This window comes from Lethenteron reissneri, chromosome 34, assembly GCF_015708825.2.
Source record: "Lethenteron reissneri isolate LAM-NWPU_2019-01 chromosome 34, ASM1570882v1, whole genome shotgun sequence".
Taxonomy (NCBI): domain Eukaryota; kingdom Metazoa; phylum Chordata; class Hyperoartia; order Petromyzontiformes; family Petromyzontidae; genus Lethenteron; species Lethenteron reissneri.
The window spans coordinates 3665502-3737590 of record NC_083812.1 but is presented as its reverse complement, the minus strand read 5'-3'; the positions used below and the strand labels follow the sequence as shown (position 1 = coordinate 3737590).

General features: G+C 45.9%; 2 protein-coding genes across 3 annotated transcripts in view; both read left to right on the top strand.

Moving 5' to 3' along the window:
- LOC133350555 (calcium uniporter protein, mitochondrial-like) overlaps positions 1–9500 on the top strand; it is a 33629-nt gene extending 24129 nt beyond the window's left edge. Inside the window, exons 2-8 of the mRNA XM_061565001.1 lie at positions 1951–2017; positions 3927–4097; positions 4656–4760; positions 6210–6370; positions 7415–7618; positions 7896–8012; positions 8854–9500. Coding sequence (XP_061420985.1) covers positions 1951–2017; positions 3927–4097; positions 4656–4760; positions 6210–6370; positions 7415–7618; positions 7896–8012; positions 8854–8931 — 903 coding nt within the window. The 3' untranslated portion in view covers positions 8932–9500. The remainder of the gene's footprint in view (positions 1–1950; positions 2018–3926; positions 4098–4655; positions 4761–6209; positions 6371–7414; positions 7619–7895; positions 8013–8853) is intronic.
- Positions 9501–32110: 22610 nt separating this feature from the next.
- OIT3 (oncoprotein induced transcript 3) lies at positions 32111–61888 on the top strand. Of its 2 annotated transcripts, none has more exons than XM_061565000.1 (10): positions 32111–32217; positions 33575–33970; positions 35950–36069; positions 40479–40601; positions 42457–42579; positions 44550–44710; positions 45038–45145; positions 48944–49257; positions 52817–52916; positions 56454–61888. In XM_061565000.1, the coding sequence occupies exons 1-10, from the start codon at positions 32166–32168 to the stop codon at positions 56640–56642; spliced, it is 1686 nt and encodes a 561-aa protein (XP_061420984.1). In that variant the 5' UTR covers positions 32111–32165; the 3' UTR covers positions 56643–61888. The 2 variants fall into 2 exon arrangements, with proteins under 2 accessions (XP_061420984.1, XP_061420983.1); XM_061564999.1 differs by having other exon boundaries at positions 40479–40682.
- Positions 61889–72089: the final 10201 nt, after the last annotated feature.

Sequence of the window (72089 nt, the reverse complement as noted above, 5' to 3'; positions counted from 1 at the left end):
AATACCATATCGTTTATACAATTATATATTCATAATCAACGTTTTTGGGTTTAGATCGCGTTATTTATAAATGTGTCGTAACCCTCTACCACCCGACACGGCCAATCAGTAAAAAAGTGTCACGTTGACAAAAGACAAATAGTTCACTGCTTTAGCCCACCGGTGTGTTGAAGCGTGAAACCACAACATTTACAATTTGAGTACGACGTTTCGCTGGTAATTGCATCCAGCAACAATTATATAGTTAGAATGTACCATCTTAAGTTATAACATTGCATGTTGCGTATCTTAAACCCGCACTGACCAGCGCGTTGAAGCCAAGTCGCATATCATTCCTGCAGTGGTATCGTTGGCTTGGGTAGGCCTTCATCTGACGGTGGATAGATCTTGGCTGAAAATAACTATTCCCTGGAGCGCTACTGGGTAGTCTTATATTTAACCCATTGAACCTGTTCATTTTGGCTCAGATGCAGCGTCAATTAACCATGAGACTATCCAGTTAATTCTAGATTTGAAGCTTTCGTGACTGCAATGATTCATATTCTTAGGTTTTTTTCGGTAAAGTCACGTAGGTAAAAACATTAAAAAGTAAAATAAAATAAAAATCACGACGTTTCGGAGGCAACACAAGCTTCCGTCTTCAGGTGGTGCCGTCACAGCCACGACAGCTGTAATAAAATAAAATAAAAATCACGACGTTTCGGAGGCAACACAAGCTTCCGTCTTTAGGTTGGTACCATCACAGCCACGACAGCTGTATCAAGTAATATTTTACTTTTTAATGTTTTTACCTACGTGACTTTACCGAAAAAACCTAAGAATACTATCCAGTTATTTGTTATCCTGGGAAGCAACTAATGGAATGAATTCCTTAGTTCTCTGTTACTATGTATAGCAATGCACCATGCTATAAAATAATGTAACCTGTTTTAAAATTAACTTTAACCTGCCCTACGTTTATTGATGCGAAACGTTGTGATGTGGCATGGAATGGTAATTAAAATAGTATTAAGACTGATTTTACACCCCTTAATCTCCGTGATGACAAATCAATCCGACAGTTGTGTTTTAGTCTTGTGCGGTCTCTACATTGTTGTTCTGCCTGGTTAACTTTTACTCGCAATGTAAGAATCAAATAACATTTCTCATGAATAGAGGATTAGATATTTTTCCTTGCACAACTCCATGCATTTATTGTGACCAATAGAATTGAAGTTCATTGAATCGTTGCATTATTAGTTATGATCTTTATTTTATTTTTCAATACAGAATTGACTATTTAGTTTTTAAGGAATGTGTATGTGTAAAGGCATACTTATTCCTGATTAAGCTTTTATATTACAATGAGAAATCATGCTTTTTATAAACCGTGCTTGGAATGTTAATCGCTATATTCCCTCAAGGGTGTAAACAAGCATGACTTGATAATAATGGTTTTGGCAAAAGTTACTCAAGTGTTATGAAAAATCGAAATACGCTCCAGAGTTTTCATACGTAACTAAAATAGAACAAAACCTTGCATTTCAAAACCACAGTCAACATTGTAAAAAATAGGATGTAGTGATAGTTTGAAATGCACATTTGGACAGATGGTAAGGCATTTTTAATATGACTGTATCTAAAGAGTATATTACGCTTAGGTGAACTGTTTATTATGGAGATGGGGGCAATTTGTGATAATATTTCCCTCGAGAATACCGTGCTTACAATTTTGGCCAAGGTTTAGCCAATCAGTGATGTCAATTTCACTTTGTCCACTCTGCCAAGCCTCTTGACTGGGATTTAGTCGAGTGCCAACTGTGACCTTGATCGCTGAACAAATTAATGAAAATCTGGAAGAATGGAACAAATTAAACTTTTGTGGCATTTGGGAGTAATGCAGTTTCGTGAGCGTTTAGTTTTAGAGCGTAATTATTTTGTTTATTGCTCTTTTTCCCCTCTCTCTTCCAGGCTAAACATTTCCCCCTGTGGAGGTTCTGCCCAGTTGCTTGCAGCAGCTCAGTGGTGCCCTCTGATGGTGAGTAAGCAACACTGCGTGGGACGGTCGCACTCATTTCACACAGTGGTTGCCGAACATTAACCACAATACCTCGCTGATCTCGTCAAGGAGCATAAACCATCACGGGAGCTCTGGTCATCCTCGCAGCAGCTTTTGGCTGTCCATGAGATGCGCTTCTGCGGCCGTCTGGAATGCTCCTCCTCATTAGGAAGCCACTGGAGCTATGCACTTTTTCACGTGGATTGAAAACTCATTTTTGTTGACCTGCTTTTTGTATTTAGTTTGTTGTCCCCCCCCCCCCCTCACCTACGATTAGTACGGTTGGCTACGTATGGTGCGAAAGAATTTCGACATAACATACTACTCATACTATGTCACCGTGATTGTGGCATAAATTAACAAACCACTGCTGTTAAAAGACTGATATTTCTTACGTCGTAAGATGAAGTGAAATGCATTTGAAGCGTGTTTTATGCTCCAAGCTGATTTTCAGTAAGTGGCACATTAACATATGCGTAACATTATTTGAGTTGTGTTACATTGTGCTATAAACGTCCGTGCTTGTGTTTACAGCCAGCGGTTAAAGCTCAAACCATATTTGTAATTGTCAAAATGGGCCTTGTACCCAGGACGGCTTGTATCCATTAAATTACAGACGCCGTTAAACGAATCTCAACGACTGTAACGAGCAACTAGATGGTTTTGTCTCACGAAGAAATAGGACAATCAATGATCAAAAGGCGTTGAATGTTATCGAGCGCCGTGGTGCACGCTTTGTAACCTTTTAGGGACACAGTTAGGGCACCTAAACAGCACGTTTTGCACCAAGGGAGAGGGAGAAAAGTGCAGCAATCCTGTGGGTTTCAACTCTTTCTTTACCGAGTGTTCATTGTCCCCTCAATTTGCTGGCAATTTATGCTGAAATTGGACTGTCGGGTTGGATTTTGCTTGGTGGGGAAAGACTTTGAAAGTAAGTGTGGTGTGTTTCTGCACATTATTTTGGGTAGGTAGCATATACAGATGCACAGATATGTGCAGCTTTTACATTTGGTTCAAGGTTGTAAATTACTGCCTTGCCTGCAAGACAACCATCAGTTTTATAAATGGACACACCCTTTTGCAAGTGTTTTTGGCTTTTAAATCACACAGGAATGTCGTACCAGACTAAACCATTTGAATGACAGGGACATGCCTATGACCTTTCCAAGTAAAAGGTTACATGATTGTCAAGCCGGGTTTTTTTGTTTAAAATGCTAAAAATATTTTTTCGTGAATTTCATGCATTTGCTATCACGTTAAGATATCACTTTCTCTCGCTGAAACACGTGTTTTTAAAATCAGATATTAGAGCGAATAATCGAGTGTTATTGACAAATTAGACTGGCAATCCTAAGGGAGGGATGAGATGACCACTAAATACATTTTAAATGCATACTGTGAATGGCCCTCATGGGGTTTCATGACAAACATTCATCAATCAGCAGCTCTGGCATATAGGGGTCACCCTTGGTGGGACTGCACACTTTACACTTGCCCGGAACATTAATTTCCTTACGGATGCTCGGGGGTTACCAAATCTCCCAGAATGCGCCCAATTTCATGAGATCTCAGAATCTAAGTGGGATTTTTAGGCCTGGATAGTGCTTGGATTGGGTGACTTCTATGCATAACAAATGTTAGTTGCTGTAGGGCACTGTGGTGGGCAGCATATTGCAGTGCACTTCAATTGTTCCACGTGTCTAACACCCCACCTTTACGAACCCATGCGAGCTAGAATGGTGAAGTATGGTCAAATAACCCCTTCAGCCCACATCGTGTGTTGGGGCCCTCATCCAGCGGTTGATCGATACATGTCTGTACATGTACGTGCATTTGCTCTGGGATGAACCGTTTTAATATCAGCGTTTTTGTCTCGCATGTTTTGCAGAGGTAACTGTGTCATATGCCAATGGACTGCCGGTGGTGGCCATTACCCTGCCTTCACGAAAGGAGCGATGCCAATTCACACTGAGGCCTGTACTGGAGAATGTCGGAGACTTCTTGAGGAGTCTGCAAGCAGAGGATCGGGGAATCGACCGTGCAGCAATATACACACTAGGTGACGCTGGAGCCATCGGTGGTTTTGAAATCGTTGCGTTTGGCGCATGCCGAGTTGTTTGGCACATTCATTACAATTATTAAAAGTGCAGCAGCAGGTGATACGGATGAATGTGTGGGCTATTATTGCATTAAATGTGTAACATTTCTGCTTCCGTGACCTTGCGTAATCAGTAACGGGTTAATTAAAAATAATGACTGGCATCTTTAACTGTTGGTGAGAGGAAACGATTTTTACTGGCACTGTGTTAAGTGATGTAAAAAAAAACGTTATTTTTAATTAACCTGGTATTGCAAAAAAAATTCTCATGGCACAATTATATTTAAAATATATTTTTTATATATTTTGAAGAGTCCTACTAATTGTACATTAGTAACGTGGTATACAATTCATAAATGTTGGTGGAAGAGGACATACCTTATATGGGGCAGTATAAAAAAAAAACATTCATCACTATATGCAGCAGTAGCTGTATAAAAGAAGATGAAAAATATCTTGAGTTTGTAAATGTGTGGGTTTGTGTAATTACCTCCATGCATGGTTTCCTTCCCTGTGCAGATGGAACCAGAGTGGCAGCAAGCACGGGGGTTGATATTCTTCTTTTGGAAGATTTTAAACTTGTCATCAACGAAGAATCGTATCTGGTTCAGCCTCCTAAACGAGGTACATTAATTAATGCCCGTTAGTTTGTGACTGACTTTGAAATGTTTTGAATACGTTGTAAAAAAAGCTCGTTTAAGTAATGCAAATGGAATGCAAAACAATGAAAGGACTATCCAATTTTTGTCTTGTGTGACTAATTGAAGGAAACTAATTGAAGACAACAGATTTAATGGATTCCATTAAGATAATTACAGAGCTGCAACTTCTGCTGAAGATTTATTGATGTCAATATTACTCAACTAAAAACCCAACAATTTAAGCACGAGACTAGCCAGCCTGTTCAAATTATGTACTGCCCTTCGTCATTCCACTGCGAGATGAAGGCCCACCCCTGCTGTGTTAATCATGGGGGTTGTTTTGACCATACTTCACGCTAGTCGGTGAAGATTTGTGAACGAGTTGGTCCATGCCCGGTTCAGATACCTTTGGCAAACTGATGCCAGCCATGGTCAGGAAGCTAACCGACAGCCAGGATTATAGTGCAGTGTGGTAACCCCTCGCCGCTGTACTATTGCTCCCCCACCACCACAAAATAAACGTTAGTAATTAATTGGTGTAACAATTGTTAGAGGAAACTACAAGCTTTACACTTCTGTAAATATGCCTTTGAGATTAAGGTAGGATTTCTCTCAAAGTCCTCGGTACATACTTGCTTATGGTATAATTATAGACTTAGTTTGACAATACCTAATGAGATTTACATTCATTACATTTATGACCAATCTGTATCGATGTGTAGTATTCTCCTTTTGTACTTTAATTCATGCGGTTTTTTCCATCCACTCATGATTTCGTCTCACCTGCAAAAAATACTAATAATGGAATTGAAAGAAAAAAAATCTTGGATCAAATTCTATATGAGCTTGTACTAAAATGTAAATGGTGCTCGAATATGCTGCAAATCTATCTCAAATGGGTTTTATTCTGCCAATAAATTTAAAGAAGCAAGAGCACATAGACCACAGCTAGAGTGCCTTGCAATGCACACATCTCTTAAATTGGATTTTAAGGATGGCAAGCAACCAACCTAATGGTTAGAGAAATATGATTGTTTGATACTGGAGCCAACGCTGGGAAAACTGTTAAAGGGACATCTGCAAGCATCTTACGCTGAACACTAAATGTAGTGGCCCTTTTAACATCACTGCTGCAAAACCATATTGGCAGCCATAAAGAAATGTTGCTTCTTATTTTGGACTTAACGCGTGCATTATTTAAAGGTGCTGGTTTTGGCTGTAAACACGAATGCTGCCCGGACAAAATATGTAATTGAAACGATTCCTTTGAACTTCAAAGTTACTCATAGCAGGCACAGTCGATGCATCTGTGCATCAATGAGTACGTACTATATTTTATTTTTTACGTGATATCTTTTTGAGTTAATGTTTCCGACCCTCCCCCCCTTTTGCTGTGCTGCTACTGCTGCTGTTGCTTTGTGGTACTGTCCAGGAAGCCTCAGTGCTGACGATGCGACCGCCCTCGGTGAGGTGAAGGTGTTGGTGCAGCAGATGTACACCACGCTGCGCATTGAGGAACACCAGCTACAGCGCGAGAGAGAGTTGCTCACCAAGCTGGACAACCTCCGGGTCCAAATTGAGCCACTAGAAAAGGTTTCTTCCCCCCCCCCCCCCGGCCCCGATCACTTCGTACCTTCCAATGTCATTCTCCAAAATAAATGAAATCCTTAGCTGTTATGCTGTAGTACAGGGGTGCTTAAATGTGCGGGCCTTCGGGCCACATATGGGTCCGCGTTTCAATTTGTAAAGCCTGTTTACCATACGTGGCCCACTGCTTTGAAACGGCTTGCAAAACTCTATCGGTCACTGCAAGGGTCTTCTTGCATGCAGTCTGGTACTAGGGGGAAATATTTTTGATCTGGCAACACTGTTTGCAATTTTAGCACGCTCGGTCACTTGTGCCTCTTTATGCTCTGTTGACGTGCATGTTCGGTTTGTCGTTCTTGTGCACAAACGTGTTGGAGTATTTGCGTTGTGCGCTTAACATACGGCGGCGCAGACCTTATGAACACCGAACAGTGAGACATAAAGTGTACGACGAGCGAGTTGGATAACGCCGAGGTGTCTGTTAAAGCATAGCCCGCCCAAACGTATTTGAAAGTGAAGTAAGGAAAATGTTACTCCCACCTCCCCCACGACCACTGCTATAACGGATCTAAATGGTCCATGTGAGCTCGGTGTTATTTTTATGACACTTTAATGAGTTCTTTTTGCTTTTAATCGGGTTAGAGGAGGGTTGGTAAATATATTACAATGAGATAATTTTGGCAAAGAGGGCATTTTAATATGCCAATGTTTTACTTTTTGTACTGCAGATGCAGTGTGGTTGCAATTTAATTTTAACAGTTGCGTCATAGAGAAAATACTCGACCAGAAACATTACTCGTTTTTGTTTCTGCACTCGGTAAGGTGGTGGATGGCAATCACATGTAGATGCTATATTAATCCAAATAGTTGTTTTATCTTCTGATGCATCCAATGTCTATCATCTACTGCGTGTAACATTACCTTAGCCGAAGCCACGCAAAATAATTGCGAAATATGAATTTTCAAATCCCCACCCCCTTCCTCGTTTTGTCCTCCTATCTCGACACAGGCACTAATCTCAACACTTCTCCACCCCGTTTTCTTTCACAGGTGAAGAAAGATCTGAAGCTGAAGGCAGAAAAGCGCACGCGTTTGGTGTTGTGGGGGGGCCTGGCGTACATGGCGACGCAGTTTGGATTCCTGGCACGCCTCACCTGGTGGGAATACTCGTGGGACATCATGGAGCCTGTCACTTATTTCGTCACCTATGGCAGCGCCATAGCCATGTACGCCTATTTCATCCTAACTCGACAGGTGGGTAAACTTGGGAGGATGAACCTTCAGTGGATCTGCAAATAGAAGACCTTACAATGCGAAAATGTGGTTATGTATATTTTATTAGCAATCTGTGCTCGCGTTGGAAAGTGCTGCTGCGTGTACCCTGTGTTGGTGACAAAATAAATCCATCTGCTGACCTCGGGAGTACAAATAAAAGAGATTAAATGCTTCACAAGGTGCCGCTTTGTTGCGTGAATGAGCGTTGAGTGAGAATATGAAGTCTTTTAAGTGACGGTGAACTTGCGCATTACAGGAATACATCTACCAGGACGCAAGGGATCGTCAGTACCTGCACTTCTTCCACCGTCACGCTGAGAAGACTCGCTTTGACTTGGCCGCTTACAACAAGCTCAAGGATGACATTGCCCAAGTAGGTCCTCAGCAGGAGAGAATATTTACATTACACAGTCCGAAGGTGCTTTTTGAAATGCATTTGGCATGCCACGCGTGAACGCACCTCGGTCACTTCAAGGGAGCCTTTGCGAGCGACTCAAGGGAGAGAGTACACTAACATTTGAAAGTGTTGCCAGGTAAAAAATATGGCCTTGTAGTACCTGATTATTTCAGTCAAGACGTAGTGAAGGATGGGTATTGTTTGCAGTTCGTTGTGAATTGGCAGACTTCGTGTGGCCGTGGGTCATATGAATTGAAGTCGCAGGCCTGGTCGGTTCCACTTGGCTACAGGATAGCTCATTTGCCATATTCTCGTGGCTTTCCCTCAGTCGTATCATTATCACCATACTCTTTGGTTTTTTCGGTAAAGTCACGTAGGTAATTTTTTTAAATAAATTAAATCACGACGTTTCGGGCCCAACACAAGCGTCCTTCTTCAGGTGAGGACAACTTAGCGAAAGCGCAACCGCTTAAGTGTGTCATATCATTATCACCTAGTTAAAACTCAATTGAGACGAGAAATCATGTTGGCAAGGGACCCCTGGGAAAATAGTACAAGAGGACAATGGGAACACGTGAACTTATCACAGGATTATACAATTGACTTATCTTTTTTGACGTGTTCTATTTGTACAGATTAAATCACACTTGTCATCCAACTCGAGCTACCCGATTATTTTTTAAGGAAATGTAAACTGCACTGGCGGAGGAGCAATTATCCTTCATACATTTTGTGGAAGATTGTACGAAAGAGTGGTTAAATGTTCGCTTGAAGACCTCTGACGATTGTCCGTTTCATCTCTCCCGTTGTTATTTAGGCCGAGCTGGATTTGAAACGTCTAAGAGATCCACTTCAGCTTCATCTGCCCACACCGCAGCTGGAAGGCAAACATTAAAAATGTAAACATCGAAGAGCCTTTTATCAGTGAGGGACTCTGCTGCTGCTCTACAACTGCAGTTCTAGCCAACCTTGAGTGACTCCAGTTTTACGCCTGAAATGATAAGCTAGTTCATCTGCGTTGGCTTTTGGTGAGAAGGGTTTAAAAAAAAAGAGTTATACGACAATGATCATCAGCATGATGAGAGTACATGTACTTGTTTGTTTTTTTTTGGTGCCTTGCCCAAGAATATGTAGTGTTTGAAAGGCTAGTGATGGGATACCATTGAATTGCCTAACCTGTATGCATGTCAAGCGGTTTAAACCCGTTGGAGATTAAAACAAATGTTTTGGATGCACTGGTAATATGTTGGGGGTTATGCTGGTGTTTTACGCTTTACGATACAAAATAATTTTACATAGTTAAAGTTAAAGTTAATTCCAAAAAAATGTATGCATTTTAACTATTGAGGTAATTAAGGTCAGGGTTTGTGTGCATAACTGTTGTGTTATGACTTATGTACGATGTATGAAAACACACTTATACAAATCCATGTTCTGTTCATAATAAAAGATTTTGAAATAATACACGTTATTTTTTTAATGTCATGTTGGGTTTGTTAAACGTGTTAAGGTTTGATTAATGAGGCCATTTGCGGCGTTAGCGCGTGTACAGTTTAGTCCTTTGTTTACATTGCAGATGCGTTCCTGAAAAACGTGTGACGTTAGGTGAAACGACGTAAAACGAAACCAATTTTTACTATTGACTTAATGATACAAATTTAGGATACGTTCCAGGGGGTAAATTTTTTTGTTGGTAAAAAAAAAAATTCTGAAAAAATATTGAAATAAGTACCAAAAAATTTCAAATATCCTGTATATTTTAAGCTTGGTCCAAAAAACAAGTTAAAACAGAGTACTCACCAGAGATGGCAGCAGAGGTTGCATTTAAAGTGTACTCTATCGTGTCCAGTATTGTGATGTAAACACTGAGGCCTGAGTCCCTGACACACGTGTCTTAGCGTCGTCTGCAGTAATTTTACTACGGAGCAATTTTTCCCATCACAATTTTTTTACAACGCACAATAGTGTGTCCAGAAATACAGGGTGATTCAATTAGAGATGCTCCACTGATTGCTAATGACTTTGGTCTTTAACAGGTGAATAAATGTTGTGAACGCGGTGGCTCTTTTACTGATGGAGAAGAGTGTCGAAAGGTTTCACACGTGTATTGCGATTGGCAGGTGGTATACATAGTGACTTTGAATTAAAATGTGTTAATTTCCCCCCTATTATGTTAGTGTAGTATCTATAAATGAATCGCCCTCTTGTTTTGCTCATTAAAGATGGTGGATTCTGCCCTGTTCTAAATGCAGCCCTTGCTCCTACCATATTTTTTCACAATATTTGAAAATCTTAGGCAGCATCTGCACCAAGTGTGGCATCACGGCAGAAAATTTTAAAGTCTGAACTGTAAATTGAACACTGTCATACCACAATTTTTATATTCCTATAAATCATAGCCAATATACATTTTGAGAGTATGCGTTGGTAGGTTTTGGTCAGACATTAACTGAAGCAGAGTTCTGCTTTTTTATCAGCAGGTGTCGCCCTATCGACAATCTATATGGCTAAACTGGATATTTTTCCACTAAATTCCTCGGCACCAAATGGTGCATTCATATAACATTAATTACAGCAAATTTAAGAGGAGACAAAAAGTAGACAGGTTTTACAAATGTCTATTTGTCTTATTAGCAACAACAACAACCCCTGAAATGGATTTTGAAAAACCTGATTAGTGGAAATGTGTGGGTCCAGTTGTGTGTTTTCTTCTTGATGCCAATATTGATAACATTTTAGAGTACTTTTGTCACTCAGAGTATTGAAGTTTATATACGATAATTGACTTTAATTATTCTGGAGGTAATTATCCATCAAATTATTTCGCTCAAGATACATCAATTAGTGAGAATCGGCTTAAGCGAAGTATATGCTAATCTTTATTTGCATTAATAGTATGATCAAAACGGACCATAAATATGCGGACAACACAACAAACGAGACGCGACAAATTAATACAAAATGGGGACAGTATGATCTGGACAGCACAAAATACGATACAAAGATACTACGATATTAGACTAAATAAAATAATAGGTTTTTAAAAATCGAATCACAAACCTGAGTGATGACAATTTAGATGTGGTGTGCAGTTGAATCATTACACGATTAATACTATGTGGATGAAAAAAAGCATATTTTTGAGAACCATTTTAAACAAAACCTTTTTTTATTTTAGTGGGTAAGGCCCCCTGAGCTTTAAAGCCCTTTTCAGAGTCAACCTGGTTATCACATGATAGTTCAACGAAGTGGCTTATCACGTGGAAATTTATAGTAGCCAAATACTCTAAATGCACGTTTCTAAATGTGGAGGGAAAAAACGGGAGGACCCGGAGAAAAATCCACGCGACCACAGGGAGAACATGCAAATTTCAAATATGCAGGCGTCAGGGTTGGGGCTGAACCCACGACATCCTCCATACCAGGCGAGGGAATTAACATCGCAACCACGGCACTATCAAGGGAAAAGGCCAACAAGAAACGCATAGGTATTGTTTAAGCTATCAATTTATGGTTTCCAGCCAGTTATTTACAATAAAGCATGAAGCTGTCACTTCCACGGTACCCTTGGAGATGGCAAGAATATTGTTTAATAATGCAGTACATATGAAATTGGATTCCTCCTAATCCATAGACCATGTACTGGCAACTTAATTTAAGAAGTTAATGGTGTGACTCCTCACCATCACCCCGTTCTCAACTCTCTCGGGTACGGCGGTTTGTGGAGTGTGACTTCTCGCACTAAAGGTGAAACAGTTATCAACATTGCGTGTTATTTCATGTGAAGCCCAAGCAAGTTCCGATAAGTGGTATTCACAGAGGAGGAGCAGTAAAATCTAATCAAAATCATTAAGAGGGGCTGTGGAAATGACACGTTATTGCTCATCACAACAAGTGGCTTTCAATATCTTGAGGTAGAATACAAATTATTGGTTCTTTCGGTAAAGTCACGTAGAAGGGCAATAATAATATAAAACAGTAAAATTCTCACGACGTTTCGACTGCAACACAAGCAATCATCATCAGGTGTGAAATCCACAGCAAGAAAATTTGAAAACAACAACTTTTTTTAAAATCCACAGCAAGAAAATGTGAAAAAAATCTTTTTTCAAAATTTATTGCTGTGGATTTCATTGCTTGTGTTGCAGTCGAAACGTCGTGAGAATTGTATTGTTTTATTATTATTTTATTATTTCCCTTCTACGTAACTTTACCGAAAGAACCAAGAATATGGATCCCTGCAGTCACGAAAGCTTTAAATCAAAAGTAGAATACAAAGCCAATCGAAGGAAGTGTAATATAATGAAAACCCATGAGGTCTTCTTTCTCTATGTAAAATAAGTTTTGTCCATTGGCTTAGGGACTTTCTCGGAACGATCCTTTCCTGCAGCATTGGTTTTAGCAGACAAACTCATCTCATCTCGACCTTCTGGGTGCCATGGGGAGAGTTCGACCTCGCAAACAAATACTGCTGGATTGTCATGGGACCCCCCTGTAAAGCTATACAACACTAAGTCGATTTTCCCACACATTTGTTTTATATTTATTTAACTAAATTATTTCTGTCTTCATTTTATATCTATAGCCCATGTTTCTCCACAACATCGCACAATGAGTTTTATAGTTGGAAAATAAGTGCCTTAGATTTTAAAGCTTATGAAAGAGCATACCTGTAGAACGAGTTCAACGTGTAGCAAAAGACCAAAAAATTATTGCCAGTGATTCCAAATGATTACTGATCATGGTATGAACCTTATGCATATTTAGGCTTATGTCAGCAACAATAAATGCAAAACAAGTTATATTTTCACATTCAATTTTTTTTTGTCAGGAATGGTACATATTTAAATAAAAATGTAAGCTTTATTGTATTCAGTATGCATTTATTTGAACGTTTATTTGAGAAAATCTGCCAGCAATTCCGATATTTTTGCCCGAAAAGCCATCTAAGCGCGTCATAATTTTTCTATTTTTTCCAGATCAAAATCTGCCATTTATCTTGCATTCATCAAGGTATAAATTAAACTGAGTTTTAACGCAACCAATACCTCCGTTTAAATGCTACAGATAAAACATGTAATTGCGTTTAAAACTTGCTCCTTGTACGGCGATCATTTTTGGAACGGCAGTTTTTTTTCAAAACGGGTGACGTCACGCTCACGAGTGCCGCCATGTGGTTTACCTGATTCGATTCAATCACGGATTCACGTGGGGTGCCTCTTTTCAAACGTGAGATGTCCTCAAAAAGACTTCGACAGATTGCAATTGTTTCACGTGCTTTGGAAAGTCCGTAAGTGTCTTTTGATTTAAACTGGACGAGATCAGCAAAACAGGCTCGTGACAGGGCGTAGCACCGCACCTCGCTTGATGACGACGCTGCAAGTCATGTTTTCGACTTTATTATTTACAAGAGCAGATACTCACGAGCTGAACTCACACAGACCGTACTTTATAGCAACACGCACTGGCCAAGAAACCCCGGGGCTGCAGAGCCAGAACAGTAGGCCTCTAAATCTGATCCAAGATCCTGAGCCATTCTGTCTGGCCTCGGGGTCATTGTCCAGGGCAACCAAAAATAACAAGAAGAGCCATCCCCCCCCCCCCTTCAAATTCGTTTTATAAAAACGAAGCAACCTCAATATTTCAAGAGCCGCCAATGCATGTGGCGTATACGAGACGGCGGTGGCGGTCCTGAATAAACGACGGTCACGAGGGGCAGCCCCTTTACAGAGCCATGTGCGGCTACGGGAGCCCCCAGGTCACCGACTCCCTCGGGCAATGGCCAAAGGGGGGCCACCGAGGTGGGGTTCAACATATCGGGGGGGGGGGGGGGGCGCAGGTTCAGGGTTCAGGGAAAGCAACGTCGCACGGGCGTCTTTCACGCGAAATTCTTCTCGAGGGGGATTCGGCTGAGTACGGCACCCCATGGAGCCAGTCGTGGCTTTAAAAAAATATATATTATTGCTTTTTATTTGGAAATCAACGGTTGAATAAGTGAGACAAATGAAGGGCTTTCAGCAGACCTCGGCGAGGGACATCGTGGGCAATAAATTCTCCGAAAGGAACGGAAAATTACTTTTATATTAAAAGCCACGGCATCCCATATCAAATCTAATTCTTATATCTGTAGTACATTTGATATTCGCACCATTGTTATCGTTGCAAGGTTATCACAAATGCACTAAGGTTTTGACAGGCGATGTTGCTTTGTGGATTCTTTTTTTATCCCCTCTCTCGCCCAATTTGCCAGTAATTGTCAAATTTGGACAATGAGGCCGGCACACGTGGCCTGCTCTTCGAAAGCAACGTTCGATGGGGTTCCTTCGTGAAGCAGGCGGCGCGTAATTGTCGCGACGCTGGGAAGTGTTATCCGGGAAGGCTTGCTAGGTCGCAGTGCCGGATGAAGCTAGTGCCGGGCCCGTAGCATGCCATAAATGGGCCCTAAATAAATGAATACAATTATTCAAACACAATTTTTTTACTTGCATAGTAAAGTAATTTTATGTTTTCATTTGTTATACAGCCAGATAATACGACAAAGCGCTAACCTTAAACACCCAGTCGTTCATAAAAGTTAATGGCGGTATAGTACTATAGCAATAGAGCAAGTGCAGAATCACTGAACAGGAATTGATAGCTTGAAATAATTTAGCGCGGAGCCCTTGAAAGTGCGGGGCCCCGTAGCATCAGTAGCTACTTTTGCTACGAGGATCATCCGGTACTGCTCGGCCGCACGGCTAAACGTCTGCAACAAGCAAGCGGACCTTGCTGCTGCCGCTGCCGCTTGCTTGCTTGCTGGGCCATGCCACCGCCTCACTCCGTGGAACGTTTGTCAAACGTTCGGTTCGTGGAGGAGATCTCGCTGTGCGAGAGGAAGGACAAATGGTGTAGGAGATAGGTGGGGTTGGGGGGGGGATCCAGGAGATGACTGCGAAAGCTCCGCTCTTCGATGTATCGTCCGACACGACTGCAGGCCTCAGTGACCCTTGCTCGTGATAGGAGTCTCGGTTTGAGGGTCTCTTGATGCACTTGAGGGACGGAGAACATCGCGGGCGGACTGGCTCAGTGGGGAACTGCTGGATCTCGGAGAGCAATCATTGAGCAACATGTCCTGTAATCGGATTGTTTAGAGATTGGTGACCCTTGAGCTGATTGGTTCATCTCAAGGGTCGGGGGCAGTGGGGTGGGGGATGATACAGACGCCTTCACACAGAGGTGGAACCAGTTGCTGGGTTTATCCCTACGTTCATTTATCCTGATTGTCACGGGTTTGCAGAAGGTTCCGAGAGATGGGGTCAAGCTGAATCTGATAGCACCTTGGCTGGCCAAGACATCTGTTGGCTTTCAGAAATGTTTCAGATGCAGCAGCGATTCTGTTCAACCCTGCTGCCAAGCTGGGATCGGGTATCACAAGGGGTTATGTTTTGCCTTTAGGTGACGAGGTTCAGCTTGTCAAACTGGCTATTGCACGGGTTAGGTTTAGCATGCTACATTTGACCCCAGAAGCGCATGAGTTGTTTTGCAATTGTAGCTTCTACCTGGCCTGGTTATCAAAGCAATTTGAGGTATTTTTGCCTTTGGCATGTGTAATGGATACAGTGCCCTGTAGCTTTCTGGATATAGAATGTGTCATGCCTCGATCAAAGTTGGGGTGGCAGGCGTTGCAGATTTCTACACGGTGGTAAAATTGGCTTGTGTTGCTTAGACCTTTAAAAATAAATAAAATATGCAAACGCTTTTGAGGACGATTCAAGCAGAACGTCTCACATCACGTTGGTGTTCACTCTATCAAGATTTCCAGCACCTCCGATTAGCACAGTTGACTGCGTACGGCGTGAAATAAGTTGATGAAGGTTTTTTGGGTTCGATCGTGTAAGTATGTGTCCGTACCCCTCCACCACCCGACACAGCCAGTAAGGTTTGCCACGTAAACAACGCGTCAATTAGTTACTGCTTCAGCCCCACCGGTGTGTTGGAGAGTAAATCCACAACATTGACAAATTGAGTGGTACGCCGTTTCGCTGGTAATTACATCCAGCATCATCGGGCGATTTGCCAGAATAGTGAAGCCATCCACCTGCTTCTGGTCTTAAATAGAGAAAGACGACGTCATCACTGAACCCATCAGGTGCAGAAATCAGAGGTGGGGGAGGGGGGGGGGTTATTGTAATTATATAACAGATTAGTAATCATTTAATTAGTATGTATTTCCTCTCTTAGTAATTGTAATTGTAAGACGTCGTCTTCTTGTACGCCTTTGTCCCACTCATGTGGGACAAACGCGAACTAACTCAAAATGTTTTATTATGAATAATATTGGTCGCGAAGGCTAAAGTGTTAAACTGAAAGAAGTTGACCATACATACACCACTGTAAGGCCCCTTTTGAATCTGTTGGCTCTCATGAGTAAATAATAAAATTCATTTAAACTATTTTTTTAAATCTTAATCATGTCGGTTAAATGTGAGCAAGCTCGATGCTTTTTTTAGTTAATGCACCTTTTGTGATCTTGTAATTGGACAAAGTTGTTCTTAGACCATTACTTATTTCATTCCAAAGGTAGCATTATGGTTTCATTGTGCCTGGGAGACCGTCCCCGTTTTTGCTCGAAGCAATTGAGGCAGTGAAATAGACTAAAATACACACGTTGAGTGCACTTAGACTGCTTTCCGTTTCATGTAATCATCCAGAAAAGTTTGTAAAAGCTGATAAATTGTGTAGTTTGGCAAATACTCTGTGTGTCTGAGGCCCACAGGCTCTCAGGATTTTCTTTGGTTTGCCTGTAAGGCTCATTTCACTCGAACCACTGAAGTTCACTGGACTGGAAGAGCTAAGGCTTGGACTCATATCGATGTTTAAGGCATTGGCACCTCGACACATCTATGCCACTTTAGAGGCGAGGTTTGGAAGAACAGTCTGTAACTGTAATTTAAGCCCTCTTGCCAGTTGTGGCTTTGTTATTGATTCAAGGTTTTAGAGATCATGCCAGTTGCAGCAACAAGAACATTTGGGTGTTAGTGCTTAGTTATACTCGATTGTTTTTTTTAGCAAACTATTGACATGCACATGTGCTCTCCGTCTCGTCTTGAGAATTAGAGGTGTTTGTTGACGGGTATGACTCCCTTGGCTTATTGATGTTTGTGATTACTTTGGTGGCTAACTGCTGTTTCATTTCTTTTCGGCATCCCGCGCCTAGGGTTGCTACCTTTGAGGTACAAAAATAGGGACGTTTCTTGGGAAGAAGAATATCTTACACCAGTAGAAAAGTGGAAAAACATTTGTTCAGCATTGTGTTAGGTGTATTGTTATACCCAGGACTAAACCTGGGACTTTTAACGTCCCGAAGTGAATTACAGATTTCCCAGAAAGGTGCCTGATAATGAGGACGATCCCTGGAAAACCAGGACATGTGGTAACCCTACCTCTGCCCAGTCGAAAGATTTTGTACTGAACTCGTGGTCGTGCGGTTTGCGGAAGATATGTGGTAGGCATAGGTTCTGCTGCATGGACTAGCTCATTCAGAAGCTTATTTAGAAGCTAGTTCATGTGGCAGAGGTCAAAGGTCAAGTGAAAATGTCACCGCTTATAAAAAAAACACAAGCATAATGTAAGTACAGTACTGAAACCTTTTAATCGCAAAGCTCAACACATTTTTCATCACCACTGACTTAAAGGAATAAAAATAACCCTGCAACAGGAGACATTTGGGCAATGGGCCTCCTTCATAGAATATACATGCAAGATGCCAAGTTATGCTCAAATCTGGGTGTGTAATATTGTCCAATAAAATTTTGCAGTATCTGTCCAAAATTCCACAGGTTAGTATTCTACAGCTCTTTAAAATTAAATTATTGTCTTTCTTCGTGACTTTACTGAAAGAACCAAAGAGTAATTCCTGCAGTCACGAAAGCTTTATTCTACATCTGTATACAATATGAATCAAACATTTCAATGCGTGGCATGTTTAATTGCTACGTGCGTAGGTTCGAGTTTTAAATACATTTAATCTATTTTATTTCTCCCGTTATCATCAAAACAATGATCGCATTACAGACGCACGCTTCAGGATAACTTGCCATTTCTCTTGCATGTGGCGCCACGAAGCCCCAGTAACAATCTGCTGTTGTGCACGTACAAATTGGACGCGATGGAATTCTCATTTGTCAGAACACTTTATTGGCACGGTCAAATTTGCCGCCCGCGCGCGAAACTGTTGCTCTCCTCTGGACAATGCCCCTTCCACGAGCCAAACATTTTCCGGTTGCACGCAGATCACCGTGACCTTAACCCTTTCAAATTCCATTTGCCAGCAATCATCTTCAACGGCTACCGTGGGTTCCCTTGAGCTGTTTAAAAGGAGCACGCCAAGATGATCGTCTCATTGCAATTCTCAAGCTGAAATGGCGGGGGGATGTTGGGTACAAACAGACCCCTGTATAAACAAGAACGTGGCCTCTGCTAGATTGATGCGATGTTTATTCCACCCTCAAATTGATATGTGCGCACGTACTGGACATGCCGAATGGGAAAGCACAAATCGGCGCTTCACAAACAGGGATCTTCGGGGTCAGAGTTCAGCTCTGCACCGTTACCGCAGCGTGTACACAGAATCTTTGGCGCGTGTCGTGACGGGTTGCTGCAAGACGCGACCGTGTCCGTGCTGTGCTCGGCTTCCGGTTGCCGAACAAACACATTGCAAGGTCACACTCAGTACACTATACACACAAAAGTACTGGCCACAAATGAACCACAAAACCTCCGATTACCACGGTTGTTGGCCATGTGTGGTGCGAAATACGTTCAACAGACCGTCGCGAGAGACAGAATCCCGGCACTTCCCCGGTCGCGTCCGCAATTGTGTTTTTTGTTTTCCACGTTCATAGCCGTCCCACCACCCTTCAGAACATCTAGTGGCCCGGTGTCTTTATTTTCAGCTGCCAGAGCGGTAGAGGCGCGTATCGAGAAAGGCTTCCTGGACTCAAGCCAACGGCATGGTGGGGGGGGGAGTTCATTTATATCTTGGTGGAGCGGTAGCGGCGAGGTTTTTGACGATGTTGTTGTTGATCGTCGCCGCATCAACGTCGGATGTCGGCTGGAGCGACGTTCGCAATCACGAGAAGCCCACGGGAGTGGAATGAGGTTGAAGACGTAGAAGCTGTTGCTTGGTGTCCTCGATTCTTGCAGCAAATTGTTTCATTCGCCGACAACGTTTGCGGTCACGCAGGCTCCGAGTCGCTGGCCCACTGATAAAGGGGACCCGCGCAATAGGGGATAATGCACCCAGCACACACACACACAAATACAGGTGCGATTACTTGATACAGCTATCGTGCTGTGACGGTTCCACCTGAAGACGGAAGCTTGTGTTGCCTCCGAAACGTCGTAATTTTTATTTAATTTTTATTTAACTTTTATTAATTTTAATTTTATTTTTTTACCTACGTGACTTTACCGAAAAAACCTAAGAATGTGAATTGGGTGTTTGTGCAAGTCTGCCCTGATGATGGATGTTCACGTGCGTTGCCTCTGTAGTATCGTGTGTGCCATTGAACAGTTAGCATTGACTCCCGAGTACAGGCAGGTAACTTGCACAAGACTCGTTCGCAATTCACTACTCGACTTGGGAATGAATCTCCTGGGCCCGGCGTTCAAGCAATCGGCGTAAACAAAACGTGGTGAACAACTCGGCGACGCAGCACGGACGCGACAATCAGTCCAGCACATAACCATCGACCGCTATCTTATAATCTTGCAATAAAATGGCTTGGGAGGAAAACGATGCACCATTTTAACGTCTTCCTAAACGATCACGGGATTTTAAAACGTGTTCAACCAATGCCCCTTTTCAGCATTTTTATTCATTTCATTTTACAAACTGTAGCTGCCCGGCTGACAACGGCCACTTACCCATTTTATCGAGCATTAATGTGAATGCGGGACTAGTTTCTTGAGAGGAACAAAAATTGCGTTAATAGCGAGGGGAACCCGGTTTGTTTAAAGACGTCGTTTTTCACTCCGTCCAAATGAGTGGGCATTGGGCGGGATATGTCGATGGCAGGGATGGTGTGGGCTGGCGGTTGAGGACTTACCATGGAGTGGAAAGCCAAGGAGAGAAACACGACGGAGTGGACGCGACCGTGGCGGAGATGGAGCAATGAAATTGGCGAGCCGTACCCTGAACCGTGGCCACCGTCGCACGGCGAACCAGCACTGGCCAGAGTGGTGAAGTATGGTCGAAGCGAAGTGTTGGTAACCGAAAGGCTTGGGGATGCCTTCATCTAGCAGTGGATTCGTAATAATAACAACAACAACGGTGCATTGTATCCCCACGTAGACCCTCTAACTAACTCCTGGTTGATGGCAATGCCTCCATGGGCATCAAGGGAAACGTGACATCGACAGACATATTATTTATTGAGTTCATTTATTTGTATTCGAATTGTGCATCTGGTTCTCTCGCTGTGTAAAAGTCACTTGTTAAAGCATTCGCTAAGTGAATACACCCTAGAATGTCTGACCGGAGTGTAAAAGTAGACCAAAATACCCTCTAAAAGGGTGGGGGAGGGGGGTGGTCTCTCTACAGCTCCTCTCAGCAGAGATACTCTCTCCGGCAGCAGTGGGAATGAGTGGGCAATTGCAGGGCTGCGACTTGATAAGTATGCATGAACAGCACGTTCAACACGTCCACCCGCACATTAGCATCGTCCCTGCCCTGCTTGTTGACAGACGGTTGTTCACGACGGCTGTCATGATAACAAATATACTAACAAGCCCAGAACTCGTTAAATTCAACAAGCGGCAGCCGCTGTTCTACATTGCAATTGACGGATCGTGAATCGTGCATGGTGCTGGCAAAATCCAGGATGCGTCATAACCACCACCACCTCCTCCTCCTCCTCCCCCCCTTCCACCCCCTCACTGAAGCACGGCAAGCTCTGATCAGCCTCTCGAGACGATTCGTGTGTAAAATAAAAAGGAAGGTGAAACTCGCTCCCCGGCCGAGGATTGGGTGGCTCCATGAGCCAATGCCCAGGGGAGAGAGTCCTAATTTTAGGGGGGGCATAACCTTCATCTTGTGTTGTTGTTGCTGCTGCTGCGATGGCAAACCCGAACCGAGCGTGTCAAAATAAGAATTTAGATGTCGAAAAAAAAAACACAAAATCGCGAGTCGCATCGCGGCATTATCACGTTGCGTATTGAAGTGTCGATCCAATTTGAGGAGGGGAATGAAAAATTGACGGTAAGTGAACACAGCGAGACGGTAAGTGAACAGAGCGAGATGGTAAGTGAACACAGCGAATTGTATTTTTTAATGAATTCCAATCGCATTAACACAAAACAAGAAGAATGTATAATCCCCCTCCCTCCCCCACCCAACAATGTTAATGGCCTCTTAATTGGACACAGAATGTTTGAGTGTTCAAAAAAATGTTAACACTTGCACGGTAAAGTCACGTAGAAGGGAAATAATAAAATAATGAAAATACAACATAATAAAATAAAAATTCTCACGACGTTTCGGCCACAACACAAGCAGCCGTCCTCAGGTGAATTAACAGAGCTGATGGAATGACAGCTCTGCTTGTGTTGTGGCCGAAACGTCGTGAGAATTTTATTCTATTATGTTTTATTATTTTTATTATTTTATTATTTCCCTTCTACGCGACTTTACCGAAAGAACCAAGAAGATGAATCCCTGCAGTCACGAAAGTTTTAATCGAAACTTCCATGGTACTTTCGTTTTTAATGGAAAAATAAGGGATAATAAAGCACTTTAACATGATAACAAATCTATGTTAATAGCTTCTAAAAGTCAAAGAGTCTCCACATGATCGCCATCATTGCCAACACGTTGCCTGGAAGCTTCTCCAAGTGGTCTCCAGAGCCTCGGAGGCCAATTCTCGGAAGTGTTAACATCTTTTTGAAGCACCCTTTTAATGTATTTCATCAATGTTTCGTCCACTCTTTGAGATGATATATGAACTGTTGATAGACTAATTTGATGACAAGGTTAAGAGCCAAAGTTGGCTATGCTGTATCTATGATTGATATTTGCTTCACAGCTGAACTTTAGAGAACATGTTTGGCTTTTTTCATGTTGGTAACCGAGGTCCTGTTCTCTTGAGGATTCACCATGAAAAAAAAACTTGACTTCAGTCGGTAATTTATTTATAAGGTGCCCCCGGTGGCGAGATGTTAACTGCTTCGCATGGTATACAGGGGGTCGTGGGTTCGATGGAAACCCCGACGCCACCTGCTGTGTGTTTGGAGTTTGCGTGTTCTCTCTGTGGTCACGGGGATTTTTCTCCGGGTGTTTCCCTCCACGTTTAGAGTCAACATCACGCGTTTCGAGTATTTGGCTGCTATAAATGTCCACGTGATGATAAGCCACTTCGTTGGAGCTGTCATTTGTGGCCAGGTCGCTTCTGAAAAAAAGTTCAGTGGGCCCCTACTTAGTTAAAAAAATCGTTTCGTTTTAGTGTTTTTATTCGTTTTAGTGTTTTTATTAGGCTTGGACATAACATATCCGTTGGAAGGAATGATGACTGAGGGTCAAGAATAGTGACAGAGTGGCAACCGCCAAGGAATGGAATGTGTCTGAGAGGACACGGGCCAGCTCGCTTGTAGGTGCCATCGCTGGGTCGTGGTTGGTGGCTTTGGGAGACCCAAATCCAGCAGTGAATTGACCGTGGTTGATGAAGATGATGATGTGCAATTGTGATTCTGCACAACGATTGTGCTGTATGGGTGGCTCACTGACGCATGCCCCCGTGTGTTGCTGCTTGTGGACTCGTTTCCGCTCATCTTGCCGTGTGTTCGAACAAATCTCGGGGCTCGATAAGGCACCATGGTCACAAGCGCGTCAGTGTTTCGAACCCCACAGTCATAACCCTCTCATTAATATTGCTGACTGATTGTGTTTGTATGAACAAGACGAATCATACAAAGCCCGATGTGTGTCAGCATATTACCAAAGAGCAGCATGAGTGATGGTTCTGTTTTTCCACGTAAAAAAAAAAATAATCAGATTTTCAAGCCTACATCGTTGGGGCTATTATCTATAGTGCAGATGTATAAAGCGATGTCTTATGAATTTCATATTTCTATTTGTGCAGTCATCTTATCCGTGACAGGTTTTAGGGGTTTAAATTCACAGCGGATAAAACATTTCAGATCGGTGGAGTTTTAAACGTATTGGTTTTTAAAATGAACCGTATGTACAATATAAATTAGGGATGATCATAGATCATGAGACGTTTTAGCTTGTGGTGAAGTACAATGCTACCGCTCTCTAGAGCTCCCTCCAGTGGAGACCCTTCTGCCTAACAGCGGTGTGCGCCAGTAATTGCAGGGCTGCACTTTTAACTCGCGGAGATTATTATTATTATTGTTATCAGCAACGGCCGCACGGATAACAGGATGACTTTGAAGACGGCAGCAAAGGTCGACGGCGACATTTGCAATGTCATCAAAGATTATCAACATCACCATCATCGGTGCCTATCATTGTCTTCATCATCATCTTCATTATCCACCATCACCAGCGAATAACCGCAGACTGGTGGATGAATTCGCCACACGTTCCAGCGTGCGGCGCTCTGCAGGGAGCTTAAATTCTCACTGAATATTCTCTGGATCGCTTGAAGCCTGGAGTAGGTGGCACGGGGGGCCTTGTCGGCGCCACGGTGATGATGAGATCTATCCTGGATGTGATGTGCCAGATGCAGAAATATTTTGATGGGTTGCTGACCCCCAGACGGATCCGGCTAAGAGTAAGCCCTGTCCTCCTGCACATGGCTGCAGTGACATTTGAATTCACTGAAGATGGCAGTGAAGACACAGACATTCTCATTGTCGCCAAACATCGTCTCAGCATCATCAGCATCATCATCATAAATTGTCATCTTTCATTATTGCCATCATATCGGTCCATTATCTTCATTCATCGTCTTTGTTGTTGTCACCATTAATGTTCATTTTATCATCATGAATTCGATTATTTGTGGATAACCGTGAATAATACGATGTGCTTGCCGCGTGCTGCAGGGATTTCACGCATCGTCAGCAGCTTCTGAAAACAGGGCAGTGAGCGCAAGGGCATCCTCAAACGTCATTATCAGCCTTGCCACCCCTCGTGGAGGTGCTTCCACCACCACGCCTTGAGTGCTGCAGAAAACGAGATGGATGTACTGCCCGTCTGTGACTCCCTCCTAATATTCGTCGTCACAAGGAAAGAATCATGGATAATTATCCATGATGATCATGGATAGTAAGGGGGGCAATCAATGGATATTGTGAATAATCGCAGTTCAGACCAACCTTACGGATAAGAGGAGTCAAAGATAAGGAGGTGGCGGATAGATGGAGTTTTCCTGTATGTTGCCTACAGGCATTTTTGTCTTTGCTCGGAGAAAAAAAAAGAGAAATAATCGTCATTTGTTGCGGTGTTGAAGTTTTTGCTGTGATATACCGCCTCAAAATAAGAACCTTAAATCACAGTGTGAAAAAAACAACCACTGCCTAAGACCCAGTGTTTTTGACAGGCAGATATTTATTTAGACTCGTAACCAAACATTGACTTAAACTTGCTCTCTCCGGCATTCTTTAATTTATTTTCTATTTCTGGACAGCAATACCTAGGTATTGATTTTTTTTAAGCCGTCAGATTGCAAAGCATGGATTTCTCTGTACAGTATCTTAAATTTTACACACTTATCATTAAATCCGTGTCTCAGAACATTGTGATATTCTGAAATAACTATATGGTAATTTGCCACGGAGACGTGCTCATGGCCAACACACACATGGTAATATAAAATATTTATCTTTAAGCTTTTATCGGAGAGAGAGGTGTGACATGGAGAGTATTCATGTAACACACACACGCAAGTACATATATATGTGTGCATACGCACGCACGGCAAAAAAAAGCAGGCCCGTTCGAGCACAGAAATCCACCTCCTGTAATCATGAACTGCGCCGCATTACCTCTCATTCGTTTTTCATTTCAAGTCTATTTCTGTGGAATAGATCCGCCACTGAAGAAGCTGCATCTCATTTTACAGGATGTCCAATGCCAGCCCATGAACTCGGGTATGTTTTCTTATCTCTATTTTTTTTCCCCATTTCAAACTTATACACGCCTCCACAATGCCGCATTTCGTTTTCAAGGGATATTGCGGCGCCCACATTGGAATGGTTTTCTTGGGGGACAAATTCAAATTTTTTTCCAGTTTCTTTCATACGACTAATTTAAAGAGTAAAGCGACCTTACGCGTTTTTTTTTTGTAATCCACCTGAAACCATCCCGTCTCTAATATCCAACTTGCAGCAGACGGCGCTGTTTGGTAACGATGCTCTTCGCAAATTTACAAATCCGCTGCTGAAATCACGATCGTGACATTAACCAAACGACCGAGCAACCAAGCCACGGGATAAGGAGCGCAGTTTATACAAAATCTTGCGATAAGCCGCAACGTGCTCATTTAATTTACACCATTTATATTTGTTAATACGGTGTCATTTTGAGTAATTCAATTTCGAAAGTGTGACAAATTTTGTTTTGGTCTGGTAGAAAACAACGCTTTTCTCAAGTGCATAATTGTAGATACTTTTTTTTCAAGTTATAGCGATGTTCTGTTGACACAAGACCGGTAGCCGCTGCGGGTAGTTTACGCATCGAGCGTGCTTTGGGATTTGTTGGCTTGTAACTCTGGTGGCCTAGAATACCAAGCACATCACGCTTGCTGACTTTAGCGATATCCGCAGCACTAAGAGCAACCGCTGATGCATGCAGCGCGGAGAGCGATAGAGAATAAGGGCGTTTTAATAGCTCACCTGTTTGTTTTCAGATCTGTCTCAACATCCACTGGGCCTGCCAAAAACCTCTACGCTCTACGCTTAAATAATATTATCCCTGGCTCCATCTCTGTCGACACACGATTTTTTTCATTCAGCCCTTATGTATCGTACCGAATGCGGCACAGTCATTCCTAACAGCACAATTACTGTATGCCACACTTGAAAAGCAATCACATGGCAGCAGAAAGCTCCGAAGACTGAACGCTGCCTTTATTGCAATCCAAATGGAAATGACTGTACTTGTGAATAAAAATAAGATCATGGGACCACGTTTGCCAGTACCAAAATGTGAGGATAGGTTTTCCTCCTTTTTTTCTGGCAAAAAAACAGGTGTTAAGATGTTAAAACACCAAACTGAAACCTTTTACAAGGAATCGTGTCTGCATTAACCACAATGCATGTGGTCAGAATGAAAAAAAAAAACACGCTCTGATAATATATGCATTGTCTTTGAAATTGATTGGTCCACACCAGAGACAGCTTTCTTTTGAGCCTAGTCTCAAAGGTGTTAGACCAGAGGACGCCAAAATATAAGTTTTATAATAGTTTGAAAAAGGAATAAATATCTGGAATTTGAAGCTTTCGTGACTGCAAGGATTCATACTCTTAAGTTTTTTTCGGTAAAGTCACGTAGGTAAAAAAATAGAAATAATAATGATTTATTATTTTATTTCTATTTTTATTATTATTTTTATTATTTTTTATTATTTATTTTTACCTACGTGATTGGAGCTCGATGTTAGAACCGCTCCTTTTGCCACATGACAAATTCGAGTGTTGTTGTTTCAGCTGAAACTTTCGGAAGCCAACATCAAAACAGCTGCCTGTGTCGCGTCAAGCTCGAGCACACACGCTTGACTTCACAGGACGCAACGGACTGTTAACAACATTATAAGTGAAAATGTTAAAGCTAATTTGACGAAACATTTCTTGTGGAATACCCTTTTTACGCAGCAACTTAAATGTCACTAAACCACGAGCACTTTTATGGCAGCATTAAAGAGTACCATTCCGTGGCTAGCAAAGACACAAAACCTTAAACAAAGCTATAAAAATTGCACGCTTACAACATTTATATGTTGACTCGAGCTTTATTATGGGTTCTCATGAAAATTAAGCAAGTTCTTTATCAAGCGCTTTCACGACGATCAGAATGAGAAAGCAACCGTTGGACACGAGGCCATTCACCATACCGTAAATACTGAGGGCGCTATCAGCAATGCTGATAGCAGGAAGAGAGGAAAACAGATGGCCCTATCTATACGGGAAGTCGGCACAAATCTCACCTCCGCATCCCAACCCCGAAACATCCTCACCACGCAGATAGAGACATCCTCGCGTCATTGCTGGCAAAATAGATGGTGCACCAATTGTCCCGTCGAGATAGGAGCTGGGCTGGGTGGGGGGATGTCTCTGAATATTGGGGCTGAGCTTGTGAACGTGGGTACCCACTGAGTAGAATTGGTGATCGAGGGAGTTGATGGGGCCGTGTGGTTAGTGGGGCAGTCGTGTGATGATGGGGGCTGCTGTGGTTGGGCGAGCTGTTGGGTTGAGAATTACAGGGCACATATTTATTTTGGGATGGTTATCCATGGCCAAGGGATGCTGTTGTGCTGTAATTGTTAGCTCACTGGACTTGCAATGAAGAGGTCAGCGATTTGACCTCCTGGCATGGCAGTTAAACAACGGCCAAGTTTGTTATATGCCCCCGCTGCCCGTCTCTGTCCACCAAACAATTATAAATGGGGAGTGCAGATCAGTGGGGTAAAGCCTGGATGCTCCCATCTCTTCCAAGACATCTGGCTATTGTGCCACGGTGGAGAGATGTTAACTAGCTCGCCTGGTATACAGGAGGTCGTGGGTTCGATCCCGACCCTGACTGCCTGCTGTATATTTTGAGTTTGCGTGTCTCTCTACCCGTGGTCGCGTGGAATTTTCTCCAGGTCCTCTGGTTTGTCTCTCCACATTTAGAATCAACATCACGCGTTTCGAGTGTTTGGCTGCTGTGCATTTCCACTTGATGATAAGCCACTTCATTGAGCTATCATTTGTGGTAAGGTCGCTTCTGAAAAATATCTATATAGCTCAGTGTGTCTTACCTGGTGTACAATTAAACATAGTTTAGTCTCGAGGACTAAAATACCATCTAGCAGAGCTTCAGATCACTCGATCGTGAACAAGTAATTCAGGGCTGAACTTCACCTTTAACCGATCTATGACCATTTGTGACGAGTCGATGGGTGGCAGGAAACCACCCACATCCAATGTGGTCAGATTTGGGTTTATATAATACATCGGATTTACATGACGCAGTTACAATTTTATTTGCTTAGATTGCACATACATTACAAAGAAAATCATAGCTTCTAATATAAACACCGAATTAGCACGTAATATACAAAATATGTTTCAGATGTTTTATTACAATAAAACCTTGAAATAATATGTTTCGGGCTACATGCCAAGTGGAATGTAAGATGCAGGGAATTTTAAATCAGGATTCATGGACTGTAATTGTCAGTGGGGATATTTTTAGGACTTCAAAAATGAGATGTTAGCTACGGGAAAATGCACAAAGTGGGAACAATATAATACGGTTTCATTGCGCTTAGAAAATTTCTATATCTTCTGTTGGCAAGTTAGGCAAAATATTGAAATGTAATGTATTGAAATGTGGTGAGTGTTTTTCACAGCTGTTTTTTTCCGTCGAATTGTGAGCATTTTGAGAAATAAAATGAAACTATTAATACACGCAAACCCACATCTAGGTTAGTGGCAATATTGTTGCACTTGTTAAATAAATATCATTCGATGCATCCAAGTGAGTTTCACAACAGCCCCACCCCCACAGTCCCGACCCCACCCCCAAACCCCACTCCCACCCCCCACACCCCCACACCCTTGACCCCCCATCCCCACCCAACACCCCCACCCAACACCCCCCACACCCTTAACCCCCCACCCAACACCCCACACCCCCTCCAACACCCCCCACCCCCACCCAACACCCCACCCCCACCCAACACTCCCCACCCCACACCCCCACCCTACACTCCCACCCTACACCCCCACCCTACACCCCCACCCTACACTCCCACCCTACACCCCCACCCTACACCCCTACCCTACACTCGTACCCTACACCCCCACCCCACACCCCCACCCCACACACCCCCACTCCACACCCCCCACACCCCCCACCAAAGACACCCCCACCCCCCCCATACCCCCACCCCACACACCCCCCACCCCTTGCACCCTACACACCCCCACCCCACACCCCCACCCCACACACCCCCCACCCCTCGCACCCTACACACCCCCACCCCACACCCCCACCCCACACTCCCCACCCCACACACCCCCCACCCCTTGCACCCTACACACCCCCACCCCACACCCCCACCCCACACCCCCACCCCACACTCCCCACCCCACACACCCCCCACGCCTCGCACCCTACACACCCCCACCCCACACCCCCACCCCACACACCCCCCACCCCTCGCACCCTACACACCCCCACCCCACACCCCAACCCCACACCCCCACCCCACACTCCCCACCCCACACACCCCCCACCCCTCGCACCCTACACACCCCCACCCCACACCCCCACCCCATACTCCCCACCCCACACTCCCCACCCCACACACCCCCCACCCCTCGCACCCTACACACCCCCACCCCACACACCCCCCACCCCTCGCACCCTACACACCCCCACCCCACACCCCCACCCCACACTCCCCACCCCACACCCCCACCCCACACCCCCCACCCCTCGCACCCTACACACCCCCACCCCACACCCCCACCCCACACTCCCCACCCCACACACCCCCCACCCCTCGCACCCTACACACCCCCACCCCACACCCCCACCACACACTCCCCACCCCACACCCCCCACCCCTCGCACCCTACACACCCCCACCCCACACCACCCCACCCCACACTCCCCACCCCACACTCCCCACCCCACACACCCCCCACCCCTCGCACCCTACACACCTCCACCCCACACCCCCACCCCACACCCCCACCCACACTCCCCACCCCACACACCCCCCACCCCTCGCACCCTACACACCCCCACCCCACACCCCCACCCCACACTCCCCACCCCACACCCCCACCCCACACCCCCCACCCCTCGCACCCTACACACCCCACCCCACACCCACCCCAACACCCCACCACCATCGCACGCCTAGCACACCCACCCCTACTCCCACAGCCCCACCGCCACACTCCCCACCCCACACACCCCCACCGCTCGCACCCCTACAACACCCCACCACCCACACAACCCCCACCCCACACTCCCCACTCAACACGCCCCCACCCCTCGCACCCTACACACAGCCCCCACCCCACACTCCCACTCCCACACCCCCCCACCCCTCGCACACCTACACAACCCCCACCCACACCCCCAACCCCACACCCCCACCCCACACCCCCACCCCAGTCAACCCCCCCCCACACCCCCACCACCACGACACCCCCCGACCCCTCGCACCCTACACAACCCCCCACCCCACAACCCCACCCGCACAGCCACCACCCCACACCCCCACCCCACACCCCCACCCCCACACACCCCCACCCCTCGCACCCTACACACCCCACCCACACCACCACCCCACACCCCCACCCCCACTCCCACCCCACACACCCCCCACCCCTTGCACCCTACACACCCCCACCCCACACCCCCACCCCACACTCCCAACCCCACACTCCCCACCCCACACACCCCCCACGCCTCGCACCCTACACACCCCCACCCCACACCCCCACCCCACACACCCCCCACCCCTCGCACCCTACACACCCCCACCCCACACCCCAACCCCACACCCCCACCCCACACTCCCCACCCCACACACCCCCCACCCCTCGCACCCTACACACCCCCACCCCACACACCCCCCACACCTCGCACCCTACACACCCCCACCCCACACCCCCACCCCACACTCCCCACCCCACACCCCCACCCCACACCCCCCACCCCTCGCACCCTACACACCCCCACCCCACACCCCCACCCCACACTCCCCACCCCACACACCCCCCACCCCTCGCACCCTACACACCCCCACCCACACCCCCACCACACACTCCCCACCCCACACCCACCACCCCTCGCACCCTACACACCCCCACCCCACACCCCCACCCCACACTCCCCACCCCACACTCCCCACCCCACACACCCCCCACCCCTCGCACCCTACACACCCCCACCCCACACCCCCACCCCACACCCCCACCCACACTCCCCACCCCACACACCCCCCACCCCTCGCACCCTACACACCCCCACCCCACACCCCCACCCCACACTCCCCACCCCACACCCCCACCCCCACACCCCCCACCCCTCGCACCCTACACACCCCCACCCCACACCCCCACCCCACACTCCCCACCCCACACACCCCCCACCCCTCGCACCCTACACACCCCCACCCCACACCCCCACCCCACACTCCCCACCCCACACCCCCACCCCACACCCCCCACCCCTCGCACCCTACACACCCCCACCCCCACACTCCCCACCCCACACACCCCCACCCCTCGCACCCTACACACCCCCACCCCACACCCCCACCCCACACCCCCACCCCACATCCCCACCCCACACCCCCACCCCACACCCCCACCCCACACCCCCCACCCCACACACCCCCCACCCCTCGCACCCTACACACCCCCACCCCACACCCCCACCCCACATCCCCACCCCACACCCCCACCCCACACCCCCACCCCACACCCCCCCACCCCACACACCCCCCTCCCCTCGCACCCTACAACACCCCCACCCCACACCCCCACCCCACACTCCCCACCCCACACACCCCCCACCCCTCGCACCCTACACACCCCCACCCCACACACCCCCCACCCCTTGCACCCCACACACCCCCACCCCACACCCCCACCCCACACCCCCACCCCACACCCCCACCCCACACACCCCCCACCCCTCGCACCCTACAGCCGTCACCTTCGGTGCTGCCACTCTGCACGGTGACATCCCGCGAGCTCCAGGCGTCATCAATCCACTTCCACCGCCACCCCCCACACCCTGGGAGCCCCGCCCCTATAAACCAGTGATTAATAACAAACAGACAGACACGTAAACTATATATATACACACACACAGCAGGCGCGTTCTCATGCCACAACGATCACAATCCGAAAGGGACAAACTCATATTCGAGACTGGAGGCAAACGAAGCGACGACAATGTTTGCCGCTCTGTTGGTGTTCGCGATTCTGACGACGTCTCGGGCTTTTGGTAAGCGGTAATTAGTAAGCGCGTGCCTAGTTTAATTTTCGATTTAAAGCTTTTTGTGACTGCAGGGATTCATATTCTTGGTTCTTTCGGTAAAGTCACGTAGAAGGGAAGTAATAAAATAATAAAAATAAAACATAATAAAATAATTCTCACGACGTTTCGGCCTGAGGACGGCTGCTTGCGTTGTGGCCGAAACGTCGTGAGAATTATTTTATTATGTTTTATTTTAATTATTTTATTACTTCCCTTCTATGTGGCTTTACCGAAAGAACCAAGAAGACGCGTGCCTGTTTGTTGACTGTGCTTTGTAAACGAAAAACTATTTAAGTTTGACTTTCTGTAAATGAAGGAAATTCAGGAGCCTGAATGGTAATAAAAATAAAAGTGGTGCACATTTTAATGGGCATAACATTGCATTTGGATGCCGTTACAATGCATCCAATTAATCTGCGGGTCAAATGCAAAAGGTTCAAAGCATTTTCATTGGGCCCTGGTATTCATCTCACTTTTCATTTAACCTCATTTGACACGAGTCGTGACATAATGTTTTTTTATCAACACTTTAAGTGTTGATGCTGAAATGAAATTTAACTCGCAGAGTGAAATAAAACTGTTTGTAGAGCGACGAGAGCAAGAGAATCAGGGCAACTGGAGATTGTGTACCGCACTCGACTATTGTGTTTGACATTTCCCCCCTATAATCTCAGCGATGCTGTCCGTGGTGCCATGGTTATCACGCTGCAAATGCAATGCAGCGGTCGCCAGCTCGATCAATCTCCTGGCGCGGCAAACTGAATTTGTGGCGGAAATTTTTGAAATCCCCCCTGCCGCTCTCTACCCAAGCCAGTTTAACTGAGTAGACCACATGTGGCGTGCCGTGGGAAATCATGTGGGTACTCCAACCTCATCCAAGATGTTTGGCCAGCTTGAGAGAGGAGGCCCAATATGCTCTGGAGAGGCCCTCCACAGCTTCCCTCTCGCTGATGCCCCTCTGCCATCAGTGGCGTGGGCATGTACGTTGAACTTCTTTCGCATCGTACACGCTAATCGGAGGCGCAGGTGAAGGACAACAAACTAAAGACAAAAAGCATTTCTAAAGAAATTCGTTTTCAAACTAGAACTCGAAAGGTCACAGCTCCAGTGGCTTCCTGATTTCGGACGGTGAGAACGTTCCAGACGGCCGCAGAAAAGCGCTCCTGAAAGCGCCGCGTGACGCGGGGTCACCGCCTCCGTTCGACGGCCGGACAAAATAAATCCGCTGCGAGCAATCGCAGCGGGCTGCACCTTAACCGTTCTCTATTTTTGTTAACCCCCCGCCCGCCCTCTCCACTCCACACCTGTAACCTGCCCACCCGAGACGACCGAGTGCTGTACGCGGACCTGGACCCGTGCACCTCGTACATCAGCCTCAGCGAGGAGTGGCGCAACACCGAGTTCGCCATCAACGGCAGCAACGGCAAGCCGGCGTGCGACCGGGACATGGCGGGCGAGTGGTACCGCTTCACCGGGCTGGCGGGCGACGTGATGCCCACGTTCTGCGTCGACGAGAACCACTGCGGCACGCACGCGCCCGTCTGGCTCAACGGCACGCACCCGCGCCTTCTGGACGGCGTCGTGAGCTTGCCCGCCTGCGCCGCCTTCCGCGACAACTGCTGCATGTGGCAGTCGACGGTGGACGTGAAGGCGTGCTCCGGTGGCTACTACGTGTACCGCCTGCCGCGCCCTCCCGTGTGCTACCACGTCTACTGCGGACGTAAGTTGCCCCCCTGGGCAGGCTTCGCGCGGGGCGAATTGGTGCGGCGACCGGTGGCACGCGCGCGCGTGTGTGTGTGTGTGCGTGCGGTGACTCGCGGGGGGGAATGTTTCACCCTCTTACTTTGCTCTCAGTGTTGTTTACTGCGTGTTGTCCGACGGTGGCTAGGAGATGTTAACTACCTCGCCTGGTGTGCAGGAGGTTGTGGGTTCGATGCCGACCCTGACGCGTGCTGGATATTTGAAGTTTGCGTGTTTCTCTCTCTCTCTCATGCTCCACTTTGCTGGGAGCTTTGTAGTGCTACTGAATTGTAGTAATGCACTTCGGTTCCCGAAGAAGATTCCAGCAGCATGAGAAGCGAAAGGTCGGACATCGCGCCGAACAACAGGCAGAAGGAGCCCAAAGCGCATCAGGGTCATGCCAATGCAACACGGCAGCTCCATCGACTGTGACTGGTGCACGGTTAAACAGGGATGTATATTGTGAGACTACGCAGCGAGGCTCAGCCGTGGAATGAAACATAATACGATGATTGATGATGCATTCTGATCTAAAATCCACATTTGTAATGCCAGTGGTAAGTCGTCTGACGTTCGTAAAGCTGCAATTCCAAAATAGTTATCTCAATTACCCAATTTGCACTACATGAACACAGCGTCACCTTAAACTCAGGCTAAATAAATGTTTTGCAAAGTGTTAGCTTTTTCATTATTATGATTCATAGTTTAAAGAGACCATTGCACACAAGAACTCCGCAGCACAAGACCACAACAAATATACCGCATCTGTCTTCCACAGAGGAGATGAACAGGCAGTTTTGCACAATAATATTGGCTCGTAAGTTTAAATTATTTGTAATTACCACATACCTCGTAAATGTATTGGGTTTCGTAACAAAAACTGCCCTAACTTTCTAAGCAGAGGGACAGAAAACATTTGACAAGGCGATTGGCACGTCATCGCGTGAAATAAATCCTGCAATTTTCGATTTAAAGATTTCGTGACTGCAGAGATTCATCTTCTTGGTTCTTTCGGTAAAGTCGGCTACTTGCGTTGTGGCCGAAACGTCGTGAGAATTATTTTATTATGTTTTATTATTATTACTTTATTATTTCCATTCTACGTGACTTTACCGAAAGAACCAAGAAGATAAATCCTGCAATTTCTCAGTCTTTAGTTTTATGATGCCGACCGAAGGCTGCGTGCATCTACGCATTTGATGCAGCACAGACTGAAGCTAATCTTAGCATGTTCGTAAATAAATAACGATATAAACAATGGTCTGTGTCAACACGTAAAAGTAACGTCACATTTTATTCACCGCCAGACCACGATCATGCCAGACCGCTGTAAACTACCGGCATTTGTTTTACGTGAGACAACCCTGAACCGCTTTTAGCTTTCTTGTTCTCATCGGCAGTGTGGCCTGTTAACGAAATTCTCTTTGGCTGCCTGAGGTTATCGGCAAGAGCTGTCCAGGAAGACCACACAACCCAACACGTAGTCAGTTCAGCGGTTACAAGATGTTCGGAATGAAAGCCACGACTAAAATGCCGTTCTATCCTTACTTCTTGGCACAGACCATTATCTCTTTATTTGCGATCATCATATTAGCCGCAATCCACAATGACAGCACCTCCGAGAGGGTGATCAATTTATAGCTACCCTCCTGTTTTCTCATGATCCTCTTTCTTCTCAACGGGCGACTTAATATTGCGAAAGCGATCGCCTCCTCCGTGTCCTATGCTACAGAGGAGAGTGCTAAACGATTTGCCAAGTCCAATGAGCTTCGTGGGAGAGACGTGGCAGAGGCTTTGAGAAATAAAAAATCGTAGTTTTTCTCCGTAATCTCTCTCTCATTACTTTCGCCGGGGTATCCATAAACGGGTCACCCTGTACATTCTGTACAAATTAGCTCGTTGGTGGACAGATGCGCCGTGGTCGACTGAGTGCAATGCCCTTCGCTGCTCTCCCCACAGACTTCTACGAGCCGTGCGAGAGAGAGAGCTCCTCCTGCCAGGGGGAAGACTGCGCCCAACCTCCCAGCTGCCGCTGCGGCCATGGCATGCTGCTTGCAGAGGACGGCAACACCTGCATGGGTGTGTGGTGTGGCGTGTGTGGTGTATGTGTGTGTGTGATGTGGCGTGTGGTGTGTGTAGTGTGTGTGTGGTGTGTGTATTGTGTGTGGTGTGTGTGTAGTGTGGTGTGTGTAGTGCGTGTGTGTGTGGTGTGTAGTGTGGTGTGTGTGGTGTGGTGTGTCGTGTGGTGTGTGTGTAGTGTGTGTGGTATGTGTAGTGTGTGTGGTGTCACCTAATGGTGAGTGGTATTGTGACGGTTAGCGCTACGCTGCGCTACGAACTCGGCGAACCAAGTTCGATTCCCGTTCACGGCAAACACCAGTGACGGTTATCTGAAGCCGTCTTGGAGCTCCTCAAGGTCGACTCAGCCCCAAATGAGTACCTGGTGCGATGTGTAAACATCAGCACTGCAAAGTCAAAGGCGTGGTGCTGGCCACCCACTAACATCGTGTGTCGTTGCGATCTTCATCGGTGCTCGCTCAAAGCACTTGCCCCAAAAGTCTATTCAGGCTACACGGGGGATGTTTTCGTTGTTGTTGTTGTTGTCTTCGGTGTCACCTGAAGATGACGGTGCGCTTGGTACCGAGCCCGTCCACTTTTGGCACGGCTCTCTCGTGCGAAGGAGAGAAGGTGGAGCGAGAGCTGCGTCGTTGTGTCCACCGCTGTGGTCTGCTCCGTGGCCTTGAGTCCGTTGTGACAATTCCCCGCGGGACTAGAGACTCTTCCCCTCCCACACGCTGTTGTGGCCGTCGGGGTTAGTGTGACCGGACTTCGCTCTGCCGGTCGGTGCGCATTGATGAAGCCGGGGAGCAGCAAATTGAAATTCTCGTAGCCACGGTTTACTTGTTTTTTTTTCTGCACTGCCCTCTGCTGCCCGGACCTGTTGTGCTTCGGTGATCGATCCACCCAACGCGCCACGCGGGCTCGATTCCTGAGATTTGATGAGATCGGGCGCATTTCCCGGGTGACATTAGTTGCGGGCGGTCGCCATTGGCAGGCACTGAATGATTGAGCGATTAAGATAGATGGCTTGCGCTCAAGATTCGTACTTATGTGGGTGAGTTCTACAACAGGTTTGTTGTTCTAGGCTGTGAGGCGGGGTTGTGGGAAGCAGAGATGGGCAGCGCGTAAAAGCGAACGGTCGTTACTGCACTTTATGTGCTGCCACTTCTAAACAAAATAAAATATGATTGTGCTCAAGATGCATGCATCGAAGTGGGTAAGGAATCGGCTATTGCTAATTTATCCAAAGCGTTCACGAACGTTACGAAGAATTGTTTTATGTGTGTATATATATATTTGTTTTCATTTCAACGGCGCAAACGAGAGACGAGACCACGTAAGCGGGGACGAGAGGGACGGTGGTCACGAAGGAGACGTTCAAAAAAACCGTGGCGATACGCGGCGACGTTTGAAACTCAATTTCGTCAAATCGCTTGGGTTGCTTTCGCCTTGGAGAGCAACCCTCGACAAGAAAGGTGGCGGCTTTGCCGGATTGATGATTTGATTCCTCCAGCTGTGCTGTATTCTTCCCCGGTTAGAATTACCAAAGCATCCCATCTGCTGTCAAGCTGAAATTAATGGCAGCCTGTAACACGCTGGTGTGCTTATTTTGATTGGTAGACATAGCACGCTCGGGCTGGTTTTATATCTATATGGTGTTTATATAAAACAATCACAAGTGATTTTGTTCGTGTGATTTCAATCTGAAGTCGTATAAACCAGTTGTTAGTAAGAAATCAAGTTAATGCGTTCATTTAACTGGCTACTCGGACTCCAGTGGGTCCAGGCAACTGGGATTTCGAGCCTATGCGCTACAATATTCTGTTAAAAGTGTTTGCGAGTGTTTTTAACGAGCGTTTTTTTTAATACTTGCAGCGTGTTGACTGTAAACGAGACGCGGCAGACAGAATCACCCAACACGAAGTGGTTTTCGTAAACAGCCTCGCCAATCGTTTTCGATGTTATTCCAACTTATCCGGGAAATATCTCGAGTTTCCGCAGTAATTCCAATTGGGGCAATTCTCAAGTCAATTTTCAACGCTGGGACGTTTGGTCAACGAAGCTAGGCACGCTGTTTGTTTTGTTTCAGCTGTGGCAGGTGAAATTGAGAATTCGGAGGAAACCCCACGCATAGCAGGGGAGTGGGGGTAGGATAAAACACGGTACAATCCCCGCACAGATAGTCGCCCATGATGGGAATCGAACCCAGGGCCTGCTGGAATTCTGGCTGCAAGTTTTATCGTTGCGACAATGCATCACCCTGCCGCACACATTGTTTCGCGTGATTTGTACCGTTGAATATCTCGGTATCATTGAGGTTCGTGGAATATATATATATTTATTTTTAAGTCTCTTGTCGTCGCAATAAAGCAGATGTAACATATTGTAACCCGCGATGGCAATGATAACACCGCAGTGGAAGTCTAGAGGGATGTTTTAAATCAAGTAACTATCAACTGGAGACCACCTGGAAAGCCAGGCTCTCGACGGTACAAACAGCTGCTAGGAGCCAGGAGTGCACTCCCTCCAATAAATAGTCTCCGTGCCGCAGCTTCAAGAGATGATATAGCGTTTACAGCTGTTCGTATCCTGAAACTACAAAAGAAAGCAGATCGGTCGCGTGATATTACCTCTTTAAAGTCTCACGGGTTAACCCCCCCCCCCCCCACCAGCTCAGAGTCTTAAAATCGATGCTGTATGATTATCAGTGTCGCAATCCTATTAAGCGTTGCAAGAGATTCTCAATGGATCATGCTCGTCACCGTTACCCCCAACGCAGGCTTATCTGGCATCCCGTTCCACAATTGGTGTGGTCATGACATCTGCACCAGCAGTAATGACATCACACCTGGCCACGGCAGCTTTGGTGGAGTGCACGTGAAAGTGATCTTCTCCAGAGGCCAGCTGCGCTGCAAGGGAAGAGATGCAACGACGCTAATAAGATGTCCGTGTCTTAAGAGCCGATGGATTGCGTGTGCATGTGGGGGGGAAGGGGTGGGGCAATGTCGCCGTTGCGCTCCGTGAAACGGGCTCGGACGGCTCGGCGCGTGCGGTGGCACAAAAAGAAAACTTCAGTGTCACGGAGTCCGCGGCGATCATTCGACAGCGCCTTGGGTCTATCTGTGTGTGCCCGGCAAGGGAGGCGTTTGGCTCAGGCGCGCGTAGGTTTTCGCGGTTGTGCCGTTATGGCTCTCTCAGATTGTATTTATTTTACATTTTCGTGTTGTGCGACCGCGTGTTTTGTTTCGGGCGCAATGGTTTATCCCACTATCGATCCCCTCCACGTTTCGCTCCGTGCGCTGATCAATTCCATTCCCCGAGGAAGCTTCTCGGGCACGTGGGAGCCGAGCAAAACGTCGGAGATCACGCCGAACGACACGCGGGTCAAACCTGAAAAACAATACACGAAGAGAGCTCAAGGCAGGCGGAAAGCAAGACCACTGACTTCCAAGCACAGCATGCCTTGTCGGGAGCGGAGCGGTGGCACAGTGGGTTCATGTCCTGCGTGTCATGAAACCTGGTGACCTGCGTTTGATTCCTGGCCACGGAAAACATCAGCGGCGGTGGCTGATAGTCTGAAACCGGTGCCGGGGCATCAAACTGTACACTGACCAGCGCAGTGAAGTATGCTCAAGACAAACACCCTGACCGACACAGCGCAGGAGAGGGGGAGGGTGGGGGTGGGGGACCTTCATCCAGCAGTCAATTGTCAAAGGGCTGAGTAAACGTAATCCTGCCACGCAAGTGGCCAATTATTGGCAACGCAGGAGACGTCGTGTCGAGAGAGGGAGGGGAATCCATTGCGCTCAGCCACCCCTCGTGATAGCTTGAGGCCGAGGGCCATTTCATGTTCGCCGCGTGTTCGTCGCGACTGCGTTGTCGTAAGGAACGCGAAAAACAGATTCCCACCAACCCCCCTCCTCCCTCTCTGCTCTTGATTATGTTTTTAGAAGAGAGAACACCCAAAAAAAAAATCACAAATCTATGCAAGAGCGAAGCTGTGCTTGGGAGCCACGGCGAGGGGGTTGCGGTCTTGTTGGGGGGGTATGGGGGGGGGTGCACGCGCACGTACCGTGGCGCGTTACGTGCGCTCACTTGTGATGTATCACTAAAACGGCTTATGGCATGCTGCAGCTCGGAGGGGAATAAATAAACCATGACAGTGCAATACTCAATATATATATGAAAGTGCAAAGAAAGCAATTGGGTCAATATCTGCAGCGTGTGTGGGCGGGGAATAAATCCGCACGAGCCCCCCTCCTCCTCCTCCCCCTTTGTTTTGCTTGCCCTCCCCCCCACCTCCATCACTACCACCAGAAGTAAAACCGCGGGTCTCATAAATATTACAGGGCGGCGGGTGGCGTTTTGCGTGAAATGCATTCGACTCTGCCCTTGCCTTGCGACTGTACGCGCGTTTCTTTTGGCAGACGTGAACGAGTGCGAGGAGGCGAACGGAGGCTGCGCCGAGGTGTGCGTCAATCTGCGCGCCTCCTTCAGATGCGAGTGCCCCGTGGGTCAGGTGCTGTCCCCTGACGGCCACTCCTGTCTGGGTGAGGGACAGAGGGCCGTGGGCCGCACCGGCGGGATCCCACGGCACGTCTCGCGCGAGCTCCCGGAGATGCGGGCAGAACGTACGGAGTGGTATAATTTAAATTAAATAATACATGACTTAATTAAGGCGTACCAGTCACGTCCTCGCGTGACCCAGTTTCTTTTTTTTTTTAAAGTGCGCATTGCGCAAAAAAAAAAATCTTCTTCTTCTCGGGGTTTTGTTGGCAGGGAGTGCCGCTGCTGCTGCCGTTTGCCGGATTCCACACTGGTGCACCCTCTCGTCCTTTTCTTGAATTGGCAGGATGTACTACTGCAAACGTGGGCTTGTCTAGATACAACGGGGTTTGCATTTCAAGCGCTTGCTGCCAAACACAATCAGCCAACGTGCTAACAACACCCCCCACCCACCTCCCCCCTTCTCTCTCTCTCATCGCAATCTACACTGGTGCAGTCTCTCGTCCTTTTTTTTTTAATCGGCAATATGTACCGCAAACGTGGGACTCCGTCTCGATACAACGGGATTGTCACTTACTGCCACCACTCCACGCCTAACACGATCTGTTACAATGACGCTGGCCTTTAAGCCCTTCAACCGAGTGGCGAATTCAAACTGAACGCCACAAATCCCCACTGTTGGCAATGCGGTCAAAATCTTTGATCCCGCAGTTGTGCAACTTGTATTAATGACAAATACAAATGCCACCCACAAAAAACTTGCGTATATGAAAACTCTTCGTAAATGTAACGTATCGCTCGAATCGAACGTTTCCATCCATAAACATCGCACCGTTTAATTTAAAACGTATAAATAATTAATTCCGCTGCACCTTTCACATTTTTAATTCGTGTATACTTTTTAAAGATGTGTTATTTAATATCTGCTGCATGCGAGCTGGCAATTACTTTTCACGTGTGAGTAACTTCACCAACTTTATTTTCCACGTGGAATTCACGCTCCAGTATCTCTTGCTTCTTTTTTGCCCAAGACAAGAACCATAACACAAACCATCCACCTCCTAAATGGTGTGACCTTAATCGGAATCCAAGGCAGCGTTTGTAAAAACTGGTAAATTGATTTTGTCCACGACTTCTGCATTGCTGCCAACACACCGGGTCCTGAATTTTTATTTGAACTACAAATTATTGGGTTGCTTCCTTTGGAGGTACAGATAAAGTAACAATAATAATTCACAATACCACGTGAGTGGAACACTACACGTAAACGTATCATCTTTCGTTGCGCATTTTTATTAATGTATTATCATCATCATCATTATTACGACGCAAGCGAGAAAAGCCATCACCTTTAATGGGTCGGCAACGAGATACCAGCAAGGATCTCCTACCGGCAACGATCTCCCAGGACTGGGGGGGGGGGGGGGGGGGGGGGTACCAGAGCGGGTGGCATCCCACTGCAAACAGATCAACGGTTACACCATTGGAACCTCATTTGCCAGTAAAAAATATGATAATTGTTTTTTTACCCTTCTATCTGGCAACAAAACTGACACCTTTTTTTTTTAATAAGGAGTCATGTTTGCATAGACCAAAATAGCTGCAGCCATAATGCAAACAAAAAACATAACTCTAATAATATATGCACTGTCCTTGAAGTTGATTGGTCCACATCCGAGACAGCTTTCCTAAGGAAAGCTTTCCTAAGGAACAGTGCATATATTATCAGAGTTATGTTTTTTGTTTGCATTATGGCTGCAGGTATTGTGGTCTATGCAAACATGACTCCTTATAAAAAAAAGGTGTCAGTTTTGTTGCCATATAGAAGGGTAAAAAACCAATGATCAGATCAACGTTGTTTGCCAGTGACGTCTCGCTTTGTTTTATTTTCCCTCTCAGAAATGACCCTGTGCGAGACGAACAACGGAGGCTGCAGCCACCTGTGCGTGGCCGCCGAGAGCTCCCACCGCTGCGAATGCCCCCGTGGGCTCCTTCTGGCCGAAGACAACCGCACCTGCCAGGGTAGGAGCCGTGGCGGTGACGGCGGTGGTGGCGGTGGTGGTGGTGGCGGTGGTGGTGGTGGTGGCGGTGGTGGCGGTGGTGGCGGTGGTGGTGGTGGTGGCGGTGGTGGTGGTGGCGGTGGTGGTGGCGATGGTGGCGGTGGTGGAGGTGGCGGTGGTGGCGGTGGTGTGGTGGCGGTGGCGGCGGTGGCGGTGGTAGCGGTGGTGGCGGTGGCGGTGGTGGCGGTGGCGGTGGTGGCGGTGGTGGCGGTGGTGGCGGTGGTGGTGGCAGTGGCGGTGGTGGTGGCGGTGGCGGTGGTGGCGGTGGTGGCGGTGGTGGCGGTGGCGGTGGTGGCGGTAGCGGTGGTGGAGGTGGCGGCGGTGGCGGTAGTGGAGGTGGCGGTGGCGGCGGTGGCGGTGGCGGCGGTGGCGGTGGTGGCGGTGGCGGTGGCGGTGGTGGCGGTGGTGGCGGTGGTGGAGGTGGTGGCGGTGACGCTGGCCGGCTCACCGCCCGCCCGGCCGTGGGCCACCGACGCGAAATCGTGGGTGCCACCAGGTGGTGACCAGCTCGGTGACCCTGGCGCATTCGTGACAAAAGAGCTGCGTGTCCAAATATCGGCTCGAATTGAATGCCCCCTAATGGACACGCGAGATAGTAATTCACGTTCGAAGACAATCAACGTGAGAGGCGATTCGTCTCCTTCTTATCCCCATTTGTTTCTGCAACTCTGTCTTTCCCCGCATCTCTCTTCGTCTCATCTCACCGCATCTCCATTTCGCTCTGCGTTTGTCTTTTCTCACGACATCCGCATCTGTTCCGTCATCTCGCTCGGATGTTAGGGAATTGAAGGGGGCGGCTCCCAAACATAATGTCCGCTTAGGGTCCCCCCCCCCCCCCGAACGTGCTGCCACTACCACTGGGTACGCGTGCTCCGACCTGCTAATGCGCGATTTGTCGACACTTTTGGAGACGTGAGATTGCTCCGTTTCTCGAGAAGCAGTTTGCACAAATGGGCCATTTGTATGAAGCCCAAAAAAAAAAATCCGCAACGAATGTTAGGGGTGGCAAAAAAAAAAAGATTATTAAATCGCTCTGGAAACGCACAGCGCTCTTCACTGTCTGGTCACAGTTTTGTTTTACCCTTTAAATTAGATTGAGCTGTAAAATATCAAGTTAATTGTCATATTAATAATTTAATAATCATGCTTCCACTTAATTATTTATCGTTTCGCACGCATTAGTGAAATCGCACTGCAAATTTTTATCACCCATTTCCAAACCCATTTTTACCAGATGGTGGTTCTCTTATTACACATTGCACGCACCCAATGCTGAACCAGGCCTTACATAATCGCCGCCATTCGTAGCACTGCCATGCGCTGTGACTCAGAAAACATTTTCGGAAGCCGGTCCTAAATGACTTCTGAAGGAAAGTCGAGATCCTTTGGGAGCAATTAAGCAATGTGTAAGTGCATTGATGATGTAAAATAATCGGAGCAGAGTAATTTAATACTTTAAACAACATAAATTATCATAAATTGCCGAATTTAGTTGGAACTTGAATTTTTAAATAGCATTTCTCCCCCTGCAAGTCATTACATGGGGCAGCGTTGGTAAACAGCGTGCGTCTGTGTAACATGAGCGGTGGCGCAGCGCTTAGAGCACTGCGCCACGAACCTTGACCAACCGAGTTCGATTCCCGCTCGCCGTCAACGGCACTGAGGAAAAACCCGGACTGGTCCCGCACATCCGAAGCCGACTCGGCCATAAAGGAGTACCTGGTGCAGCGCGTAAATATTGGCACCGGTGAGACAAAGGCGGCGGTTCTAACCACACCATGTCCCCGTTATCTACGCCGGTGTTTGCTAAAAAAAAAAAAAACTTGTCCCAGCAGCCTGTGCAGAATACCCGGGGGATATTTGTGTCTGGTGTCTGGTGTGTGTTGTGAAAACGTGTACGTATGTACGTGTGAGAAATGTCTTTTTTTGCAGTTCCCGTGAGATGCAGCCCCGACGCGATTGATGTGGCCGTGCCAAAGGACCAGGTGCGAGGACTGGAGCTCTTCCTGGCCAACGCCTCCTGCAAGGGCGTCTCCAACGGGACCCACGTCAACGTGCACTTTGGCCTCAAGACGTGCGGCACAACATTGGAGGTAACACCGCCTCGGATCGATAGCACCAACCCAGCCCGCGCACGGCGGTGGAAATGCTTCGCGAAAGATAACAACTCGCCGGGATCGTTTCCTCTGTGTCGCGGGGACGTTTCCGCATACAAATCGATGTTTCTTTTGGCAGGCATGGGATTGGTTGTTGAATTAACAGCGTTGAGGCTCTTATGACGGTTGTGTTTTTTGTGCGTGTGCGATGGAAGTTGCTATATTGTGTGCCGGCAAGAGCAAAAGCATTCCGTAACTTATCTCTGCAATGTGTACAAATGTGTGGCCTGGAAATGCGCACACACACACACACACCCACGGCAGGTCACAGCAGATAAGATTATTGCAAGCAATGTCCTGACGGGGCTTCCCAAGCAAGGTCCTGGAAGCAACGGCGATATGATCATCCGCACGAGCAAGCTTCTTATTCAGGCACGTATCAGGCCGAAGATCTCTTTACTTTTCCTTCGTTTACCTCCGCTTGTTTTCTTTCGGTTCATATAGAAACATGACCCGCACGGTCAACACATAAACACTTCCTCGTGCTGGCCTTGCTAACGCATACAGTATCTTTGGTTTCAGTCCAAAGATCCCATTAGAAGTAATGTGCAAGGAGAAATCAATGTAATATGGTTTATGTAGAGCCTGGCTCGGTGCCAGCTCAAGACATCGTGACATTGAGGCCAAGGCTGTACAGATTTCTACGAAGACATTGCACGTCGCAGCGCGTGAGAGCGTGCCCGCGTCGATATTACACGCGGCCGTGGTCAATCCGCTGCTGGATGAATTGCCTCCCCCAAAGCCGCCGCCACAACATTACAACCTTCCGATGCGATGATACAACCAGCAACTGCGCACGCAACGATTTTGTCGCTCCATCTCCTCAGTGGGCGTACTCGTGGGCGATTTCAATTCCTTGCCTGCAAATCTGTTATTGTCCATCATCCGTTTTAGGGACATGTCTTGCCGAAACCCACTTAGTAAAAGTCTATATATGAAGCTTATGGCGGTACTTCGGGGTACCATAGATAGTAGCACGGCTCTCGCAAAATGTCCGCGATGCAGTCATGTTTAGTCTGTTGATGGTCGGCGATGTGGCAATCGGCTCATCTCGACGAGCTGTACACGATGCACTATTCAAAGTTGAATTTTTCGATTTGATTTCGGATTGATTGCTACTGATTTCGGATTGATTGGTACCCCAGTCGCGGAGTTAAGTAACACCCCTGGAAGAAAATAGTGTCCCAGAAATAAAATATTTAATTGCCTCGTCCATTTTGTATTATTTGGTACCCCGGGGTGCAGCCATAAGGATTACATAATGTAAAAGAAAGACTGGAATAGCTCTTTGCTGATTTTACACAAGTGTAACATCGCAATGAAAGCAGTAAATCTGAATGACTTTCCAATTAATGAAAACTTCCACGAATCGATGAGGAAAAACAACTGCGGTGCAGTAAATCTTCATTAATCACATTATTCCACGGAACAATTGCCGAATTGATAAAAAATATATTTCGCGTCTTCCTCGTAAGCAGGAGGCCAGATGTATTACGTGTGGAGGGAGTCGTGCTCAATTTAAATGTACGCAGATAACCATGGTCGCGCACGTGCCGAGGTTTAAACAGCACTCTATTTGCGACGCGGAGGATTGTCGTATTTTGAAAGTGGCGGAGAATCCGTTTTCCTCTTCTTCATTTACGACTTTATTTGTACTTCTTTTTTTTTTGTTACGCCTTTTTTTTTATTTCGGTTACATTTTCCACTTTCATTTGGAGGAAAAGAAGCAACTGGCCAGCCCTTAGATGGGAGCAGTGGTGCACTCTTAATTTGGAGCTTTCGTGACTGCAGGAATTACTCTTTGGTTCTTTCGGTAAAGTCACGTATAAAGATAAAATAATAAATTAAATAATAGCATACTACGACGTTTCGATTGCAACACAAGCAATCATCATCAGGTATAAAAGAAATAGCAACAAAAATCTAACCAGAAAACTATAGACAGACATATAAGCAGACAGATATCACAAAGATACACAGAGAGAGAGAGAGCAACACATAGGCACACAGAGAGAGAACGTCTCTGTGACGAGGCCTTAAATAGAGACAGGGGGGCGGGGGCAGAGAGAGGGAGGGATCAGAGAAAAAATTAGCATGTCAATGAGTAGGACGACGCATGGTCGTCCTACTTGTGCACACCTATCATTTATCGTAGAGCTTGGATGAGTAGTCATATTAGTCGATTAATCAACCTGCCTCTCGAAGGTGGGAAACCCCTACAAGCCACGTCCATCCAGCGGCACACGTGGGCACATCAGGGAGACATTTTCTCCCCAACTATTATTTTGTTATCCGATAAGATGCGTAATTGAACCGATAATATAATCGATAGAGTGATCAATTACTGAGATAAACGGAGAACCCGGCTCTAATGTAATTATTTGAATGTGGAGTTGGTAAATAATGTGGCCACGAATCAATAACGTGCATGAGATACCCACCTTGTATAGCAATTGGGCAGCACAGCAAATGTTTCTGAAACGATAATTATGTAAATAAGTGATGTGCTTTTGCATGCGTTGCTCTTTCTATGGGCACTCCAGCTGTCGTGGTGTAACGGTGAGCACAGTTGACTTGCAATCCAGTTCTACCTGCCACAGGAGCAGTTGAACGTATGTGCAAGCGTCTGCTATTCCCCTATGAACGGTTACATCTCATTAAGTCCATCGGCTGGGGTTTGTCCGGTTGTTACAAAGTGTGAGTAATCCCACCTCCTCCCAGGGTGCCTGGCCAGTCTAAAAGAAGTGGCTGACGCCCTCCCCAGAGGTCTTGCATGGAGCTCCCTTCAGTGGAGGCCCTTCCTTCTGCCAGCGGTGGCACGAGCGGGCAATTGCAGGGCTGCACCTTCATCTTATTCATGGCCATGCTCCAGTTCCCAAACGCTTACAATATTGCATCTACCAAAAAAATGCAGAACCATGCCCCTCTCTCTCTCACTCTCTCGCAAGGCAAGTCGCAAAGCGAGCCGAGGCGGAGGAGGGCCTGATGGATGTGGCCCATTCTGACCTTAGGAGTGTCACGAGGTTCATGCGAGATCTATTCTCTGATCAAATTCAGCACTTTTGGTCTGTTGGGACCAGGAGGTGAAACCCGGAAAAAATTTAAAATATGGCATCTGCAATCAGCCGCCGGTCTTTTGGGGGTAAAGGCAACTGGTAGCAAAAGCTATAATAGATGCAAAGGCGGTGATTTGGTCTGCACACCGTTATTGTATGTTGGGTGGAACGTATGGGGAAATTGGGAGTATTTGATGGGCGATGTTCTCCGTGCTATTCCATTAGCATGGCTGGTGTGCCATGGTTCATCTCATCCAAAACAAGAGTCAGTAGAGATGATGTAAGTTATGGCCAGGCATGATTTCAAGATTTAGAAACAGAAAGTAGGGCAAAGTCAAGATTCTCAAATTTTATTTTTTTACTTTATACGCGGATTGCCTGGCCGAGTCTCAGGACCGGATTTATTTTTCAGGAGAATCTCGCTTTTGGCATTTGGCCACACTTTTATTTTTAACGATATACGGCGTGTGGGAGAACACCCAGAGTGGGATGATGAGAACACTCAGAGACTTCACGAAGGCCTTTTGATAACACCAAGAGAGTCTGCGTACTCCCTCCGTACCACGGGGTGAAATACACTTCAGCGTCATGCGGGGCGATTATTGCGGGCAAAGAAGCATGCGTGGCGCAAACGAGCGCGGGACAGACGCACAGCTTGGAATTACGTTGAGAAGCGACGAGGATAATGCGCGGAACACGCGCACATCAAGAGAGGCATCGTTAAAAACGCGCAGAAAAGTGGTTGGGTTTAGGCAGAACATGTCGTAGCTCAAAGGGGGGATGGTTACCAATGGGTCAAGAATGACGGCGGCGAGAGGGTGGCCCAACAGGGAGATGGAACCGTGAAATCAGCTCATGTACAGCGAGCTACGATGTGGATTATTATACACCGCAGGATCATGGGATATCGCGATGGCCTGGCGAGGACTTCATCCAGCGACGATAATAGCGAATGCCAGTCTTCGTCAACCCACACTCACCAGCCTGAAGAACGATCAAAAGGGTTTAGGAGGCCTTCATCCAGCAGCGGATCGATCACGCCTACTGCTGCCACCGCTGCCGACGTTGGATCTGCTTCACGTAAACGCTCTGCACCCCCCCCCCCCCCCCCCAGGTGTTCTGCGAGTTCCCCCGCCACGAGCTCCTCTCCCAGGGCTTCCTGCCCAAGCCGGGCAACCCCATCCCGAGGCTGTGGGGTCACAGCCAGGGCCACTTCCCCTTCGCCCTGCTGCTGTACCGCGAACCGAGCTTCGAGGCGCCCGTGGGGCCCGGCGAGATGCCCCTGGTCGTCAAGCTGCACCAGCCGCTCTACTTTGGCCTGGCGCCGACGACGCGTCTCGACGGACTCGAGGTGCTCGTGGAGCGCTGCTACGCGACGCCCGGGCAGAACGGCAACCACCTCGTCAAGTACTTCCTCATCCGAGACGGGTGATGAACTTGGCTGCGCTCACCACCAGCGGCCGTCTGGAACGCTCTTCTTGCGGATATTGGGAAGCCGCTGGAGCTGTGCGCTTTTAAATTTGGATTTTAAATTCTTTTCTTTAGAACTCCTTTTTGTGTTTAGTTCGTTGTCCTAATCCACCGTTTCTCCAATTAACACGGTTGGCTATGTACGCTGTGAAAGAAGTTCAACATACTGTCTCGGTTCTATATGCCGTACACATCAATTTTAATCATCCTGATAGTTTACCTATTGCACTCCGCACACAGATAGATGGCGTTCAAGCACTCAATTTAAATTGCAATCTTTTTTTCCTCTTGGAGATAGCTGGTTTGAACTTTGTTTTAAATAATTGCTTGGTCGGATGCTCGAATGAGTGCCCCAGACAGCATGAGAATCATTGACAAGATTTGAAGTAAAACAAACCCCTGGGATTCTTGTTCTTCATAGTTTGTGTTTTGTTAACTTGCGCATTCTTCGATATACGTAATTGTTTGTCGTTTCAGTGATAAGTTCAGAAATACCCAAGTCTGTGCTCTCCGATTGCCTGGGTGAAAAGTGGGCAATGCATTTGCCCAATCGTGGCCTAGCCGGCTCCAAATCGGATAAATAAACTACGTGGCGGCATTCGTGCAAATTTAATCTCAAAACGCACCACACAAACACCGTAACCCCCCTCCCCCGCCGCCCCAAACAAATTAACATCACAAGACAGGTACGAGACGAAGAGCACGAAGGCGAACGATGTGTGGACCACTTGGGGCAACACCAATCACTCGAGGACTCGAGCCCTAAACAATAATGAGGATGTCAACTTGCAAAGGCACCGCGCAGTGTTATTCGCTCACTCTCGTCCAGAGAAAAGAAGGTGCAAAGGAACCACAGACGAGCAGAAAGGCAGCCACGTAAACAGATCCCGAGAAACTAGGCGTGCGTTCACGATTTTAGAAATCTGAACAAAAAACTAAATTCTTGTGTGAATTTTTAAGGTTTGTTCAAACCATTTATTCGTTTCGGGGATTGATCTGCAAAATGTCACGTCAGGAACGAAGTGATGTCGCTCTCATGACATCGCGTTTCACACCTCTTGATTAGCACTGGTTGGCTACGTACGGTGCTAAAGAAGTTCAACAAACATACCGTACTTGCATACGTCCGCGTTTTTACCACCAGGTGGCGTCACGTGGCATCGGGTGGCCGAACTTTTGTTCGCACGAAATCACGTTACATTAATTACAAACTCGAAATGATCCGAAAGTGTGAAAATATTTTCAGGCTTGTCCTCAAATATCCCAAAAAAATCCTAAATCCTAAAATGTGGAATATAGAATTCGATTGCGAAATACGCAGATACACAGAGGTTTATTGAAACGCGATGAGTACGTCTTGAGACGTCTCTTTTTTTTTTAAAGGGAGACACCTTGCCCACAAAGCAACGCGTTAAATATTTGAACAGTTGAAATCACACATCGATTGCTCAAATCGAAATTAAGCATTCAGCAGTTGGGAATAAAGTATAATAAGTTTATACTTAATGAAGAAATAAATATTCTGGCTTTTATCCAGCTTTTAACATGGGTATGGTGTAAAGTAGAAAAGCGTATTCATAATGAGCATAAAATAAATACAATCCCCATGAACAAAAAATCAACTGGGAAGGAATGCTTTTTATACGTGAGAGGGATGCAGTGGTGTTCCACACGTGAAGAACATCGCAGGAAAAAATATAAAATATCACATTCCATACTTACTCTTGGGATATAATGTAATACATTTGAGGCACTAATTGTTCATTTAAAATTATCTTTCGTTTACTCAGAAAAAGCCTCAATTGAATGTGAAGTTGTAGTTTTGCACACGTGTCGAAATTTGCAGGAGAAGATGCAGAGAAATTGCACGCATACGCGGGAAATGACGAGCAAGAATGTTCTCAAAAGGTCAATTACCTACTTGCTGAACCATAATCTACTGGCACCTTGCTGTCTCTCTCAAATGGAGGTATCGTAAACATTATAATTTTAGTAATAGGTTTTTACCCTTTCAACTGGTACAAAAACTGACACCTTTATACAAGGCATCATGTTTGCAATAACCACAACACAAGCAGTCAAAATGCAAACAAAAATAAACAACTCTGATGATGATGATAATGATATGCACTGTCCTTGAAGTTGATTGGTCCACACCCGAGACAGCTTTTCTTAGAGCCTAGTCTCCATTGGTGTTGGACCAGATGACGCCAAAAGGCGTACGCTTTTTCATTATCATCAGAGTTGTTTATTTTTGTTTGCATTTTGACTGCTTGTGTTGTGGTTATTGCAAACATCATGCCTTGTATAAAGGTGTCAGTTTTTGTACCAGTTGAAAGGGTAAAAACCTATTACTATATTTTGCCACTGGTAAAGGAGGTCTCATAGCATTATCATTTGTATTATTAGTTCTTTACCGAAAGAACCGAGAATATGAATCCCTGCAGTCACGAAAGCTTTACATCAAAATTATAATTTGTGTGTGGTGCCCAAAACTTTCAACCGTACAGCTGGATTGGAGGTGGATACAACCACGCCTAAATAATATTTTCTAAGCTATGTTTCTGCCGTACCTTCTTTCAAGGTCAGCCATCATCCAAAATAAGTTTTCAGGAAGTGTTTGTGAATGCCACTTGGGACAACTCATTCTCAGTCTGCTCTTCAACAACGTTGGCAGTGCAGACTGGAATAATTATTTGATGTCGTTGTGGGTTTAATTTTTTTTACAAATGTGCCATCAAACAAGGCAGAGCATCTTTACTGAATGATCAGTACCGTGTAATTGATTAAAATGGAAAAGGGAGCATGTCATCCCTCCATTAATTTAAAAGTTTTCACATTCATTAGTCAGTCGCTGTCACCTGAAAGCCTTTAGCTGAGCTAAACTGAAGGTTGTTCATGTGAATGTCTTGTCAGATAGTATGGATGTATGTATGTTGCACTTTCTTTCACACTGTACGTACTCAACCGTGATGTTTGTCAGTGCGTTTAATATAATAATATCAGCATCACAAATATTGTTTTGGCCGATGACAATTTTAGATTTTGGCCAGGTCAGATTACTATTACTTATGCACTGAACGTGACGCATTATACATTGGATATATATTTGTTGCATATTCGAAATTTCGGAAATAGATGCAACGTTTTTTTTTTTGGTGGAAATTAATATTGGAGTTTTAGATTGGTTAGGAGGAATGAAAAAAGGTGTGTGCGTGTAGGCAAATAAAAAGGTAAATAAATAAACAAATACTCCCATTAAATGGATGGAGGGGGGGGGGGAAGAAAAGCAATATAATGCATGATTTTATCAGTTCCTTTAAAGGGGAAAAAATTAATTGCTTGTGAGCCAACGAATATAATCAGTGTGCAACACCACACACAGCGCTGCTCCGTGGTGTACGACTATAATTACCACACAACAGAGATTTCTAAATCCAGCCCAATCTGTTACTGGATCGGTAATTGTGGCCCATTGTTGAAGTTCAAATTGTCTCCTTGCTGTGTGGCTGTACAGGTGTCTCGTGGACAATACCATCCGACTCCTCCCTTCCAGTAACTTACTGAGCAAGCATTACCAGGTGCAAGTATTCAAATTCCTGGGCAAAGAGAACATGGTGAGTCTGGGTGGAGGGGGGGGGTCCCTCTACAATCACTACATCAGAATCGGAATCTTTTATTTAGAATCCGATGAGCCGTGAAGCTCTTCTTTTCCACAGACGTCCAGTTTGGGCGGGTGAGCAGGTCACAAAACAGCCAACGATACAACAACAGCAACACCAACAGGATAGGAGTGCAAAACTGAGAGAATGGCAAGCAAGTCACAAAATATAAGTAAACAATGCGTGATTTAGTGTTACAAGTTCAATTCATCACGCTTGGGCACGATAGCAAAGTCAACAACAAACCAGTCCCCGACCGCACCAAGATAACATCACACAGGAGTAGTCCCTCAATAATACGGCACGTGCAACTCTTGAAGCTCTCTCGTGTAATTATGAGCCAGCAAGAACGCACCTACCACACGTTCTATTTTAGCCATTCGCCAATATTTCAAGCCATATGTCATCCACACACACAACACACAACACGTTTCACTGATCTTCAAAAAAGCAAAGGGATTTCGTAACATAATTAGGATTTTTTTTCTTTATTCCTGCATGCCCATGTATTTCAGAGGCATTAAAAAAAAACACCGCACAATAAGAATCCTATTGGGATGTACGACGTCTCATTTTTGAAGGAGTCCTGCTGGCATTCGTAATGCAGCAATTATTGCAGTGAAGTCAATTAGTCATGGGTGGTACAGCTGTCACTGGGAGGGGAAACATAGTGAACTTGACAAATGCATTTTAATATAGTGTACATTTAAATAATTAATAATGACATAAATATAATTGAATAAAAACTTACATGACGGTGGAAACGCAGCAAGAAGCCACTGGGTTCGATCCTGACAAGGGAATCTTTCTTTAGTCAAGTTTGTATGTTCTGCCTGTGTTCTACACTGGATTTCATCTGCAGTCTTTGGTTTCCTCCCAATGCTTGATAAAATAAAACAAAAAACAAAACGTACAATACAACTGGTATTGGCCAAACATCCCAATGCGAAACAAAATAACTGCAAATTACTGAATTGGGATTACACGTAGCAATCACCGACTGTGACAACTTTTGAAAGAGTCTTGAGACTCGGTGAGCTTTTCCTGTGTAAACAACCATCACAACAATACGACAATTACAGCTATTGTGAATCCACCAATGAACGCCCCATCCATGCCATGTTGGTCATGGGGTGTTTTGTTTAGCCCCAGATGAGTGCCTGATGCGGTGTGTGGTAAACATTGCCACTGGGGAGGCGTTGCGCTGGCCACCCACCCCCTCACCTGCCGTGCCGGCCTTCATAGGTGCTGCTCGCTAACAGCACTTGCCCCAACAGTCTGTTCAGGGTACACGGGGGATCTTTGTCTATTTTTTTGTTTGACCATTCGGCACCACGCTGGGTCAGCGTGGGTTGGTGAAGGTGGTGGGGCTATGGGTTGAACCGGTTCTGATATCACTCACGACGGATGTTAGCCGTGGCCGAGAATAAAACTCGTGTCGCCGCGATTTCATCACGCAGCACGCTTCGCCAATTAACCACCGAACCCCCCCACCCACCCAGTGCGTGGTAGACTTTTAATAGCGACAAAAGAAATCAACCTCAGTGAAAAAAAGGATAAATCTCAGTAAAATGTGTTGTTGTTGTTGCTGTTGTCGTCTTAGTAAGAGAACACGAAAAATGTGAGCCAAATAAATGCGTTTCGTGCCGAAGCTTTGGCGATTTGATGTTGAACCGAAGTGAAACAGGTTGAAGGAACAAACACCACTGCTAAGAGACACTGTTGTATTAAATTGACCCGTGCTTATGCTCCCTGCGGTGCTTCTGCTGAGCGGCATCTCCCACTGCCTTTCAGCTGCCCCCCCCCCACATCACCCGCCTCGAGCTCCCTCCCTTCCCCCTTCCCTTCTTCGGGGGCGATGGAGGGGGAGGGTTGGTGGTTCACACGCATGCGTGAGCACGAGGGTTGCCACCTCTGCGGTACAAACATTGGGACGCGTGCTTTGTTCGTGCTGTCTCTCTCTCTCTCTCTCGTCTTGCGTGTTTATTTGTCTTTCATTTCCACGTTTTAGACTATGTTACAAACACGGCACTCATCTTCTTGGTTCTTTCGGTAAAGTCACGGAGAAGGAAAATAATAAAATAATAAAATAATTCTCACGACGTTTCGGCCACAACGCATATTTATGGGAAATGCTAAATTCCTCTTGATATGGAAATTATTTTGTCAAGGCGCTCTCCCCCCTCCATCCCGGCATAAATAGTCGCTCCAAGCCTGGAGCGTGCCATTCAGACTCTGCCTTCTCGATAGACCTGTTCTCCACCTGAAGACGGCTGCTTGCGTTGTGGCCGAAACGTCGTGAAAATTATTTAATTATGTTTTATTTTTATTATTTTATTATTTTCCTTCTACGTGACTTTACCGAAAGAACCAAGAAGATGAATCTCTGCAGTCACGAAAGCTTTAAATCGAAACACGGCACTGTTGCCAGAATATCTGGTTATCATTGGAGGAATGTGCCAATACCCTCTCGGGGAGGGGGGTGGGGAGCTCTCTCTCTCGTGGAGGCCCTTCTGCCGGCAGTGCTGTGAGGAAGCAATTTTAGCGCTGCGTCTTTACCCTCGAATGCAGTCTTCCACATAACGTGACCCTCATTCTCCCTTCGTGGTTCGGGTTGTCACGTCCGAGATGCAAAAACACCAGGAAATATCATGGGAACGGGGCTATCGAATATAATACTGGAAGAGGAGAACTACGATTAATGCATCGTTGGTATATTATTAATAAACCGACAAAACACTGGGATTTTTTTTTGCCGTCCTGAAGATATCAGATTTCCCACGACAGCCACCTCGAAACTAGGAGGGTAACAACATTGTCCTGCCCAATATTGTGCTAGGTCAGCCAATCAGTGTGAACTCAGACAATCTTATTTTTTATGCATATGCATCGAATTCATTTTTTTTGCTTGCCTTTTCTCAGCTCACTGCATTCTTCAATAACGTTTCAAAATTATCTTTGGCCTGCCCGCATCTTCATTTACACAACTCTGTCTCGTCGTAGTCGGTCACGCTCAGCTCTTTTGTGGGTCAGCAGTCAACGTCATCAATAACGCCCGAGATCTTTTTCAGCATCCACCCGTAGCGATCTTTGACTAAAAATGCCCCCCCCCGCCCCCCCCAAAACCCCCACTTGATTGACACGATTACTTCGTTTCTCGTTCGTTTCTCAGTCCCCTTGTCACTGGTGAGGGTCGCGGCGGCAGACAGATGAGCAGGGTGGTCCAGACCTCCTTTTCCCTGGCGCCACACTCCAGCTCTTCCTGGAGAATTCCCAGGCGTTCCCAGGCCAGCAGCTGAGCGACATCGTCCCTCCAGCGTGGGCCGGCCCCGGTTACTTCCTTGGCTAATTTTGCGAACGAGATCAACACTTGCGGCACACCCTCCCCCCCATCCCCACCGCCGCCTCCGCCGCCCCCCAAGGGAGCGAGCGAGCGATCGAGCGCACGAGCGCGCGGATGTGACATCTGCTGGGATGGCTGTGTGTTTGCAGGAGGTGTTCCTGCACTGCGAGGTGACCGTGTGCCAGGCGTTCGACTCCGCGTCGCGATGCTCCCAGGGCTGCATGCGCCGCGTGCGTCGCTCGGCGCAGGACGGTGGTGCCAGGCCCCGCCTCGCCGGGCCGCGGATCCCCGTGATCACCGGGGGGCCCATCATTATGCACTCATCGACGACGACCTAACTCCTTGGCTCGCCTGTTCATGGGCAGACCTCTCACTTGTTCATGGGCAGACCTCTCACTTGTTCATGGGCAGACCACTCATCGATGATGACCTAACTCCTTGGCTCGCCTGTTCATGGGCAGACCTTCAGTCCTGCGTCTCCGTATGCAAATACTATATACAGACCTATTGGCTTTCCAGACCGATCGTATCCAGCATAAATTTGTTTAAGCGAGCAAAGTCTAGACTAGTATTGACCTTCTGGGTCTCGTCAGCAGAGCTGTTCAGTGCCAAGTTGCCATTTTCTAAAGGTGGCCGTGAAGGCATCGATGCAGCCGGCCGCAGTAACAAGACCAACAAACTCCACGCGTTTGTCAATAGCACAGTGTATGTGGCCTTAAAATGAAAAATGAAAAAATACATTCAAACCATATGAAGAGAAAGGCCAGAGAGACAGGGTGGTCATACTTCAGAAAGATTACCTCTGGAATTACAAATGTGGAATCGAAATTCATCATAATTCGTCATCATCGAGTGTCTCATTCCATGTGCAACCTCTGAGACACGGTTTTTCTTAATCTGTTCTCTTTGGCCCCCCCCCACCCCCCGCAACTCGGACCTATTGAACCGTGACCATTTGTGGGTGACAATAGCCACTGCGCAGGTGTTCACTGGTGTGCCGTACGGGTCTCCGAGGAATTTTCCGGGTCGTACCGAGCGCTGTTCGTCACGATGTCCGACGTTTTTCTCCGCGTGCCGGGAGCTTCTCCGGGAAAGTGAATTCAGGAGAGCGAAGTATCGGCATCATGCGGCGAACAAGGCACGGTACGACCAGAGTCACGTGGTTATTTCTAGATTTGAAGCTTTCGTGACTGCAAGGATTCATACTCTTAGTTTTTTCGGTAAAGTCACGTAGGTAAAAAATAAAATTAAAATTAATACAAATAAAAAAATAAAAAATCACGACGTTTCGGAGGCAACACAAGACTCCGTCATCAGGTGGGACCATCACATCCACATCTTTGGACCACGTTATCTTTACAGGTGGCCACTGAGGCCTCTGTGCAGCAGTCACCTCTTCTCCAACCACTTATTATATAATAGCCGACCGAATTAACTTCCTTTTTTTTACACGTCTAATACATCGCCGGTATAACGCAGGATAAATGCGCGTGACGCTTGGTGAGAAGAAGTTTTTTCCTTAAATTTTTGCGTACGGTGACAATTCACAAAATGCCGCATTGTGATTTTTTTTCTTTGCTTCGAAAGCTTGTCCGTAAAAACCCCCGAATCATAAAAGTTGGACGCGCTTTTTGTGACCATGCTACCGACGTTGCTTTAATTTTTCATTTTTTTTTTATGTTTCATGGGTTGCGCATTTCGACAGTATTAGACAAAAAAAAGTGTAGCTCACAAAGTATTGAAACTTCAGATTACAAATATTTCATGCCGTTTGCTCTGAAGGAACATATTTTTATTTTATTCGGGAGGTGGTAATGAAATATTGTAGAAACTAAAAAAACATTTGACAAGTGCACTTGCAAGGTAGCTCACATCTTTAGTGAAATGCTTCCAGCCTGTATGGGTGTGCATAACGTGCTTTATTCCGTGCCAGGAATGTGTTATGCCAGCCAGTATTAACGAGATAGAAGAATCAAACCGCTAAGTAAGAGTGAATCTATCTGGAGAGACCAACGGGTTTCAACGTGGCCAATTGCACATGCATTGAGGCTAGATTCTTGGAAATGTCACGTATATTTTTTTCTAAAAAGATTTTCCATTATTGGTATTGATGTGTAGTAGATTAAAACCCTGCAATGTAGGTGAGGTTTAAGTTTCTAAGCGGTAATGTTAATGCACATTCATTAAAGTGCATACGTTAACGTCATTTAATATTATCACATTTAATCACTTTTATGCGTTTTTCTTTGCTCTGTTCTCTTTGCCACTGCACACAATTTCGAATGTGTTACTCTTCTCAGTTTCATATTGCGAATTTTTTTCATTTCATTTACATTTTTTGCTACGTACCGCATTTCATTCTTGCAATTTGGTGTGCCTTTTTAAATGAATAATCATTAATAATATTTCTGTCGTATTATCGGGAGCTTCAGAAACACGGGATACAATTCAACATATCTTAAATATTGAATCGCTTTGTAATTACAGCAAATGAACTACTGACAGTCCCATTTGTTTCCAAGGGATCACTTTTCTCAACATCGGTGCATTGAATTTGTCAGCACTGCGGAAGAAAATAAAAACACTTTCATCTTCCCACCAACAGTAACCACCACCACAACCAAGAACAATCAGAGCCCTGGTTACTTTCGGTTTTAAAGAACAAAAAACAACCCCTTCAGCTTGTTCATGTTGTGTTGCATTTGATTTGAAACGCGTTTAAGAACTGAACGTAGTAATGTAGAACAACTGAGGTTTTACGCAAATAAGAGAGAGGTGCAAATGATCACAGTGTGACGGCGCTTTGCACAGGCCCGGCTGGTATTGGGGAGGTTGGTGGGGATGGGACTGGAGAGGCTTCAGCCCCACCTCCCCTTCCTAATTCTTATAGACATTGGCATTCAGACATCCTGAATAAATTGCAATATGCAAGCATTCATACTCTTTGTTTTTTTCGGTAAAGTCATGTAGGTAAAAAATAAATGAACAAACAACTAAATTAAATCACGACGTTTCGGAGGCAACACAAGATTCCGTCAAGTGATACAGTAATTTTGCTGTGACGGTTCCACCTGAAGACGGAAGCTTGTGTTGCCTCCGAAACGTCGTGATTTAATTTAGTTGTTTTTTCATTTATTTTTGTACCTACGTGACTCTATCGAAAAAAACAAAGAGTATGAATCCGTGCAGTCACTAAAACTTCAAATCTAGAAGGAGAGAATAGTCAAGTCAAAAAACACGTCCACAATGTTTAACACCAGTGGCAGACTTTTTTTACTCTCTCTCTCCAACGTTTTCCAGTTTGACAAACACTCAATCATACATAATAATAATAATGCACCCGTGCACATCTGCTTCAATTGAGTGAATTGTCAGACACTTCAAGGCTCTCCAACCATAAGCGATGGGCACATTTCAGCATTTATTCATAAACACCTGGGCTGAGAGCTCAAGCGTGGAATGCACGACAGACGAAAGGAGACCATCGTATTGTTACTCCTTCTTCTGTTCGCCGTCTAACTGACCCGCTCACAGCGGCTGGAGTCGCCCCGTCATTGCCCCATGCATCGCCCCATGCATCCGATCCGTTCGTCATCCTTTGCCCTCGTCAATTTTTGCTCCCCTCTAATTTACGCGTCACAGATTCCCCGATGACTCCCCCCTCTCTCATCCACGCCATTCGCTCTCAACTCCGCCATTACATTCAAAGTGTCTTGGTCAAGGCGCCGAATAACATGTAGGAGCCCGGACTTCAACAGTTTCCCAGGCGGACCGCCGGTAAGAGGAAGACGTGCAAGACGGGGGCAGTAATTACGGTTCAGCTGATTGATTAATTGGATAACTCATATTGTCAAAAAAAATCACTTCGACTTAGCGGCATTCGGACAGTCAAATGAAGTGCTGTTCTGCAATTGTTGGCAAGTCGGTGACAAGATGAGATGTGCAAATTTCCATTCAGATTGAAAAAGCAAGGACCGCGTAAGAATTGAACTAAGAGCAATCAACTGCAAATCATTTTTTTTTTACTCCACACCCGCCGTAAAACCTAAGTAATATGTCTGTCCAAGTACTATACTTTATGGCTATTTCAAAGTTAAAGCTTCAAATCTGATGCCTTAAGCCTCAACTGGATGATGCATTGAAAGGGGGGGGGGGGAAGAGACCTGCCCCCGTCACTCCAATTCAATCGCGACAGTTATTACGGCTTGTTGGGGTTGGATGGTGCCGCTTGGCCACGTGTGACGGCAACGCTGCTATCATCCCAACCCCCGAGTTGCCAGCGCTGCCCGACACGAGCTGTGGGTGTCACAGGTGGGACACAGGTGGGACTCGGGCAGGCGTGCGGCCTTTAATGAAAAAAATCAAATGGGGATAGGAAACAAAGGGCTCAATCAATTTGGACACCTTAAATGTGAATGCTACGTTGGACGCACTCCTTGCAGGACAAGTGGGAAAGCGATTGAAGGCGTCGATGCTGTCACGTGGCAATTTCTTATTATGTCCTTTGTACCGTGTTCATCAGATGGACGCGCTTTGTCCCGAGACATATTTTTCGATAAGTTATGGTGGGGATCGATTGTCTCGAAAAAATATATTTGCATATGCAAACGGTTGATTTGTTTTAAACACTAAATATTAATGGCGCTTGCATATTTCACTAGGATTTGACAAATTCGTATGCATCTGAGCTTTGCTGGCCAGGATGACTGTACCAGTCAGATTATCTCTCATGCATTCACATGTCGAGCATTCGTAAACGAACACTGCTTGTATATCTCTGCGGCCGTAACAATGATTATAATGATACAATTACTACCTTTTAGGATGAGGGTTATGGTCAGCTCTTGTGTCGGTCATGGGGGTTGTCTGACCATACTTCACCACATTCTGTCAGTGCTGGTTGACGAAGGCAGGGAAAGAGCGGTTTCACAACTGGATCACAGATATCACTTTCCACCTATGGCTTGGAGTAAAAGCTCAAATCGTGGGGTTCATGATGCATTGTGCAAACAACCGTGCCTTCGTTCCACCCACGACTGCTATAATTACACTCTTCATAATTTGATAACGAAGGTCAAAAAAACCAAATTCAAATGTAGCTTTATATTGCAATATAAGCACGATTGGAAAATATTGTTCCTGTGGTGAAAACAATTGAAACTATATGCAAAATAATAAAACGTAAATGAAGAGTACACACACGCACATACACACATGTACGTGTGCAAATGCGCACGCTGTTCAACATACCAATTAGGTTAGTCTTCTTGTGACCTATTTTGCAATAAAAGTAAATGCATTAAATTCCACAACTGCCCAGTGAAAGCATGCACAGAATTCCATAACCGGTCGTGGAGCTCAATAAGATTTGCTTCAGCTTTGTATATTTATGCAAGTGTGTACAAACATTGGGTGCCTACTAAACCACATAAGCTAGAGTTATTTCCAATTAATTGTTGGATCAAAACACACTGTAGAGTTGGCACGCAATGGCCTGTTAATAATACAAGTTATACAACTTATAAAAAAGGAATTTAATCGTTGCAAACGAAACACACCCAAATTAAAAACAAAAACGTGCAAATATAGCATGTGAGCAGGAGGCACCTGAAAAAGTAGTCACATGTGCAAATAAGCAGTCGGTGACATACACCGCAAATCGAAAAAGACAGTGCAAATATGTGGGAAGAACGAGATGCCAGAAAAAAGTTAGGTACAGGTGGAAGAAAGAGAGATCCGACTGGGGATAAAGTTTTGAGAAAACAAAGATTAAATATATTGGTATAAAAACCCTATGCAAACGCGACACGTTCGACCAATCGATGAGGTTACTGCAACGGTGTGTGTGCGGTCCGCTTAACATTTTAGGCGGAGAAAATATTAAATCTCACCTTGCCTCACCTCGCACTACGCAATCACCCCCAGCTGCTTGCTCATCCAATGTGAGAATAAATCTGTGCCGCTTTGACCTAGACTTGGCTGGCCCCTTGCCTGTGTCCATGTCAGGAGGGAGGGGGGTGTGAAGGAAAGAGCCACTACTTTTGTAATCATAGGTTCAAGCCCTCTGATGGACAAGTTAAAAATTGAAAGAGTGAACGATTGAAAAATATAACGTCCCCCAGGTTCTCCCGGGTAGAGAGTTTGCAGCCCGTAGCAGCACGAGATGAGTAATTGAGTAAATAAATGATATATACCCCCGCTTCACTTGTATTCTATGTTTGATCTCACTTAGTTCTACCAGTACAGGGGAATTTTTTTCTTAAGTTAGCGCAGCAACGAGCACAATCCTGACTGCTGGAATGAAAGTGTGCATGCGTAAATATTGAAACGGTTTGTGGGCAGATTCAAACAGCTCGGCGCTCGTGAAATTTAAACATTCGGACTAATGTCAAATCCTCTTGATAATTGTCAAGAGGATCAAGAGGATTTGACAATCGGACTAATGCAAATCCTCTTGATAATGATCAAATCCTCTTGACAATTATCAAGAGGATTTGCATTCATCCGAATGTAACACGAATTTTTTTTCTGGGTAGTAAGTGTTATTTCGCAATTGCTTATGCCTAACAAGTATAGAAAATGGCTATTATTCCCTACAAACTTTGCTTTTGTGACCAGGACAGTGATATTTTAAATCGTACCTATTTTCAATGAGAAAACGGGGGAATTTGTGTCTTTTCGTTCACATAAAGTCAGACAAACAACAACATATGAATAAAAATGTACATGTATTTACTGTATACTAAAGTAATAAAAATTTTACTAGCAAAGATTTAGAAGCTGAGTCGTTTTTCGAGATTTACGATTATACTGTAAATCACTTTCACGGATCAGCTCCCAAATGTAGTCTCCCATCATGTTCTCGTTATACTGTCCTTGGTAGCGGCATTCAAAGTCCAGTATATCCTGGTGGAAGCACTCGCCTTGCTCCTCCGAGTACGCTCCCATGTTATTGAATTACTCAAGATGAGCATCAAGGATATGGACTTTGAGGGACATCCTACAGCCCATTGTGCCAAAGTTCTTCACCAGAGTCTCAACCAGCTCCACCTAATTTTCGACCTTGTGATTGCCCAGGAAGCCACGAACTACTGCGACAAAGCTGTTCCAAGCCGGTTTTCTCCTTACTCGTGAGCTTCTTGGAGGATTCATTGCACTCCAGGATCTTATTTATCTGTGGTCCGATGAAGACACCATCTGTGACCTTTGCCTAAGACAGCTTAGGGAAGAAGTCTTGAAGGTACTTGAAGGCTGCCGACTCCTTCTCTACAGCTCTGACAAATTGTTTCATAACGCCCAATTTGATGTGCAGTGGTGGCATAAGCACCTTCTTGGGGTCCACCAGTGGCTCCCACTTGATGCTGTTCCTCCCCACAGAGAACTCGGTCCGATGTGGCCAGTCCCGCCTGTGGTAGTGCGTCTTGGTGTCCCTGCTGTCCCAAAGGCAAAGAGAGCAGAGAAACTTGGTAAAACTGCCTTGGAGACCCATCAGGATTGCCACCATTTTGAAGTCTCCTATGACCTACCAGCCGTACTCATCATACTTTCACCCATGACTAATGTGTATATTTGATATTTTTTTCAATAACATTGTAAATTGTAAAACATTTTAAAATAATTTTTTTTTTACAATTAAATTTTTTAAAACAAATTTTATAACATAAAATTCCGAGAAACAATTGTCCATCTTACCTTCCAGAGTTTTTTTTGCATTGCTCGCAGGTGAAATGAGGTGCCCAGGGTTTGTCTTGATCCCTGACAGGCATGCCGAAATATGCCTTGTAGGCCTCACACATCTTAGTAGATGCTTTCACAGAGTACTTTTTCGCTCCTGTCTTGATAAATTGGCCGCAGACATAGCAAAATGCGTCTGCCGGATGCTTGCAGCCTGTTGATGCCATCTCAGAAAAATACAGATATGTATCCACTTAGGCAGCTGGAACTCAACTGAACTGGTGGGCTCAAGGCCCTGTATTTATGTTACTATTTATATTACTGGAAAGTTCTAGAATGTTCTAGAAGTTACTCCAAGTTTACTCTGCACTGAATCTATCTGGAATGTTCTAGAAAATAGGTAAATTTCAAAATTACACTGTCCTAGTCACAAAATCAAAGTTTGTCGGGGAATAATAGACATTTTCTGTAATTTTGAGGCATAAGCAATTAGGAAATAACACTTACTACCCAGGAACAAAACAAAATACAAATTTGTTACAGTGTAATCAAACACATAAAACCAAATTTGAAAGTTACATACACTGGATGCACATGTACAGCGCTTTGTCAATTAATTTACGCAGGAAGGACTGTCCACTGCATGCCGGTTGTGGGGATTACCTGACCGTACGCGCCACCCTGGTCAGCGTGGATCAGCGAAGGAGTACTTCCTTCTGCTGCCCTCAACGTAGCCAAGCAGCCTATAACATCACCGCTCTCATCCATTGTCCCTTGGAGTTGGTTGCCCATTCAAGCCCTATCCAGGCTCACCTTGCTTAGCTTTCGAGAACTGATAAGATCCACCACGTAAGATAATGCAGCTTGACACATTCCACGACACAGAGAGCATCACCGTTCAAATCGCACCTCCGATTTAGCACAGTTGGCTACGTACGATGCGAAAGATGTTCAACACACATACATCAGGCCCCGATTTCGTCGGGCTGGCTGTCTCGAAACTCTCAATCTCACCTCGCCTATTTTCTGGTTTTCTAACTCTCCCAAAAGTGATCGCAATCTCACAAGTTACCCAAACATGGCAGATGTTTTATTTAATATTTTTATGTTGAGATCACATGAACAAAATCCCCTCCTTACACTCCCCCCCCCCCACAACATATAGGGCCCTCTCAAGTTTATGCTGTGCTGACAGCAAAGAGCACACACACACACACTCTCGTGTGTCTGGTTTATGACGCCTACAACCATGTCAGCCCACACCAGCATGCTTTTCCTAAGCAATAAATCTCAAGGTCTGCAGTCTGAAGGCCTGTAGCGTGGCATTGGGGCTTTGGGGCATCGTATCCCCCGCTGCCCCGTGGTGCATGTACACGGCTAAGACCCTGTTGTTGCTTGTATCTGTGTTTGTGCGGAATTAGATCAGTCCACGTGTCATTTTGCACCAGCCGCAAGGACTGCACGCTGTGGTTTGTGGATCGGCGGCGCGTTTGGTCGGCGCTGCGGCCAGCCGAGTTCAATCACCAGTCACGGTCAGCAAGATCGGTGAACCAGTCCTGGGTGGACAGATTTGTGAAATATGGCCAAATAACCCTGATGTATGTACACGTGTAGAACTTCTTTCGCACCGTATGTAGCCAAGCGTGCTAATCGAAGGTGCGATGTCATGATGACCGACTTGGCGTTGGGAGGCCCTCATTCAGCAGTGGCTTGACAAAGGGCTGTAAACGAGTATGTATATTGGATTCGCCAGGACGCGCTTTTATAAATCTGTGATCGGTTGTGTGTGTTAGCAGGCGAACACACGTTTTAAGCGTCTGAGCGAATTCATTGCACCCGGTATTATTTATAGACGGCCATCTGCACCTTAACATTCAGAGACGTATTTTCATGCTGCTCCCAGTGCTGGGCTGCTCAAAGCCTTATCAGCCGTGCTCCCTCAAACAAACGCGCGGAGGACGCAAGCCTTTTGGCATCAGGTCATCAGAGTATGTGACACGTCCAATCTTGATCAAAGTAGCATGGTGCCTTTAAAGCGAGATGCGTGGGGGAAGGGGGAAAAAATAGAAGGCCAGTAGCTGAGATTGTGTAAATACCCAATGGGAAAAAGAAGATTTGTCATTGCCAGGACCGTAGCAAGTTCAAAAAGGCGTTTCAAACTTTTACTCTGGTGCTAAAAATCGAGCTTGAAGAAATGCTACGGAAGTCGGCAAGATGCTTCTGCATAAAACATGAGGCAAAGGGACATCATACCTTGAGAATTTGGAGTTAATTGCTAGTTTGAAAATAATGCATTCGTGCACATTATATAGTTTGGAAGAATATTTCCAATCTGATATGAAAAACATGATGATAAAAATAGAAACAAAATATATATATAACGATGGAGTGGCAGTCAAGAAATTGAATGTGCAAGGGAGACCATTCACTGAGGAGATGGAGCAATCAGCTCATGATGAGATGGAGCGATCATCTCGTGATGAGATGGAGCGATCATCTCGTGATGAGATGGAGCGATCATCTCGTGAGGAGATGGAGCAATCATCTCGTGCGCAACTACTCGGTGAACTATGACAGCCCAGGGTCGCGAGAGATGGCAACACATTGGTGAGGCCTTCATCCACCAGCAGATTGGCCATGGCTGATGACGATGAAATAAACAACTCTAGTATAGTATGATAATTTAGATTTTTTTAAAAACAATATTCAAATTATATTAAACACTTCTAGAAACAGGATGATTTTCCCACAACTCTGGCTGTCGCCTGAAGTTGGTGGTTATAATTACTGGCAAAACGATGTAGTCGAATTGTAAATGTTGTGGGTTTACTCTCGAACACACCGGTGTGCTGTACTGGTAACGAATTGGCCACGTTCTGTTTACGTGACAAACCTTACTAATTAGCTGTGTCTGGTGGTGACGAGTTTAACAACACATTTATATTTACGTGATCTAACACAAAAAAACCTCTATTATGGCCTTCCCGTCTGCTGCACAATCAGTTTTTTTCATTCTTCCAATTAATATACAGGCTTACTACATTCAGAATGTAAGGATACATTCTTCAGCAATTGTGGCTCATAGTTATTTTTTTAAATAGAAATAACATGCACATAACTCTGCCTTGATCGTAATGGATGTGACCAACGACAGTGCTCGCTTGGTGCATTGCAAAGCTTTTGGTGGACAATCTGTTGGAAGATGTGATGTTTTGTTTGAACATGAAGACATTTCACTTAAGTGTATATGTTCCTGCACTCCACACTGCTCATTAAAATCACAATCAGACTGCGGACTATAAATCACAGCAATCGGTCACATTGTTTCCAGGTTACCCTGGCCTCTCTCGCAAGAACATTTTGAAGTGTGCATCTTTCGTATTCACATCGAGGGAACATTGTTACGGCAATTTTAGATGCACTGGATATTTTGTAAAAGCAGCGAGATTCCAAATGTAAGCATCGAACAATGTTGGGTTGGACACAACTGGCAAACGCAACAGAGGTCGGCCTTGTATGTCTGGGGAAATTAGACACGAACTGAGATCCAAATGATGAACTAAAGAGGCGAGTGACAGCAGGTTGCAGTGCTTTTAGTAAAATTTAATTTGAAAGTCAAAAGCTACGGACTAATGTGAGTCCATCGACGCACGTTGCCTGCTATTACCTAGATGATTGGAAAACGCGGACATGTACAGGTTTAAAATGTACCAACAAAAAGCATATGGAGAGAGACACGTGAAGAGGAACACGTGTGTAGTGTTGACCATGGAGACACACACTTGCACTTTTATTTTCTTGGTTCTTTTGGTAAAGTCACGTAGAATGGAAATAATAAAATAAAGCATAATAATATAAAAAATAATAAAATACTATAATAAAAGAATATAATAAAATAATATAATGCAATAATATAATATTGGTTTATTATTTTATTATTTCCATTCTACGTGACTTTACCAAAAGAACCAAGAAGATGAATCCCTGCAGTCACGAAAGCTTTAAATCGAAATTGAACTTTTATTTCAACTCTCCAAAAGGGTAACTAACTAGCTAACATACACGGGTTCTACTGCTAGGTGATAGCTACACGGTTAATTATGTGAGCAGCGGGTTAACTACACGAAAGGGGTCGGCCAGCATACACGTTGCCTGACCCTACGATGCCGAGCGAAGGTCGAAGACCGAAGCGACGTAGCACCCAGGGTTGATTCCACAGACGAGCTCCAATCGCTCTCGGTGCTTCCCCTTTATACCCCCCCCCCCCTCCAGAGCGCGGCCTTGCTCCGCCCTCGGCTACGCCCCCTTCTGGATCTTGCCAGAAGGCTCACGGCTCCACGTCACGTGTCCCTCGAGCCCCCTTCGGCCCCCTTGCTACTCTGTCTTGGTCACGTGCCCTCTCGGGTTCACGCGGAGTAGCATGTCCTCACTTGCTCTCCTCCAACCCCCAGTAGAACCATGCCCACTATGGCCAGCTCTCATGTCAACCTATGGTCTTGGTGGCGGAGAGGACTGCTGACGTGCGTTTCCACTCCTGCGACAGTAGCTGGCACTAAGCGCCATAATGACACCCATAACATGGACCAGAGTACAAATGCCAATTGGAGACATCATGTTTGATGACGAACTAAAGCGCGTGGGCTTGGGCAGGACACAGAAGAAAGGGGCAATGATCAATGCACCAGACTGGCGATGGAATGGCAGCTCAAGGAGCGACGATGCCCATCAGGGCGACCACCATGGATATGGAGCGATGACATCGGCTCACGTACGAGATTAGTAAGATGGATCATGGAATTGCGCGACCGAGCAATGACGACAATGACGTGGGGAGGGCCTCGTGCGGCAATGGATTGATTTTGGCTGTTGATGATGATGATGATAATAACGATTTAGCCGAAACGAATGTGGGTCCTTCAATCATATCCCGTCGAAAGAATAGCAGGAGCCTGTATTGTATAAAAGGGGTTTGATTTCACTCGAGGTCAGTGGGAGGCATTCACCGTGCTCTTATTGAATGTGAAAAGAGATAGAATCCTCGTAAGGTGGAAACCAGGGATTTCTGCGATTCAATGAGGAAATAAACACAACATATGTCTTGCTCCCAAGCCCCTTTTGCCATCGTGATCACAACGCTATGAAAAGCGAGCAGAAGATGCCAATTTCAGCTGATTTTTTTTTAGATATTATTCACTTTCCGACAATAAAATTGGGAATAAAAAAACATATCGCATTTGGACAAGACCATCTGGCAAGCAGTTTGGCGGTGGAGAGAATGCGAGGACATTAACTATTTACTGGTAAGGTCTATTACCATATGGTGTCAACAAAAACATTGTTTATTTTATTGAACTTACTCAATGGACATTTTGAGCATAAGCATAAATGAATACGTCTAAAAAAGTAGGATGTGTAGGAAACCCAGTGATTCAATACAATGCCAGGGTTTCTGATGCTTAAAAATAATAAGTCCGTTACGAATTGCACAAAATCACTAGTTAAAAAACAACATCCAGTCAAGTAATGAAATTTGATGTATAAAATAAAGCTGCACAGTATTCATAAAGGATTTAAAAATATATTCGCCTGTGGAGGACGCGGGGATCGATCCCGCGACCTTTGGCATGGGAAGCGAGGGCGCTACCAACTGCGCTACTCCGCCACGGCCTGTGGAGGGGTTACGCTCTGGGCTCTTATACTGTGACGTGCAAATCTTTCGGTCGTTTTTTAACCCACTTCCCGTGATCCAATCGAGCTGACATTTTCCACACAGACTCGTTGTGCGAGACAATTAATGTTCCTGAAAAAAAATTCCCAAAATTTTACACTGTTTAGGGAAAACAAATTAAATATTTAATTACCAATTGCTTAATACTGGCAGACAATCATCTGACCCATAGGTGGGAGCCATCTCAAGCCAGAGGACGAGAAGACTCTAGCCGCCACGCATATAAAGGATTTATAGTGAAAAACTTTGTTTTTATGGGTTTACTTGTTAGCTACCATTTTGTAAAAATCTACAAGTGTGTCCTTTGATAGATCATGGCAGTAAAGCAACATGGCAATTCTGTACCGGTTGTTGTGTTGTTTATTACGACTCGTCAGTACAGTGGAAGCCCCAGCACACCCTTGTCACAAATTGTACAGATAGCTTTATGGAGGACAGCTCTCTCTAAGAGCCGTGGCACCTACATAAAATAGAATAATTGCCATTGCCCAAAGGCTTGTAAAACAAGCTAACATCCGTTCTAATCATAGAGAATCCGTACCCAATATAGCAGTAAATATAATAATGCATGCAGGGAATATCAAAATATAATATAATCAACCATAGCTTTTAACAAAAAAAATCAACAAACTAAATTACATTTTTTTAAGTGAGCTAAAGATGAATTGAATTTGTGGCGATCATTGTACATGCATATAAAAGCAAACCTTATTCAGAGTGCACTTATGTCTCATTTGTAGTGAGTGGTCAGCACTACCATCACTACCACTCTCCTTTCCATTCATGAAGCATCAGGGTTGCCGTTTCATGATGGAATTGTTACAGGGTAGGAACACCGCTATGGTGTAATGGTTGGCACACTGGATTTGTTATCCGGAGGTCACAGAATTCGATATCTTGGCGCAGCAGTTGAATCAAAATGAGAAAATGTATTTATACTGGGGGCATCCGCTGGCCTATAAAGCTCTTTTTCACAGATGTCCAGTTCATTTAATTCAGCCCCCCCCCCACCTGCCACATCTGTGCACCCAGTAGTTTAAATGAGTACACAATGGCTAGTCGATTGACAGATTGCGTGTGGTGGGATAAAGTGTGAGTGCTTCCTCCATTCCTCCCCTTCCAAGGAGTCTGACCAGCGTGGAAGAGTAGGCAAAATGCCCTCTAGAGCTCTCTCTCTCTCTCTCGTGCAGACTATTTCGCTAGGACGAGCATGAGTAAGGAATTGCAGCGCTGCACCTTAATCTTTGTTATGGGATGCCATTTCCAAATGGGAGAGGCCTGAATCTGGACAAGGTTGTTCGGGTGATACAATTCTACTTTTCGTCTCGCTCTCTTTCACCCATAAGAGGAGATGATTTACTCAACTGCCGTGCATGCCTGAACCATGTGGCGCGCGTGTGACCTGGTGTTTGTACCCTAATGTGGGAATACACGCGCGCACACCCCTATAAACCACCAGTGCATGTGAACTCTCTTTGACCTCCTCTTAAGCAGTCCTGAGCTCGAAGAACAAAAACTCTTCGCTTCAATCATCATCAGCCATGGCGAATCGACTGCCACCATTTCTTGTTACCCTTCTATGCAATAATCCACTGTTCACCTTCACACGAGATGATTTTATCGCTCCATCTCCACGGTAGACGTGCTCTCGGACGCGTTCTTTTCCTTGGCTTCCACTCAATCATTGTTTTTAGGCCACGGACGATCACCCCCTTCGAGGTGACGTGCCCTGCCCATGTCTTTCGCTTGCGAGTGTTCTCTAATCTCCGCGCTGCTCACCTTTCTGTCGCTCAGCGCAAGTCCAAACATGCGTCTCTCCCCGTTTCTTTGTGCACTTTCTTTTTTACTTTTGTAAAACATTTTCTTCATTGACAATGTGTCTGAACCATATGTGATGTGCAATTGTTACGACGTTTCTGCCTTAGTATGTATGCTGGACTTTTTTCGTACCGTACGCAGCCAACCGTGCTAATCGGAGGTGCGGGGATGTGGACAGCAAACGTCAAAAGCACACCAAGCCTGTGCCCATTCGCCATTTTACTCCATCATTTTTCTTCTGACCTGCTTTCAGTCGCTGTCGCGGGCAAATAGACTCCCCTGTCTTTTCCAGTTGTCTCTGCGACAAACGCCTCCGATTGTGTTTTTTTTTTTATATCAAATTGGTTACCCTCGACCTTTGCTGTGCGCACAGCGACTGTGTGCACACGCGCGGTTGTTGGTGGCGAATTTCCCGCGTATCCGAGCCCGTCGGGTCTTCAAGCAATTTACTTTACGTAACGAGCAAGTTGGAGAACGCAAACTTCTTGCTAATACTCTTCTCAGGCCCCCACTGCAGAGGTCGCAATCGGGTACCCGATACCTGAATTTGTGGCGACCATTGTAC

Excerpts from the sequence above, each read along its gene's own strand:
- OIT3 (XM_061564999.1), top strand. The coding sequence starts at position 32,166 with ATGTTTGCCGCTCTGTTGGTGTTCGCGATTCTGACGACGTCTCGGGCT. Across the intron at positions 45,146-48,943 it reads CGAGCAAGCTTCTTATTCAG|GTGTTCTGCGAGTTCCCCCG; the intron begins GCACGTATCAGG and ends CCCCCCCCCCAG. Across the intron at positions 52,917-56,453 it reads TCCTGGGCAAAGAGAACATG|GAGGTGTTCCTGCACTGCGA; the intron begins GTGAGTCTGGGT and ends GTGTGTTTGCAG.